General features: G+C 42.3%; 4 protein-coding genes and 2 long non-coding RNA genes across 9 annotated transcripts in view; 4 read left to right on the top strand and 2 right to left on the bottom strand.

The window, feature by feature from the left end:
- Positions 1-26,808: 26,808 nt before the first annotated feature.
- Positions 26,809-30,737, bottom strand: LOC121540004 (kinesin-like protein KIF23). Of its 2 annotated transcripts, XM_041848655.2 has the most exons (9): positions 30,633-30,737; positions 30,378-30,444; positions 29,012-29,135; positions 28,682-28,787; positions 28,428-28,586; positions 27,951-28,075; positions 27,302-27,461; positions 27,025-27,095; positions 26,809-26,900 (listed from the first exon to the last, which is right to left on the bottom strand). In XM_041848655.2, the coding sequence occupies exons 3-7, from the start codon at positions 29,099-29,101 to the stop codon at positions 27,429-27,431; spliced, it is 513 nt and encodes a 170-aa protein (XP_041704589.2). In that variant the 5' UTR covers positions 29,102-29,135; positions 30,378-30,444; positions 30,633-30,737; the 3' UTR covers positions 26,809-26,900; positions 27,025-27,095; positions 27,302-27,428. The 2 variants fall into 2 exon arrangements, with proteins under 2 accessions (XP_041704589.2, XP_045063627.1); XM_045207692.1 differs by having other exon boundaries at positions 30,378-30,737.
- A 137-nt stretch (positions 30,738-30,874) lies between these two features.
- LOC121540776 (DNA damage-binding protein 2) lies at positions 30,875-46,010 on the top strand. Its single transcript, XM_045207648.1, has 11 exons — positions 30,875-30,996; positions 33,260-33,422; positions 33,589-33,710; positions 35,640-35,831; positions 36,423-36,568; positions 42,485-42,584; positions 43,381-43,558; positions 44,898-45,043; positions 45,162-45,317; positions 45,574-45,619; positions 45,838-46,010. The coding sequence occupies exons 2-11, from the start codon at positions 33,275-33,277 to the stop codon at positions 46,008-46,010; spliced, it is 1,407 nt and encodes a 468-aa protein (XP_045063583.1). The 5' UTR covers positions 30,875-30,996; positions 33,260-33,274.
- Positions 46,011-47,294: 1,284 nt separating this feature from the next.
- On the bottom strand, positions 47,295-47,972 carry LOC123481935 (protein FAM180A-like). The gene is made up of 2 exons (XM_045207647.1): positions 47,894-47,972; positions 47,295-47,648 (listed from the first exon to the last, which is right to left on the bottom strand). Exons 1-2 carry the CDS (start codon positions 47,900-47,902, stop codon positions 47,295-47,297), a joined length of 363 nt encoding a protein of 120 aa, XP_045063582.1. The 5' UTR covers positions 47,903-47,972.
- Positions 47,973-56,229: 8,257 nt separating this feature from the next.
- Positions 56,230-57,066, top strand: LOC121540779. The gene is made up of 3 exons (XR_006657459.1): positions 56,230-56,350; positions 56,461-56,652; positions 56,904-57,066. It is a non-coding gene; the product is annotated as an uncharacterized LOC121540779 (long non-coding RNA).
- Positions 57,067-60,396: 3,330 nt separating this feature from the next.
- Positions 60,397-61,339, top strand: LOC123481949. The gene is made up of 3 exons (XR_006657458.1): positions 60,397-60,440; positions 60,925-61,045; positions 61,156-61,339. It is a non-coding gene; the product is annotated as an uncharacterized LOC123481949 (long non-coding RNA).
- An 8,715-nt stretch (positions 61,340-70,054) lies between these two features.
- The window catches only part of ddb2 (damage-specific DNA binding protein 2), a 14,755-nt gene continuing 12,720 nt past the window's right edge, over positions 70,055-72,089 (top strand). For 2 of the 3 annotated variants that reach the window (XM_045207896.1, XM_045207898.1), the window contains exons 1-4: positions 70,055-70,383; positions 70,599-70,719; positions 70,830-71,021; positions 71,905-72,067. In XM_045207896.1, coding sequence (XP_045063831.1) covers positions 70,968-71,021; positions 71,905-72,067 — 217 coding nt within the window. In that variant the 5' untranslated portion in view covers positions 70,055-70,383; positions 70,599-70,719; positions 70,830-70,967. The remainder of the gene's footprint in view (positions 70,384-70,598; positions 70,720-70,829; positions 71,022-71,904; positions 72,068-72,089) is intronic. The other variant, XM_045207897.1, reaches the window with a different exon arrangement.

Here is a 72,089-nt window from a genome sequence, read left to right as displayed (position 1 = left end):
GTGAAGTTGTCCTGTCCCCTTAGCAGAAAAACACCCCCAAAGCATAATGTTTCCACCTCCATGTTTGACGGTGGGGATGGTGTTCTTGGGGTCATAGGCAGCATTCCTCCTCCTCCAAACACGGCGAGTTGAGTTGATGCCAAAGAGCTCGATTTTGGTCTCATCTGACCACAACACTTTCACCCAATTCTCCTCTGAATCATTCAGATGTTCATTGGCAAACTTCAGACGGGCCTGTATATGTGCTTTCTTGAGCAGGGGGACCTTGCAGGGCGCTGCAGGATTTCAGTCCTTCACGGCGTAGTGTGTTACCAATTGTTTTCTTGGTGACTATGGTCCCAGCTGCCTTGAGATCATTGACAAGATCCTCCTGTGTAGTTCTGGGCTGATTCCTCACCGTTCTCATGATCATTGCAACTCCACGAGGTGAGATCTTGCATGGAGCCCCAGGCCGAGGGAGATTGACAGTTATTTTGTGTTTCTTCCATTTGCGAATAATTGCACCAACTGTTGTCACCTTCTCACAAAACTGCTTGGCGATGGTCTTGTAGCCCATTCCAGCCTTGTGTAGGTCTACAATCTTGTCCCTGACATCCTTGGAGAGCTCTTTGGTCTTGGCCATGGTGGAGAGTTTGGAATCTGATTGATTGATTGCTTCTGTGGACAGATTGTAGACCTACACAAGGCTGGAGTGTGCTCCTAATCTCAGCTCGTTACCTGTATAAAAGACACCTGGGAGCCAGAAATCTTTCTGATTGAGAGGGGTTCAAATACTTATTTCCCTAATTGAAATGCAAATCAATTTATAACATTTTTGACATGCGTTTTTCTGGATTTTTTGTTGTTGTTATTCTGTCTCTCACTGTTCAAATAAACCTACCATTGAAATTATAGACTGATAATGTCTTTGTCAGTGGGCAAACCGTACAAAAGCAGCGGATCAAATACTTTTTCCCCCCTACTGTACAATACATACAGCATCCAGCAGCACACCACATCTGGCGCTACCATACTGTTCCTCCATTTGGACAGACAGGTCCTCCCCGCATCTCCCCCCCCATACCTCCCCCCCCATACCTCCCGCCCCCATACCTCCCGCCCCCCATACCTCCCGCACCCATACCTCCCCCCATACCTCCCGCCCCCAGTCCCACACCTCTCAGAGGCAGATGCTGCCTCCAAACAACTGTGAACTAAACAGCATAAATCATGCAGAGAGAGAGAGGGAGGGAGAGAGAAGGAAGGAGAGATACATGCACAGCTGCCACACCAGGGACCCACCCTGCTAGACGCTTTGATTGGAAATCAACAAAAAAAAAACGCTATGAATATGCACAAGACATTAGGCCTGTTGTCTAGGGGGAATGATTTGTCAAATTGTTCATATTCAGGATGGAGAACCAAACCCCCTAGGAGCTTCATGATTAGAACATAAAGAAAATGTTAAGGAACTGTGTAGTGATACAAAATGCCTAAGGGGGAGTTATAGGCCCTTGTGATTGGTGCAGAGGTTTTAGAGACTTGCACGGCCCCATGTCGCAAGGATCTGTACACAATTCCTGGAAGCTGAAAGTGTCCCAGTTCTCCCATGGCCTGCATACTCACCAGACATGTCACCCATTGAGCATGTTTGGGATGCTCTGGATTGACGTGTACGACAGCGTGTTCCAGTTCCCACCATTATCCAGCAACTTCGCACAGCCATTGAAGAGGCCACAATCAACAGCCTGATCAACTCTATGCAAAGGAGATGTGTCACGCTGCATGAGACAAATGGTGGTCACACCAGAGACTGACTGGTTTTCTGATCCACGCCCCTACCTTTTCTAAAAAGGTATCTGTGACCAACAGATGCATATCTGTATTCCCAGTCATGTTAGGGCCTAATGAAGTTATTTCAATTGACTGATTTCCTTGTATGAACTGTTGACGGATTTCCTTATATGAACTGTAACTCAGTAAAATCTTTGAAATTGATGAATGTTGCATTTATATTTTTGTTCAGTGTAAATATTATTGAAGGTTTTAGTATTCTATGATTGTTCCAGTGCACTGCATAGTACACACACACACGAAAGATTAGACAAATTAATCTTCAAGGTCTCTCACTAGCTTTACTTAAAGTAACTGCCCAGTGTTTCCAGATTTCTGTGAAATATTACCTATAATTACTTACAATATGAGGGAAATAGTTTTCCTTCCAAGTTTTAATTTAATTTAGTTAAAAAGCAGCTTTTCTATTGGAATGGTGTGGGTGTACCCCAACAACAGTGTTGACTGCTGATTGGCCAGCTCATCGTCCTCTAGACTGCTGATTGGCCAGCTCATCGTCCTCTAGACTGCTGATTGGCCAGCTCATCGTCCTCTAGACTGCTGATTGGCCAGCTCATCGTCCTCTAGACTGCTGATTAGCCAGCTCATCATCCTCTAGACTGCTGATTGGCCAGCTCATCGTCCTCTAGACTGCTGATTAGCCAGCTCATCATCCTCTAGACTGCTGATTGGACAGCTCATCCTTAGGGAACATAATACAGTGCTTGCAAAAGTATTCATCCCCCTTGGCGTTTTTGTTGCATTACATTAAGATCTGGTGCAACCAATTACCTTCAGAAGTCACATAATTAGTTAGATTGCACACAGGTGGACTTTATTTAAGTGTCACATGATCTGTCACATGATCTCAGTATATATACACACTGGTTCTGAAAGGCCCCAGAATCTGCAACACCACTAAGCAAGGGGCACCACCAAGCAAGCTGCACCATGAAGACCAAGGAGCTCTCCAAACAGGTCAGGGACAAAGTTGTGGAGAAGTACAGATCAGGGTTGGGTTATAAAAAAAATATCAGAAACTTTGAACATCCCACGGAGCACCATTAAATCCATTATAAAAAAATTGAAAGAATATGGCACCACAACAAACCTGCCAAGAGAGGGCCGCCCACCAAAACTCACGGACCAGGCAAGGAGGGCATTAATTAGAGAGGCAACAAAGAGACCAAAGGTGATCCTGAAGGAGCTGCAAAGCTCCACAGCAGAAATTGGAGTATCTGTCCATAGGACCACTAAGCCGTACACTCCACAGAGCTGGGCTTTACGGAAGAGTGGCCAGAAAAAAGCCATTGCTTAATGAAAAAAATAAGAAAACACATTTGGTGTTCGCCAGAAGGCATGTGGGAGACTCCCCAAACATATGGAAGAAGGTACTCTGGTCAGATGAGACTAAAATTGAGCTTTTTGGCCATCAAGGAAAATGCTATGTCTGGCGCAAACCCAACACCTCTCATCACCCCGAGAACACCATCCCCACAGTGAAGCATGGTGGTGGCAGCATCATGCTGTGGGGATGTTTTTCATCGGCAGGGACTGGAAAACTGGTCAGAATTGAAGGAATGATGGATGGCGCTAAATATAGGGAAATTCTTGAGGGAAACCTGTTTCAGTCTTCCAGAGATTTGAGACTGGGACGTTGGTTTACCTTCCAGCAGGACAATGACCCTAAGCATACTGCTAAATCAACACTTGAGTGGTTTAAGGGGAAACATTTAAATGTCTTGGAATGGACTAGTCAAAGCCCAGACCTCAATCCAAGTGAGAACTTTCTCACTCATCATTATTCAGGATTATCCGTAACCATGGTAGCATCCACATTAATATAGAAGTGTTTAGAAAAATATGATATTCTTATTTACAATAAAGGAGACTCCAAAATGACACAATACATTATTTACCATTCATTTCTATTGGGCGCAAAATAATCTGAAACACAGCCAAAACAAACAGCAAATTCATCCAACATGTTTGTAGAGCCAAAACCTTGAAGTAATCATTGCATGCTGGGAATAAGGGACCAAATACTAAACTTTTGACTACTTTAATACACATAAGTGAATTTGTCCCAATAATTTTGGTCCCCTAAAATGGGGGGGACTATGTACAAAAAGTGCTGTCATTTCTAAACGGTTCACCCGATATGGATGAAAATACCCTCAAATTAAAACTGACAGTCTGCACTTTAACCTCATAGTCATTGTATCATTTCAAATCCAGTGCTGGAGGAAATAAGTTTAAACCTGCTATTATCAAGGGGACTGAGATACTACTGACCAACTGGCAGTTTGTACTGAGCACAAACTTCTCTCTCTCTCTCTCTCTCTCTCTCTCTCTCTCTCTCTCTCTCTCTCTCTCTCTCTCTCTCTCTCTCTCTCTCTCTCTCTCTCTCTCTCTCTCTCTCTCTCTCTCTCTCTCTCTCTCTCTCTCTCTCTCTCTCTCTCTCTCTCTCTCTCTCTCTCTCTCTCTCTCTCTCTCTCTCTCTCTCTCTCTCTCTCTCTCTCTCTCTCTCTCTCTCTCTCTCTCTATATATATATATATAAATGATCTATAATCTCTTCATTGTCTGCTGAGGTTGTCATTCACAGATATGACCAATAATTTAATCACATGACTTATTGATGACCATCAGGTGAAAAGTCTCATAGTTTTGTCCAAAAGCATCACTGTCAAAATCAATAATTTACAGTTGGTGTTGGGGGATCTATGCTGACGAAGGCATTCTGATGAATCTTTGCGTTAGCGTGACATTGTATTGTATTGTGTAGTTGGTAGAGCATGCCGCTTGCAATGCCAGGGTTGTGGGTTCGATTCCCGTGGGGGACCAGTAAGAAATATGTATGCAGTCACTACTTACCGTAAGTCGTTCTGGATAAGAGCATCTTTAAAAATGACTGTAATGTAACAATCCTCCTCTGTCTGATGTCCCACCAGCCCCCATGGTGACTGATACACAATACAGCCAGTCTCTAATAATAGACATAATGGAGTACAGGACACTGCCCTCCTGTTGTTATGTGAAGTAGCCCTGTCTCTTCATGGGAGGTAATGGAGAACAGGACACTGCCCTCCTGTTGTTATGTGAAGTAGCCCTGTCTCTTCATGGGAGGTAATGGAGAACAGGACACTGCCCTCCTGTTGTTATGTGAAGTAGCCCTGTCTCTTCATGGGAGGTAATGGAGAACAGGACACTGCCCTCCTGTTGTTATGTGAAGTAGCCCTGTCTCTTCATGGGAGGTAATGGAGAACATGACACTGCCCACTTGTTGTTATGTGAAGTAGCCCTGTCTCTTCATGGGAGGTAATGGAGTACAGGACACTGCCCTCCTGTTGTTATGTGAAGTAGCCCTGTCTCTTCATGGGAGGTAATGGAGAACAGGACACTGCCCTCCTGTTGTTATGTGAAGTAGCCCTGTCTCTTCATGGGAGGTAATGGAGAACAGGACACTGCCCTCCTGTTGTTATGTGAAGTAGCCCTGTCTCTTCATGGGAGGTAATGGAGAACAGGACACTGCCCTCCTGTTGTTATGTGAAGTAGCCCTGTCTCTTCATGGGAGGTAATGGAGAACATGACACTGCCCACTTGTTGTTATGTGAAGTAGCCCTGTCTCTTCATGGGAGGTAATGGAGTACAGGACACTGCCCTCCTGTTGTTATGTGAAGTAGCCCTGTCTCTTCATGGGAGGTAATGGAGAACAGGACACTGCCCTCCTGTTGTTATGTGAAGTAGCCCTGTCTCTTCATGGGAGGTAATGGAGTACAGGACACTGCCCTCCTGTTGTTATGTGAAGTAGCCCTGTCTCTTCATGGGAGGTAATGGAGTACAGGACACTGCCCTCCTGTTGTTATGTGAAGTAGCCCTGTCTCTTCATGGGAGGTAATGGAGAACAGGACACTGCCCTCCTGTTGTTATGTGAAGTAGCCCTGTCTCTTCATGGGAGGTAATGGAGAACAGGACACTGCCCTCCTGTTGTTATGTGAAGTAGCCCTGTCTCTTCATGGGAGGTAATGGAGTACAGGACACTGCCCTCCTGTTGTTATGTGAAGTAGCCCTGTCTCTTCATGGGAGGTAATGGAGAACAGGACACTGCCCTCTTGTTGTTATGTGAAGTAGCCCTGTCTCTTCATGGGAGGTAATGGAGTACAGGACACTGCCCTCTTGTTGTTATGTGAAGTAGCCCTGTCTCTTCATGGGAGGTAATGGAGAACAGGACACTGCCCACTTGTTGTTATGTGAAGTAGCCCTGTCTCTTCATGGGAGGTAATGGAGAACAGGACACTGCCCTCTTGTTGTTATGTGAAGTAGCCCTGTCTCTTCATGGGAGGTAATGGAGAACAGGACACTGCCCTCCTGTTGTTATGTGAAGTAGCCCTGTCTCTTCATGGGAGGTAATGGAGAACAGGACACTGCCCTCCTGTTGTTATGTGAAGTAGCCCTGTCTCTTCATGGGAGGTAATGGAGAACAGGACACTGCCCTCTTGTTGTTATGTGAAGTAGCCCTGTCTCTTCATGGGAGGTAATGGAGTACAGGACACTGCCCACTTGTTGTTATGTGAAGTAGCCCTGTCTCTTCATGGGAGGTAATGGAGTACAGGACACTGCCCTCTTGTTGTTATGTGAAGTAGCCCTGTCTCTTCATGGGAGGTAATGGAGTACAGGACACTGCCCACTTGTTGTTATGTGAAGTAGCCCTGTCTCTTCATGGGAGGTAATGGAGTACAGGACACTGCAGCCTTCAACAAATTAACACATTTATCAATTAATAAAGCAACCAATTACCCAATCAATCAAATGTATTTATGTCACCAGGTACTTTATTATGGTGTTTTATGGTAACCAAGGAAGCAAGGCCCCCCCAAGAACAAGTAGAAGCACAGTGACAAAACTCTGCCTTCCTACAGTAATGCAGTCAGCTTCAATGTGAGTATGAAGCTGTTGATTTAGTTCTACACAGAGAGCTATTATCAATAACATTTCTTGTAAATCTCTTCTGGCTCAAAGTAGAGGAGAGATTGACTTCATCACTACTGGTCTTTATGAGAGGTGTTGGCGTGTTGAAAGCGCCAAACTGTCTGTTCAAACAGCTAACACACAGCTCAGACACCCATACATACCCCCACAAGACATGCCACCAGGGGTCTCTTCACAGTCCCCAAGTCCAGAACAGATTTCGGGAAACACGCAGTTCTACATAGAGCCATGACTACATGGAACTCTCTTCCACATCAGGTTTCTCAAGCGAGCAGTAAAATCAGATTTTAAAAACAACACCTCACGGCACAACGCAGACTGTGAAGAGACGCACACACACACACTAACACACACACACACACTAACACATGCACTCTACACACACACAGTAATGTTGTGGTATTGTGGATTTTACATTGTAAATGTGTAATAATGTATTGTATGATGTATTGTGTTATTGATGATGTAGGCTGTTGTTGTGATGTAACTGTTTTAACCCTGTTTGGACCTCAGGAAGAGTATCCTGCTGATAAAAACTAAATACTACAATTATGACAAAAGCTGTATCCCATCTAGTCCAAACCTTGTCAGAGCCTAGGCAGAGTCAGGGGAAGGGCCAAGCAGCTTGGATTATAAGCATCTTATTATCATCATCTGTAGGTCCATGTTATTTATTCCAAACCCCTTTCCCTTAAACTGGTAATAGCCTGACTGTCCCAGTGACATTAAGTAGATTAACTATTTAAAGTCACAAGACGCTCAGTTACAAAAGCTATATTTTTAATACGGTGTGAGTGACCCCGTGCTAGTCTGTGAATGATGCTACTGGCTTTAATGGAGTGCTGGAATGGAGGTGGATCTTTAGCAGCATTACAGACATAACGGCAACTTCTAAATGAGGCTCATGTGTCTGTGGTCAGGTTTCAGTCGTGGTAGTCAAGGTCAGGAAACAAACAGGCCTTCTCACCGAGGGTAGTACACACTGCTCAAAAAAATAAAGGGAACATTAAAATAACACATCCTAGATCTGAATGAATGAAATAATCTTATTAAATACTTTCTTCTTTAATAATATGCCATTTAGCAGACGCTTTTATCCAAAGCGACTTACAGTCATGCGTGCATACATTTTTGTGTATGGGTGGTCCCGGGGATCGAACCCACTACCTTGGCGTTACAAGCGCCGTGCTCTACCAGCTGAGCTACAGAGGACCACTCTTTACATAGTTGAATGTGCTGACAACAAAAATCACACAAAAATTATCAATGGAAATCAAATTTATCAACCCATGGAGGTCTAGATTTGGAGTCACCCTCAAAATTAAAGTGGAAAACCACACTACAGGCTGATCCAACTTTGATGTAATGTCCTTAAAACAAGTCAAAATGAGGCTCAGTAGTGTGTGTGGCCTCCACGTGCCTGTATGACCTCCCTACAACGCCTGGGCATGCTCCTGATGAGGTGGCGGATGGTCTCTTGAGGGATCTCCTCCCAGACCTGGACTAAACTCCTGGACAGTCTGGAGCGAGACATGATGTCCCAGATGTGCTCAATTGGATTCAGGTCTGGGGAACGGGCGGGCCAGTCCATAGCATCAATGCCTTCCTCTTGCAGGAACTGCTGACACACTCCAGCCACATGAGGTCTAGCATTGTTTTGCATTAGGAGGAACCCAGGGCCAACCGCACCAGCATATGGTCTCACAAGGGGTCTGAGGATCTCATCTCGGTACCTAATGGCAGTCAGGCTACCTCTGGCGAGCACATGGAGGGCTGTGCGGCCCCCAAAGAAATGCCACCCCACACCATGACTGACCCACCGGTCATGCTGGAAGATGTTGCAGGCAGCAGAACGTTCTCCACGGCATCTCCAGACTCTGTCACGTCTGTCACATGTGCTCAGTGTGAACCTGCTTTCATCTGTGAAGAGCACAGGGCGCCAGTAGCAAATTTGCCAATCTTGGTGTTCTCTGGCAAATGCCAAACATCCTGCACGGTGTTGGGCTGTAAGCACAACCCCCACCTGTGGATGTCGGGCCCTCATACCACCCTCATGGAGTCTGTTTCTGACCGTTTGAGCAGACACATGCACATTTGTGGCCTGCTGGAGGTCATTTTGCAGGGCTCTGGCAGTGCTCCCCCTGCTCCTCCTTGCACAAAGGCGGAGGTAGCGGTCCTGCTGCTGGGTTGTTGCCCTCCTACGGCCTCCTCCACGTCTCCTGATGTACTGGCCTGTCTCCTGGTAGCGCCTCCATGCTCTGGACACTACGCTGACAGACACAGCAAACCTTCTTGCCACAGCTTGCATTGATGTGCCATCCTGGATGAGCTGCACTACCTGAGCCACTTGTGTGGGTTGTAGACTCCGTCTCATGCTACCACTAGAGTGAAAGCATCGCCAGTATTCAAAAGTGACCAAAACATCAGCCAGGAAGCATAGGAACTGAGAAGTGGTCTGTGGTCACCACCTGCAGAATCACTCCTTTATTGGGGGTGTCTTGCTAATTGCCTATAATTTCCACCTGTTGTCTATTCCATTTGCACAACAGCATGTGAAATGTATTGTCAATCAGTGTTGCTTCCTAAGTGAACAGTTTGATTTCACAGAAGTGTGATTGACTTGGAGTTACATTGTATTGTTTAAGTGTTCCCTTTATTTTTTTGAGCAGTGTAGATCATTTGACAGATTCATTTGAACAAAATGAAGAATCGCTCACTGTTCACAATGTTATCATTCAGGGGCGCAACTTTCACTGCGGAAATTGCGTTTTTGTTCCCCCCCCCCCAGTTTTATCATTGGAATGTGATACAAAACGAGACAACGGTGTGCTTTGGGACCATGCGGACGCCTCCGAGCGGTCGGGTAGGCTGTTTGGATTGTTTATATAATAATAATAATAGTCACTTCTAAAACCAAAGTTCCCAGTTATCATTACTACGACTTCATGATTAACTTAACCCCAGGGAGCTTAACCCCAGGGAGCTTAACCCCAGGTGTTTGTTATTGTTTCTGACCTAACACACGGTGCTGCCATCAGAGCTACTAACCACAGGGATGGATGGCTGCAACACACACACACACACACACACACACACACACAGACACACAGACACACACACACACACACTGTGATCAGAGCTCCTAAACAGAGGACCGGCTGGCTGCCAACAGGACAGAGAGGAGACTAGCTGGCTTGGCGCCCCCCACAGATAGTCAGAGTAGTGGGGTCTGGTGTAAATACTGTAAATCAGAGTAGTGGGGTCTGGTGTAATTACTGTAAATCAGAGTAGTGGGGTCTGGTGTAATTACTGTAAATCAGAGTAGTGGGGTCTGGTGTAAATACTGTAAATCAGAGTAGTGGGGTCTGGTGTAATTACTGTAAATCAGAGTAGTGGGGTCTGGTGTAAATACTGTAAATCAGAGTAGTGGGGGTCTGGTGTAATTACTGTAAATCAGAGTAGTGGGGTCTGGTGTAATTACTGTAAATCAGAGTAGTGGGGTCTGGTGTAATTACTGTAAATCAGAGTAGTGGGGTCTGGTGTAATTACTGTAAATCAGAGTAGTGGGGTCTGGTGTAATTACTGTAAATCAGAGTAGTGGGGTCTGGTGTAATTACTGTAAATCAGAGTAGTGGGGTCTGGTGTAATTACTGTAAATCAGAGTAGTGGGGTCTGGTGTAGATACTGTAAATCAGAGTAGTGGGGTCTGGTGTAATTACTGTAAATCAGAGTAGTGGGGTCTGGTGTAGATACTGTAAATCAGAGTAGTGGGGTCTGGTGTAATTACTGTAAATCAGAGTAGTGGGGTCTGGTGTAATTACTGTAAATCAGAGTAAAGTGCGGTCTGGTGTAATTACTGTAAATCAGAGTAGTGGGGTCTGGTGTAGATACTGTAAATCAGAGTAGTGGGGTCTGGTGTAGATACTGTAAATCAGAGTAGTGGGGTCTGGTGTAATTACTGTAAATCAGAGTAGTGGGGTCTGGTGTAATTACTGTAAATCAGAGTAGTGGGGTCTGGTGTAATTACTGTAAATCAGAGTAGTGGGGTCTGGTGTAATTACTGTAAATCAGAGTAGTGGGGTCTGGTGTAGATACTGTAAATCAGAGTAGTGGGGTCTGGTGTAATTACTGTAAATCAGAGTAGTGGGGTCTGGTGTAATTACTGTAAATCAGAGTAGTGCGGTCTGGTGTAATTACTGTAAATCAGAGTAGTGGGGTCTGGTGTAGATACTGTAAATCAGAGTAGTGGGGTCTGGTGTAGATACTGTAAATCAGAGTAGTGGGGTCTGGTGTAATTACTGTAAATCAGAGTAGTGGGGTCTGGTGTAATTACTGTAAATCAGAGTAGTGCGGTCTGGTGTAATTACTGTAAATCAGAGTAGTGGGGTCTGGTGTAGATACTGTAAATCAGAGTAGTGGGGTCTGGTGTAAATACTGTAATATTAGATTCTGCTAGGAATCGACTCCTAAGATTCAGTATTTTTGCAACGGAGGAAGCTAGTAGGCTACTTCCGAGAACACAAACTCTCGCAATTTTCACAGCAAAGAAAGAGCGAGCTAGTGAGAGTGTGAGAGAACGAGAGGGGAGGGGCATGCCGGCCACCAGGCAGACAGTCAGAACCGTGCATCGGTAATTAAAAGATGTATAGGCTATGCAATGCTGTATCTCAGAATTTATTGGCCTGCAATGTCTCACGCAAGTTCACTAAAGTATGGTCTATCAATGAGTAGGCTGAGCTATTCTTCACACAACAGACTGAAGACCAGACTAAACTAGCGTTTTTCATTGCAAAGAGAAAGAGCAGGCGAGCCAGCGAGGGAGAGAGAGGAGGGGGCAGACAGACAGACAGGCAGGCAGGCAGGCAGGCAGGCACATGACAGCCTGCTTGGAGTTTGCCAAAAGGCACCTAAAGGACTCTCTGGTCTAATAAAAACAAGATTGAACTCTTTGGCCTGAATACCAAGCTTCACGTCTGGAGGAAACTAGGCACCGCTCATCACCTGGCCAATACCATCCCTGCGGTGAAGCATGGCGGTGGCAGCATCATGCTGTTGGAATGTTTTTCAGCGGCAGGAACTGGGAGACTTGTCAGAATCGAGGGAAAGATGAACGGAACAAAGTACAGAGAGATCCTTGATGAAAACCTGCTCCAGAGCGCTCAGGACCTCAGACTGGGGTGAAGGTTCACCTTCCAACAGGACAATGACCCTAAGCACACAGCCAAGACAATGCAGGTGTGGCTTCGGGACCCTGAATGTCCTTGAGTGGCCCAGCCAGAGCCTGGACTTGAACCCGATCAAACATCTCTGGAGAGACCTGAAAATAGCTGTGCAGCGACGTTCCCCATCCAACCTGACAGAGCTTGAGAGTATCTGCAGAGAAGAATGGGAGAAACTCCCCAAATACAGGTGTGCCAAGCTTGTAGCGTCATACCCAAGAAGACTTGAGGCTGTAATCGCTGCCAAAAGTGCTTCAACAAAGTACTGAGTAAAGGGTCTGAATACTTAAATAAATGTGATAGTTTTTTTTTTTTTTTTATACATTTGCATACATTTCTAAAAACCTGTTTTCGCTTTGTCATTATGGGGTATTGTGTGTAGATTGATGAGGGGGAAAAAAACAATTTAATCCATTTTAGAATAAGGCTGTAACGTAACAAAAATGTGTAAAAAGTGAAGGGGTCTGAATACTTCCTGAATGCACTGTAATATCTCTTTGGGATTCTTGCAGTCAAATTGCAGTCTACAAATTATTTGCTATTATGTTCCGGCCCCTCGACCATCTGCTCAATAATAAAACTGGCCCGCTGTTGATAGTTGATGATCCTAGATGAGCTCTAGCTGGTCACAGCAGCTGTGTCCACGCTGCTCTTCACCCTTCTGCCTTTACACCCAGGTCCCCATGCTGAGGGGGCAGAAATGGCAGCAGGGAGTCGGCACCTCACCCTGCTACGATGAATCAACCCTGCCCGTCTTATTTAAAGCCTTGAATTAATCATCCAGCAGGTTAGCTGATAGATTAAGGTTAGAGGAAAGTTTGCGGATTTGAAGTGTAAAAGGTTTGTTTTGCAGTTTCTGAAGTACTGTAACTTGCTACCAACTCGAAAATAAGCAGCAATAAAAGCCCGTTCAAATTGACCAGGCCCTTGTGCAGATCCTGGTTTCTATATTGGTAGATATATTTGTGGTATATTGGTGAGTATATTTGTGTCAACGCACAATGAGGACATGTATTTAGGAAGACATTGTGACAGTCTGAGGAAAAATCCTGGAACAATGAAACACCTGATTGATGGCTTCAGGTTGACTCTCCCCTTGAGCCTGTGGTTCAGGTTGACTCTCCCCTGGAGCCTGTGGTTCAGGTTGACTCTCCCCCTGGAGCCTGTGGTTCAGGTTGACTCTCCCCCGGAGCCTGTGGTTCAGGTTGACTCTCCCCTGGAGCCTGTGGTTCAGGTTGACTCTCCCCTGGAGCCTGTGGTTCAGGTTGACTCTCCCCTGGAGCCTGTGGTTCAGGTTGACTCTCCCCCTGGAGCCTGTGGTTCAGGTTGACTCTCCCCGGAGCCTGTGGTTCAGGTTGACTCTCCCCCTGGAGCCTGTGGTTCAGGTTGACTCTCCCCTGGAGCCTGCGGTTCAGGTTGACTCTCCCCTGGAGCCTGCGGTTCAGGTTGACTCTCCCCTGGAGCTTATGGTTAACTCAGAACACTGCAGCGCTACCGGGGCTTCTAGAGGTTGGCCAGCCAGAGAGGGGGCTGTGGGGAGGGGGGGGACACAGGCATGTAGGGGTGATGAACTGTGTACCCTCCCTCTCACTCTCTCACTCACCTCGCTCTCTTTCTCTCAACTCTCTCTCTCTCTCACCCCTCCCTCCCCACATGACAGAAGAGCGGGCAGAGCAGCTGGGGTTAGGGATACTTGTCATCGGGTGGATGATGTGTCCTCTGTGTCCACTGTGTCATTGCTGTAAATCAGAATGTGTTCTCAGTCAACTTACCTGGTAAAAATAAAATACTGGGTTCAATAAATAAATAAACACGCAAGTGCGCAAGGAGGCATGCATGCACACACACACACACACACACACACACACAGACACACACAGACACACACACACACACACACAACCCTGACAGCGGTAATATCAGCTGATTATCGCTAGTGTAGCAGTAAAAGGAGCCTGGCAGCAACAGTCGGCCCAATGACCTGCATGACCCCGAGCTATTGAATAACCAACACTTCACCCTGTTACTGCCAGACCCGGGTTCAGATACCAGAGTTTGCTTTAGCCTGCCTGGTGCCAGATGGGCTGAGCTGTGTACTGATACTCTATAGGTTCCATTACACCGGGAGAGTTCAATCAAACCCAGAAATGATTTCAGATAGTATTTGAACCCAGGTGTGTCTACTGCTACTTGTCTGGATAAGGTTAAAGGATCAACCCAGGCTATAAATCATAATCTGTTACTATTGGAATAAACCATGATTTATGGTGTTTGTTCCCTTTAATTGAACTTTATTGCTTCTCTGATAGTTCACGTAAATAGAATAGAATTGTTTGTGTTCAGGTTCTGGACGAAATATATCAAATGTATTGTCTCCAGCTGGAATGTTTGCTCATCTTCAAAACATACCTGGACTGTGTTTAATACGTTATATTGCTGAGTGTGTATATGACACTAACACAAGTTATTTTAATCCAGATTAAAGATTCAGACCTCCCCACTGCTCCATGTGTCTCCAGATTCAGACCTCCCCACTGCTCCATGTGTCTCCAGATTCAGACCTCCCCACTGCTCCATGTGTCTCCAGATTCAGACCACCCCACTGCTCCATGTGTCTCCAGATTCAGACCACCCCACTGCTCCATGTGTCTCCAGATTCAGACCACCCCACTGCTCCATGTGTCTCCAGATTCAGACCACCCCACTGCTCCATGTGTCTCCAGATTCAGACCACCCCACTGCTCCATGTGTCTCCAGATTCAGACCTCCCCACTGCTCCATGTCTCCAGATTCAGACTGCTCCATGTCTCCAGATTCAGACCACCCCACTGCTCCATGTGTCTCCAGATTCAGACCTCCCCACTGCTCCATGTGTCTCCAGATTCAGACAGGCTAGTAGTGTCAGGTTGAATGTCAACACTTTGAGCCAGTCAGTCAGCCAGGCTATAGTGTTACATTACAGAGAGATGCTCCTTAGGGCTACTTCATCTGTACAGACCAGTGGAGGCTCCTCAGAGGAGGAAAGGGAGGACCATCCTCCTCAGTGAATTTAATAAAAATAGTGAAACATAAAAATAGTCATATTTTTTTAGATAAAACTATACTAAATATATTCACGTCACCAAATAATTGATTAAAACACACTGTTTTGCAATGAAGGTCTACAGTATCCTCAACAGCACTCTGTAGGGTAGCACCATGGTGTAGCCGGAGGACAGTTAGCTTCCGTCCTCCTCTGGGTACATTGACTTCAATACAAAACCTAGGAGGCTCATGGTTCTCACCCCCTTCCATGGACTTACACAGTAATTATGACAACTTCCAGAGGACGTCCTCCAACCTATCAGAGCTCTTGCAGCATGAAACTGACGTGTTGTCCACCCAATCAAAGGATCAGTAAATGAAAGCATAAGCTACAGCTAGCGCTGCAGTGCATAAAATGTGGTGAGTAGTTGAGTCAAAGAGAGAGAGACAGACAATAGTTGAACAGTTTTGAACAAATTAATTTCTTCAAAAATGAAAAGAAGAAGCAAGAGAGAGAGAGTTTTATATTTCCTTTTTTTTTTTCCACTTTCACTTAGCTAGCAAATGCAGCTAGCTAGTTTAGCCTACTCAAACACCGGGCTCAAACAGAGGGATGCTATGTAAGCTAGCTGGCTATGACTATCCAACACTGGAACTCTTCCAAGTCAAGGTAAGCTTTTGGTTTTACTAATTTATTGCCACAGAGGCCCGCCGGTGTAACTGCTTACTGACTGTACACTGTACTGCATGATTGTAGCGGGTTTACTAACGTGTTAGTTCTATTAGCTATGTTGACTATGACTTTACTTTAGCTGATATGGTGACAATGATGTAGGCTGTGTGTAGCGGTCAGCAGTTATGATATGAAGGTTTGGCTCGGAAAGGTTTTTTCGCCTGGTCACATACAGCTTATACAGTTGAAGTCGGAAGTTTACATACACTTAGGTTGGAGTCATTAAAACTCGTTTTTCAACCACTCCACAAATGTCTTATTAACAAACTATAGTTTTGGCAAGTTGGTTAGGACATCTAATTTGTGCATGACACAAGTAATTTTTCCAACAATTGTTTACAGAGAGATTATTTCACTGTATCACAATTCTAGTGGGTCAGAAGTTTACATACACTAAGTTGACTGTGTCTTTAAACAGCTTGGAAAATTCCAGAAAATTATGTCATGGTTTTAGAAGCTTCTGATAGGCTAATTGACATCATTTGAGTCAATTGGAGATGTACCTGTGGATGTATTTCAAGGCCTACCTTCAAACTCAGTGCCTCTTTGCTTGACATCATGGGAAAATCAAATGAAATCAGTCAAGACCTCAGCAAAAAAATGGTAGACCTCCACAAGTCTGGTTCATCCTTGGGAGCAATTTCCAAATGCCTGAAGGTACCCTGTTCATCTCTACAAACAATAGTATGCAAGTATAAACACCATGGGACCACGCAGCCGTCATACCGCTCAGGAAGGAAACGCGTTCTGTCTCCTAGAGATGAACGTACTTTGGTGCAAATCAATCCCAGAACAACAGCAAAGGACCTTGTGAAGATGCTGGAGGAAACAGGTACAAAAGTATCTATATCCACAGTAAAACGAGTCCTATATCGACATAACCTGAAAAGGCTGTTCAGCAAGGAAGAAGCCACTGTTCCAAAACCGCCATAAAAAAAGACAGACTATGGTTTGCAACTGCACATGGGGACAAAGATCGTACTTTTTGGAGAAATGTCCTCTGGTCTGATGAAACAAAAATAGAACTGTTTGGCCATAATGACCATTGTTATGTTTGGAGGAAAAAGGGGGTTGCTTGCAAGCCGAAGAACACCATCCCAACCGCAAAGCACGGGGGTGGCAGCATCATGCTGTGGGGGTGTTTTGCTGCAGGAGGGACTGGTACACTTCACAAAATAGATGGCATCATGAGGAAGACAAATTATTTGGATATATATTCAAGCAACATCAGTCAGGAAGTTAAAGCTTGGTCGCAAATGGGCTTCCAAATGGACAATGACCCCAAGCATACTTCCAAAGTTGTGCCAAAATGGCTTAAGGACAACAAAGTCAAGGTATTGGAGTGGCCATCAGAAAGCCCTGATCTCAACCCTATAGAACATTTGTGGGCAGAACTGAAAAAGCGTGTGCGAGCAAGGAGGCCTACAAACCTGACTCAGTTACACCAGCTCTGTCAGGAGGAATGGGCCAAAATTCACCCAACTTATTGTGGGAAGCTTGTGGAAGGCTACCCGAAACGTTTGACCCAAGTTAAACAATTTAAAGGCAATGCTACCAAATACTAATTGAGTGTATGTAAACTTCTGACGCACTGGGAATGTGATGAAAGAAATACAAGCTGAAATAAATCATTCTCTCTACTATTATTCTGACATTTCACATTCTTAAAATAAAGAGGTGATCCTAACTGACCTAAAACAGGTCATTTTTACTAGGATTAAATGTCAGGAATTGTGAAAAACTGAGTTTAAATGTATTTGGCTAAGGTGTATGTAAACTTCCGACTTCAACTGTATGTTGTGCATTGAAGTCAACAATTGAAGGGAAAAGGTGAGAGGAGGAGAGCGCGTAGATGCGAGAAGGAATACAACGTGGCTACTATGAATGTGAACTGTGTTTACACGTGATCAGGGGGTGTATTCATTCCGCCGATTCTGTTGGAAAACATTTCTTAAACGGAAGCAAACGGAACGAAACAAGGGATAAACATACCTGAATTTGTCCAATAGAAACTCTTGTTTGCAACTATTGGACTAATGATTAAACCCTAGATCAGCCCGACACAGGCAAGAGTGTCTGTCACCTCAAATGTGTCTCTCGACCTGTGTGCACCTACGTTGTAAACTTTCATTCATAGGCTAGGTTGTAGCAACCTCATGATGGGTATAGGGAACATTAGAGTATCATGTAGTATCCTAAACCTATCGATGTTACATTGAGCTGGGTGAATGGAATATGAATGACAGTCATCCAATATGCTGTAATAGAAATAAGGCCATGCTCATCTTAAAACGGCGCCGAGCACCACTGGTACAGACATATACACAGTCAGCTAGCACCTGCTGCCACAGCCACACACACAGGAGGCACGGCACCATGCACAGCACTCTGCCCCTTCCGTTTATTTTTGCTCTCAGTTCCAAATCAAATTTTTGTGTTGAAATATAAATGAGTTTGGTATGAACAATTTAATCACATGACTTATTGATGACCATCAGATGAAAAGTCTCATAGATTTGTCCAAAAGCATCACCGTCAAAATCAATAATTTACAGTTGGTGTTGGGGGATCTATGCTGACGAAGGCATTCTGATGAATCTTTGCGTTAGCGTGACATTTTATAGTATTGTATTGTGTAGTTGGTAGAGCATGCCGCTTGCAATGCCAGGGTTGTGGGTTCGATTCCCGTGGGGGACCTACGCTGGTGCAGGCATTGTGATGCATCGTTGAGTGAGTGACATTATATATATCATTGTATTGTATAATGTAACAATTCCTCTATTGTCTATTGCTCCACCCGCCCAGGCCCCATGGTGACTGATACGTAATGTCACCAATGTCTTAGAGTAACAGATACATTGTCCTCCTCCAGTTTCTTTACATAACACACGAGATGTTCGATGAAGAGTACACATGTAGTGAAGCTGAATATGAGGCTGCTGATTTAGTTCACATCCTCCGGTTTGTTGATGTGTTGTGTTTAGAGATGTACTGTTACATCAGTCTAACCCTAGAGATGTACTGTAACATCAGTCTAACCCTAGATATGTACTGTAACATCAGTCTAACCCTAGATATGTACTGTAACATCAGTCTAACCCTAGATATGTACTGTAACATCAGTCTAACCCTAGAGATGTACTGTACGGTGACATCTGTCTAACCCTAGAGATGTACTGTAACATCAGTCTAACCCTAGAGATGTACTGTACGGTGACATCTGTCTAACCCTAGATATGTACTGTAACATCAGTCTAACACTAGAGATGTACTGTAACATCAGTCTAACCCTAGATATGTACTGTAACATCAGTCTAACCCTAGAGATGTACTGTAACATCAGTCTAACCCTAGAGATGTACTGTAACATCAGTCTAACCCTAGAGATGTACTGTACGGTGACATCTGTCTAACCCTAGAGATGTACTGTAACATCAGTCTAACCCTAGAGATGTACTGTAACATCAGTCTAACCCTAGAGATGTACTGTACGGTGACATCTGTCTAACCCTAGAGATGTACTGTAACATCAGTCTAACCCTAGAGATGTACTGTAACATCAGTCTAACCCTAGAGATGTACTGTAACATCAGTCTAACCCTAGAGATGTACTGTACGGTGACATCAGTCTAACCCTAGAGATGTACTGTAACATCAGTCTAACCCTAGAGATGTACTGTAACATCAGTCTAACCCTAGAGATGTACTGTAACATCAGTCTAACCCTAGAGATGTACTGTAACATCTGTCTAACCCTAGAGATGTACTGTAACATCAGTCTAACCCTAGAGATGTACTGTAATATCAGTCTAACCCTAGAGATGTACTGTAACATCAGTCTAACCCTAGAGATGTACTGTACGGTGACATCTGTCTCCCAATGTGCTGCCTCCTGCCACCATACCACTATAAATACTTCCTGGTTGTGACAGTTCACAGAGGAAGCAGCTGAGCAGAGGAGCTTTGCGGAGATGCATAACACCCTGGCCTTTTCTCATTTAGATTAGCTCCTGCGTCCTCGATTGCCTCCTTTTGAAAAAGGTCAAAGGTAATAGAGAGGTCAATAAGTAGCATATTGTTTTTAAAATGGTGTGCATATTTTTCTCCTGACAAAAAAACCCCCCAGCCGATTCAAAACTATTCTGCGGTAGGATACACGCGTCTCCTCGATGAAAGGAGTCTCTGGAGGAGGGCAGGACCCTCTTCCGTTCACTTACAAACAAATTGACAGTCTCCTCCACCACTTATCGGTTTCCGGTTCACGGAGGAGAGGATGGAGGAGAGAGGACTGTCTTTTCGCCAAACGAGAATCTCCCCGTCTCCCCACCTTGCCAGACACACAGAGATCTGGAGTCCGGACAAAGAGCAGGGCTCAGGCTGGTATGACCCATGTTATTTATTCCAAACCCTTTCCCTTCAACTGGTAATAACCTTCTTAATGTCACTGGGACATTCAGGCTAACTGTTAACAGTCACAGAGGGGAGGACGGTTCAAAAGGATGACTGGGATGAAGTAAATGGAGATCACTACCATTCCATTCATACATTACCATTCCATACATTACCATTCCATAAATTACCATTCCATTCATACATTACCATTCCATAAATTACCATTCCATTCATACATTACCATTCCATAAATTACCATTCCATTCATAAATTACCATTCCATTCATACATTACCATTCCATTCATAAATTGCCATTCCATTCATACATTACCATTCCATTCATTCATTACCATTCCATACCAGCCATTACCATGAGCCTGTCCTCCCCAATGAAGGTGTCACCAGCCTCCTGTGATTGAAGTGCAGTTGGTTACAGGCCCTGTCCTTAAGAGTGAGAGCACATTATATGACGCTCAGTTACAAAAGCTATATTTTTAATACGGTGTGAGTGACCCCGTGCTAGTCTGTGAATGATGCTACTGGCTTTAATGGAGTGCTGGAATGGAGGTGGATCTTTAGCAGCATTACAGACATAGCGGCAACGTCTAAATGAGGCTCATGTGTCTGTGGTCAGGTTTCAGTCGTGGTAGTCAAGGTCAGGAACTGGGCCTTTTGCTCTGAAGGGAGTGTTTACCTGGCAGGCAGGGGGCTGGCTGGCTGGCTGGCTGTCACTCCTGTTCCCTAGTTCTGTAACTGGCCTTTTCCTGCTTTAGTAAGGTGTTGCAGCTGTGATGTAACCACCAAGCAAGGGTCAAACCTTGCCAAGTCAGACCAAGTGTACCAGAGCTCCTGACCACAGAGACAGCTGGCTGGCTGGAACACACACAGTGATCAGAGCTCCTGACCACAGGACCTGCTGGAGAGAGGAGAGCTCTAGCTGCCCACCACACCACCCCCACCTCTGCTGGGTTAGCGTTTAGCAAGATGCTTGACTGTAATTGTAATGACCCCTGTCATGTGACCAGGGTGGAGGTGGGTCATGTGAACAGGGTAGAGGTGGGTCATGTGACCAGGGTGGAGGTGGGTCATGTGAACAGGGTAGAGGTGGGTCATGTGACCAGGGTGGAGGTGGGTCATGTAAACAGGGTAGAGGTGGGTCATGTGACCAGGGTGGGGGTGAAGCAGGGGTCGGGGAGAGACAATGGCCATTGGTCAGATTCCCATCAGCCAAAATGGAGAATAGTTAGAGTGGTCTGGTGTAATGTAAATCACAGCTTGGGTTCTCTGCTAAGTGTGAGGCTTGGAGGAGAGGGGAGGAAACACTGACGGTCTCTGAGGCTTGGAGGAGAGGGGAGGAAACACTGACGGTCTCATAAACACTGACGGTCTCTGAGGCTTGGAGGAGAGGGGAGGAAACACTGACGGTCTCATAAACACTGACGGTCTCTGAGGCTTGGAGGAGAGGAAACACTGACGGTCTCTGAGGCTTGGAGGAGAGGGGAGGAAACACTGACGGTCTCTGAGGCTTGGAGGAGAGGGGAGGAAACACTGACGGTCTCTGAGGCTTGGAGGAGAGGAGAGGAAACACTGACGGTCTCTGAGGCTTGGAGGAGAGGGGAGGAAACACTGACGGTCTCTGAGGCTTGGAGGAGAGGGGAGGAAACACTGACGGTCTCTGAGGCTTGGAGGAGAGGTGAGGAAACACTGACGGTCTCTGAGGCTTGGAGGAGAGGGGAGGAAACACTGACGGTCTCTGAGGCTTGGAGGAGAGGGGAGGAAACACTGACGGTCTCTGAGGCTTGGAGGAGAGGGGAGGAAACACTGACGGTCTCTGAGGCTTGGAGGAGAGGGGAGGAAACACTGACGGTCTCATAAACACTGACGGTCTCTGAGGCTTGGAGGAGAGGAAACACTGACGGTCTCTGAAGCTTGGAGGAGAGGGGAGGAAACACTGACGGTCTCTGAGGCTTGGAGGAGAGGGGAGGAAACACTGACGGTCTCTGAGGCTTGGAGGAGAGGAAACACTGACGGTCTCTGAGGCTTGGAGGAGAGGAAACACTGACGGTCTCTGAGGCTTGGAGGAGAGGAAACACTGACGGTCTCTGAGGCTTGGAGGAGAGGGGAGGCAACACTGACGGTCTCTGAGGCTTGGAGGAGAGGAAACACTGACGGTCTCCGGGGCTTGGAGGAGAGGGGAGGAAACATTGACGGTCTCTGAGGCTTGGAGGAGAGGAAACACTGACGGTCTCTGAGGCTTGGAGGAGAGGGGAGGAAACACTGACGGTCTCTGAGGCTTGGAGGAGAGGGGAGGAAACACTGACGGTCTCTGAGGCTTGGAGGAGAGGGGAGGAAACACTGACGGTCTCATAAACACTGACGGTCTCTGAGGCTTGGAGGAGAGGAAACACTGACGGTCTCTGAGGCTTGGAGGAGAGGGGAGGAAACACTGACGGTCTCTGAGGCTTGGAGGAGAGGGGAGGAAACACTGACGGTCTCATAAACACTGACGGTCTCTGAGGCTTGGAGGAGAGGAAACACTGACGGTCTCTGAGGCTTGGAGGAGAGGGGAGGAAACACTGACGGTCTCTGAGGCTTGGAGGAGAGGGGAGGAAACACTGACGGTCTCTGAGGCTTGGAGGAGAGGGGAGGAAACACTGACGGTCTCTGAGGCTTGGAGGAGAGGGAGGAAACACTGACGGTCTCTGAGGCTTGGAGGAGAGGGGAGGAAACACTGACGGTCTCTGAGGCTTGGAGGAGAGGAAACACTGACGGTCTCTGAGGCTTTGAGGAGAGGGGAGGAAACACTGACGGTCTCTGAGGCTTGGAGGAGAGGGGAGGAAACACTGACGGTCTCTGAGGCTTGGAGGAGAGGGGAGGAAACACTGACGGTCTCTGAGGCTTGGAGGAGAGGAAACACTGACGGTCTCTGAGGCTTGGAGGAGAGGGAGGAAACACTGACGGTCTCTGAGGCTTGGAGGAGAGGGGAGGAAACACTGACGGTCTCTGAGGCTTGGAGGAGAGGGGAGGAAACACTGACGGTCTCTGAGGCTTGGAGGAGAGGGGAGGAAACACTGACGGTCTCTGAGGCTTGGAGGAGAGGGGAGGAAACACTGACGGTCTCTGAGGCTTGGAGGAGAGGGGAGGAAACACTGACGGTCTCTGAGGCTTGGAGGAGAGGAGAGGAAACACTGACGGTCTCTGAGGCTTGGAGGAGAGGAAACACTGACGGTCTCTGAGGCTTGGAGGAGAGGGGAGGAAACACTGACGGTCTCTGAGGCTTGGAGGAGAGGGGGAGGAAACACTGACGGTCTCTGAGGCTTGGAGGAGAGGGGAGGAAACACTGACGGTCTCTGAGGCTTGGAGGAGAGGGGAGGAAACACTGACGGTCTCTGAGGCTTGGAGGAGAGGGGAGGAAACACTGACGGTCTCTGAGGCTTGGAGGAGAGGGGAGGAAACACTGACGGTCTCTGAGGCTTGGAGGAGAGGGGAGGAAACACTGACGGTCTCTGAGGCTTGGAGGAGAGGGGAGGAAACACTGACGGTCTCTGAGGCTTGGAGGAGAGGGGAGGAAACACTGACGGTCTCTGAGGCTTGGAGGAGAGGGGAGGAAACACTGACGGTCTCTGAGGCTTGGAGGAGAGGGGAGGGAACACTGACGGTCTCTGAGGCTTGGAGGAGAGGGGAGGAAACACTGACGGTCTCTGAGGCTTGGAGGAGAGGAAACACTGACGGTCTCTGAGGCTTGGAGGAGAGGGGAGGAAACACTGACGGTCTCTGAGGCTTGGAGGAGAGGGGAGGAAACACTGACGGTCTCTGAGGCTTGGAGGAGAGGGGAGGAAACACTGACGGTCTCTGAGGCTTGGAGGAGAGGGGAGGAAACACTGACGGTCTCTGAGGCTTGGAGGAGAGGGGAGGAAACACTGACGGTCTCTGAGGCTTGGAGGAGAGGGGAGGAAACACTGCCGGTCTCTGAGGCTTGGAGGAGAGGGGAGGAAACACTGACGGTCTCTGAGGCTTGGAGGAGAGGAAACACTGACGGTCTCTGAGGCTTGGAGGAGAGGAAACACTGACGGTCTCTGAGGCTTGGAGGAGAGGGGAGGAAACACTGACGGTCTCTGAGGCTTGGAGGAGAGGGGAGGAAACACTGACGGTCTCTGAGGCTTGGAGGAGAGGGGAGGAAACACTGACGGTCTCTGAGGCTTGGAGGAGAGGGGAGGAAACACTGACGGTCTCTGAGGCTTGGAGGAGAGGGGAGGAAACACTGACGGTCTCTGAGGCTTGGAGGAGAGGAGAGGAAACACTGACTGTCTCTGAGGCTTGGAGGAGAGGAAACACTGACGGTCTCTGAGGCTTGGAGGAGAGGAAACACTGACGGTCTCTGAGGCTTGGAGGGGAGGAAACACTGATGGTCTCCGAGGCTTGGAGGAGAGGAGAGAAAACACTGACTGCCTCAACGCTTTGGACCAGCCGTGGCTATTTTTTACAAATAAATACCTTGTAATAACCTTGAGGGAGGATTAACGAGATGACACGTTATATTGTGGTGAATGATTTACAAACATGAAGGGTCATTGAATGATGTGGACAATGTTTGGCTCTAAGGAGCCTCCACTGGAATGCTCCAGAATGGCATTATCATTCTTTAGGTTGGGATATTCAGTCAGTTTAACCCAGACTGCAGATATTGAAATAATCCAAACAGCAGACATTGAAATAACCCAGACCTCAGAAGGAGACATTGGGTTAGAAATGTGAGCACTGTGAAAGCTGCAGGGTAGGGGTCAATTCCAATTTAACATAAAATTCAATTCATTTCTTGAATTCCCTAATTGAATTGGAGTTAAATATTTGAACATTTCCCAGTTGATGTAATGAATGCACTTAGTTTCAGAAATTGACTGCAGGGTTTGTTTTAAATCATTCCCAGTATAGCTAGACTGTCTGAAAAGTGACATGATGAGCCTGAAAACTTGAGGGAATTGAATTAGAAGAATTGTTCTTACAATTTTTTAAAAAACAAATCCTGATTTTTCAGGGTGCTGCTGCTGCACCCTTACTTCCTGCCTATCATGTTTACGTATGGGTGGTCCCGGGGATCGAACCCACCACCCTGGCGTTACAAGCGCCATGCTCTACCAATTGAGCTACAGAGGACCACATGATCACTCCCTGCTGTCGACTCCTCCAATACCTCCCACTCACAGATTCCTGCCATCACACTAGATACCAGAGCGAGGACTCCAATGTAAACTCATTCCCTGTGGCTCCAATCATTCATGGTCCAATAATTCAGGCACACTGGCTTCTACCAGATGTTCCATCACAGGCTGGGTTCCCATGTGGGGATGGGGATGGATTTATGCAGCACCCCCACATCTCTTTCCACCTCCAGAGCATGCTTAGTTCATTTTGTGGGAACAGAACAGCTGGTCCTCTATAATATCCAGTCTAGTGATGCTCCTCTATAATATCCAGTCTAGTGATGCTCCTCTATAATATCCAGTCTAGTGCTGCCATCTACTGTTCATTCACTGTCTTTTATTATTTATTTGTTTACATTTCCATTGTAGTCATTTAGCAGACGCTCTTACCCAGAGCGACTTACAGTTAGTGAGTGCATACATTTTCATACTGGTCCCTCGTGGGAATCGAACCCACAACCCTGGCGTTGCAAGAGCCATGCTCTACCAACCGAGCTACATGGGAATATTCTAAGAGGGGTATTTGAATTGTGTACCATAACTTAGTTTGTTAGGCGTTTCATGACTTCACACCGTAACTCACTGCTTTAACATTGAAAAACTCATTACATTGCTTATCACAAAAAAAATTTAAACACAAAAAGGTTCTTTGAAGGAATTTAATTCCTTAACGAGTGTTACAATTAATGCTGTGCAGATCAGTTTAGTTTGTGCCAGAAGAAAATATCTCCACACAACGAGCAGAGAGATCTGTAAATATAATATCAACTGAACATGAATGAAGGCTTGAACTAAATAGTGCCAAGCAAGAGACAGAAAAACAGACTAAATATTTCACTGAACAAAATGTATCCTAACATTAGCCTGGTCCCAGATCAGTTTGTGCGGTCTTGCCAACTCCTATGGTCATTGTCAAGCAGAACCACAACACAGCAGTCCATCTTTGGCTGAATCATGATCCATGCATTCAGTGAATACTGGCTTTATATGTGATCACAAAACACACCAAAATATTTTATAAAATAAGCTTTGGTGAACTATACACACACACATTGTTTTTCATATATAAAAGGGTTGGGGAGGGAGGAGGTGAGGGTTGAGGAGGGAGGGGGTGAGGGTTGAGGAGGGAGGGGGGGTGAGGTTTGAGGAGGGAGGGAGGAGGTGAGGGTTGAGGAGGGAGGGTTGAGGAGGGAGGGTTGAGGAGGGAGGGAGGGGGGTGAGGTTTGAGGAGGGAGGGAGGAGGTGAGGGTTGAGGAGGGAGGGTTGAGGAGGGAGGGAGGAGGGAGGGTTGAGGAGGGAGGGTTGAGGAGGGAGGGGGTGAGGTTTGAGGAGGGAGGGAGGAGGTGAGGGTTGAGGAGGGAGGGTTGAGGAGGGAGGGAGGAGGGAGGGTGAGGGTTGAGGAGGGAGGGGGTGAGGGTTGAGGAGGGAGGGAGGGGGTGAGGTTTGAGGAGGGAGGGAGGGAGGGGTTGAGGGGTGAGGTGTATGGAGCATCCCTGACAGCAGAGGTTCTTCTCAGGGCTTTCTGCGCCTAAAACCCAAATCAACGACACATTACAACAGTTACACTGCCTTTAGAAATATATTCATTTAGAACATTTTCAGCAGACATGTTTGAAGGTATCACAGACATACGGAAGAAAAGACTCTCTTACCTCTGATATCCACGGTGCTGGTATCCTGGACCCAGGTTAGATCCAGACCTCATCTCTACAGCCAGAGAACACTGGAACACACAGTGTGGAAGATTCTAGAATGGTTATGATGACAGCCTGGTCCAAGATATGATTGTGCGGTCTTGCAAACGCCTTTGGTCAGTCAAGGGCCAACGCGTGACAATGACCATATGAGTTGGCAAGACGGCACAAACCGATCTAGGACCTGGCTGAACAGTACAATAGCCAGCGTAGTGAGTGAAACCCCGTCTCTTACCCTGGTCTCCACGTCTGTCCAGTCGCCCTCCATACGGTCGTCCCCCTGGACAGCGTTTTCCTCTGACGACCTCCTCTTACGGCTGAATGGAGGAACCCGGTGAGTGGTTGACACGGACCACATCACATCAGATGGTGGTGGTCTTCTGCAGGATGTCAATCTGAGAGAGCGAGAGAGAGGTTAGTCACAGTGATCTTCTGCAAGATGCCAATCAATCTGCATGGACACATAGAAAGAGAGAGAGAGAGGTTAATATTGACAGTGGACGGCCCAGACCAAGAACCATACACATAAAAATCCCTAGAAAAAGACAAAGTCCCTCTGACCAAGGCAATCTGACTGGTCTCACACCCATGGGTACACTCAATATGGCCGCCAATATCACCCACCATGGGTACACTCAATATGGCCGCCAATATCACCCACCATGGGTACACTCAATATGGCCGCCAATATCACCCACCACTGAACATTGACTTGAATAGGAAAGTCCATTCTAGACATTCTATTTCTACGCCAACAAAAACTACCTGGCTTGACTCGTCCAGCTTGTGGTGAAGGTGAGTAGTGGATTATCTAATTGCCTTAACTTGTACAGAATTATGAATTCATAATAATTATCATATTGTATATTATCTAATTGCCTTACCTTGTACTCAAGCATCTTAGACTTTTTCTCCAGGCGGTCAATCTCAATCTTCTGGTTGTGGATGAACTTCTCCTTGGAGACCAGGCTACTGTCCAGCTCCTGGAGCATGGACCTCACCATGTTGGCTGGAAGAGGATGGAGGAGGATGAAAGAGGAGGAGGATGGAGGAGGAGGAGGATGAAAGAGGAGGAGGATGGAGGATGAAAGAGGAGGGATATAAATGAAGAGGTGATCAACAAGCCCTATGAGCAGCACGATGAGTCTGTGGTCAGTGGTCGACCAGACCATTTGTTGATGACCTACCAACCCTCCTCAGAGTAAAACCAGGTTGAGGACGAACATAAATGAACCACTGTGGTTGACCATAAATGAATGAATGGCATTTGACAAAGGAACCAAAAAAAAGTGAACGTTCGGTCTACGAGAACTGAACGAAACCATTTGCAGACAGGACAAATGGTTTTATTCCTTTCTCACCTATGTTGTACTCCTGGGTCACCATCTGCCTGATCTTGTGTCTCTTCTCCAGCACCTCTATGAGGCGGGGCAGGGTGACGTCATCATGGGGGTCCGTGATCTCGCTGGCGGGCAGGTTCTGGATCAGCTGGTGCATCACTGACTGGGTGGATTCTACACCTATAGGAAACATAGGATAGATCACAGATTACCAGTCGTTGATATACAGTACTTGGCAATAGAACACAAAAAGGATTTATCCTGTTTCTTCTTACCGTTCTTGCTATGAATGAGGTCATCAACGAGGGGCTTGGCAACATCCTCAAACAATTCCATCTGGGACGTCTTGATGCCGAATACCTTCTTGAAGCAGTACTGGGTCTGTCAAAGCAAAGGGCTTGTTAGAGACTTGGGAAATGTTTATTACCTTCTGTTAGATCCAGCAACTTGTTTGGCTTCATCGACAAACATGACAAATAATGTATGCTCACATTCACACGTAAAGCAGTCACACCAATATCTTCCTTTACTGATTTCAAATATTTTCTCTCTCTCTTGCAGCAGCAGCTGGCTTTCACTCACACAGCGGTTTCACAGACACACACCTCCTTGAATTCTCCATTTCTGTTGGCTTTGAGTCCGTCAGGAACGTGCAGCTGGATTGTGGCGTTGCTGATCAATACAGCATTCCTCATCCTCCGCTACCAGAGGTCGCACACGGCAGGACACCTGGACAATACCAACACAATTTTTAAAAAATGTAATAGAGTTAAACAATAACAGTATGATGAGCCTCGATCAGTGAGGTGTCCTACAGGAGGGGCCTGACAGGGCCCCAACACCTCCATCTCCAGAAATACACTACATCAAATCTAATCTCATTGGTTGCGAGTATGTAAACATTATTAAAGTGCCCAGTGTTCAGTGACTACGTACGGTACATAGGGCAGCAGTCTCTAAGGTGCAGGGTAGAGTACCAGGTGGTAGCCGGCTAGTAACAGTGAGTAAAGTTCAGGGCAGGGTACTGGGCGGAGGCAGGCTAGTGGTGACATTCAGATAAAAGCTGTTTCTCAGTTTCTCGGTCCCAGCTTTGATTCACCTGTACTGTCTCCGCCTTCTAGATGGTAGCGGGTGAACAGGCCGTGCCTCGGGTGGCTGAGGTCCTTGATGATCTTCTTGGCCTTCCTGTGACACCGGGTGCTGTAGATGTCCTGGAGGGCAGGCAGTGTGCCCCCAGTGATGCGTTGGGCTGACCGAACCACACTTTGGAGAGCCTTGTGGTTGCGGACGGTGCAATTGCCGTACCAGGCGGTGATACAGCCCAACAGGATGCTCTCAATGGTGCATCTGTAGAAGTCTGTGAGGGTCTTAGGGGCTAAGCCGAATTTCTTCAGCTTCCTGAGGTTGAAGAGGCGCTGTTGCACCTTCTTCACCACTGTGTGGGTGGTCAATTTCAGGTTGTCAGTGATGTGCACGCCGAGGAACTTGAAGCTTTTCACCGTCTGTGGCCCTGTCGATGTGGATGGGGGCGTGCTCTCTCTGCTGTCTCCTGAAGTCCACGATCAGCTCCTTCGTTTTGTTGACGTTGAGGGAGAGGTTATTTACCTGGCACCACTCCGCCATGGCCCTCACCACCTCCCTGTAGGCTGTCTCGTCGTTGTTGGTAATCAGGCCTACCACTGAGCACACGCCCTTGTGGGGCCCCCGTGTTGAGGATCAGCGAAGTGGAGGTGTTGTTGCCTACCTTCACCACCTTGGGTCGGCCCATCAGGAAGGTGGCTCTGTTTTATATTATTGAATTTGAATTATTCTAATGGACTGTATGTTTGCTAATAGGTTGAGGTCATTCTTGCATTGCAAGAGAATTGTGGACATCATGAAACCTTGCTAGCCACACATCATCTGTCTCAGTGGCAGATAAAATATAATAAATTAACCAGCTAGAAGGAATATGTTCAGTCGTTTACTTACACCGACAGTATCTTTCCGATTGCTGGATGGCTTCTTGGGAGCAGGTCAACGTGGGGTTTTGCCCTTCCTAAGTAGTCAAATAAAAAAACTAATAGGTAGCAGCTGCTACTACTACTACAGTACTACTAGCTTGCTTCTCGGCTTGACGACATTCGTTTGCGAAAATAGCTAGCTAGCTAAAGAAATCGGTTACTGGTATTTGCAAATGTTTCAATAATAAATAATTTTCATTGCAATCGCAACATTTCTACTCACGTAGGTCGTATCATTGTGAATTGTTATCGTTTGATTTTCTCAACTGAGTCTCCTTACTTCATTCTCCACTAGTTTCAAACTCGCTCCGCTCAAATACTTTTCAAATTCAACTAATCAGCGTAGACTGAACCATCGGAAGTTCCACCCAACTATTTCCGGTACACACAGAAAGTGCGAAACTTCCAAAAGCCATTGAGACAGCGCCGCCTACTGGGCAGAAGCTGTAACACAGAGACGTTACAAAACACTGGAGTTTGACTTATGTAAAGGACTTCTCACGTGTGGCGTGTGCATGAAAATAACAATACCACGAAGAAAAAGGAGCTCTACTAAATAACTCCTGCATCGATTCGATATTGCACTGGTAATGTATTTTCATGTTATTTGAAGAACATGCATTACATAGCCAGGCTAGTCGTTTGTTGTTGTGCAACTATTAAATCAAATAAAAGTTTATTGGTCGTGTTACGCGTACACAGTTCGGCAGATGATATACCGGGTGCAGCGAAATGCTTATGTTACTAGCGCCTAACAATGCAGTAAAATGTGAAATAGGTACACAAATAATCAATTAAAAAAACGAATAAACAGAAAGAACAACAAAAATGTAGGAACGAATCCAATTAAGAACCCAAATACCACTGTAACGGTAATCCAAATGCAATCTACACGAATCTACACCAGATGAATTTACACAAGATATACGAGGAATGATATGTATAGTAGTAGATATATTAGATTGAGCTAAGAATCCAGTATATAAATACATGTGCGGTATTTTTTATTTATATATTTATGTATAAACAGTGTAACTAAAATACAATGCAGTAGTAGAAATATTAGAATTAGCTATTTCGAGAATACAGTAGACAAATACACAGTACAACACCCCCATAGCAAAATGGATAGAATTGCAGGAAATTAGGCACAGATCGAAATTTACGATGGGAGGGGTGGTCCAAAATAGGTGTGTTGTCAAACTTTGTTTATCGCTTTGGGGAGGGTGTGTTTTTTGTGGCGGTACAGTGGTGGGTAGTGGTTATGGTGTAAAATAAGTATTTGGTCACCTACAAACAAGCAAGATTTCTGTCTCTCACAGACCTGTAACTTCTTCTTTAAGAGGCTCCTCTGTCCTCCACTCGTTACCTGTATTAATGGCACCTGTTTGAACTTGTTATCAGTATAAAAGACACCTGTCCACAACCTCAAACAGTCACACTCCAAACTCCACTATGGCCAAGACCAAAGAGCTGTCAAAGGACACCAGAAACAAAATTGTAGACCTGCACCAGGCTGGGAAGACTGAATCTGCAATAGGTAAGCAGCTTGGTTTGAAGAAATCAACTGTGGGAGCAATTATTAGGAAATGGAAGACATACAAGACCACTGATAATCTCCCTCGATTCTCATTTTGTCTGTCATAGTTGACGTGTACCTATGATGAAAATTACAGGCCTCTCTCATCTTTTTAAGTGGGAGAACTTGCACAATTGGTGGCTGACTAAATACTTTTCCCCCCCACTGTATCTATTCTAGCTAGCTACAGTATATCTATTCTAGCTAGCTACAGTATATCTATTCTAGCTAGCTACAGTATATATATTCTAGCTAGCTACAGTATATCTATTCTAGCTAGCTACAGTATATATATTCTAGCTAGCTACAGTATATCTATTCTAGCTAGCTACAGTATATCTATTCTAGCTAGCTACAGTATATCTATTCTAGCTAGCTACAGTATATCTATTCTAGCTAGCTACAGTATATCTATTCTAGCTAGCTACAGTATATCTATTCTAGCTAGCTACAGTATATCTATTCTAGCTAGCTACAGTATATCTATTCTAGCTAGCTACAGTATATATATTCTAGCTAGCTACAGTATATCTATTCTAGCTAGCTACAGTATATATATTCTAGCTAGCTACAGTATATCTATTCTAGCTAGCTACAGTATATCTATTCTAGCTAGCTACAGTATATCTATTCTAGCTAGCTACAGTATATCTATTCTAGCTAGCTACAGTATATCTATTCTAGCTAGCTACAGTATATCTATTCTAGCTAGCTACAGTATATCTATTCTAGCTAGCTACAGTATATCTATTCTAGCTAGCTATAGTATATATATTCTAGCTAGCTACAGTATATCTATTCTAGCTAGCTACAGTATATCTATTTAGCTAGCTACAGTATATCTATTTAGCTAGCTACAGTATATCTATTCTAGCTAGCTACAGTATATCTATTCTAGCTAGCTACAGTATATATATTCTAGCTAGCTACAGTATATTCTAGCTAGCTACAGTATATCTATTTAATGTTTTCTACCTCGATCCGTGTGGTTGATTCCAATTTGAAAACGCAGTTACTATTTTTATTCATGTTGATGGTTTATTTAATCGATCACAAATTAATTGGAAAGGTGTCACTTCCCCATTTTTGTTTATTTTCTATTAATTTGGGGTTGAGGAATAGGATGGTGGGCCATAGCTGCACCTCACAGATGTTTTAAAGGCATCTGTCAAATACACTTGGTGTTCGAAGAACCTGTCAAACTTTGATTTTTATCGTGAACACAAGGGATTCGTTTTTTTTCATTGCTGATTGTCTAATTTTCCATCCAGTTTACACAGTCAGAAATGGCACGGGCAAAGAAGGCTCCTTCAGAAGCATCTAAGTCGAAGCAGAAGTCGAGGAAGCAGGATGGAGAAACTTCTGGGGCTGCAGGACAAACCATCTCCAAGAAGCTACGGCAAAAGATGGACGGGAAGACCACATTGAAAACAGGTCTAATAGAACGACCACTCTCCATTTATATAAGCTTTTGATTGACTGCAATGTCTTTTATTTGGTTTCCCCCTCCAGATATATATTATTGCATATATCTTGTCACAGAAAGAACTGACTCTTTCCATTCTTTGATGTTATTGACTGTACTGGTCTTGTATTTCAGGGCCTGTTTTCCCAACCACCATGACCAAAGGTTCAGTTCAGAAGAGAAGTGGACCAGGAAGCATCCTGCACTACATTTACCAGAGTACACTGGGGCAGAGCCTTCATTCTCAGATGAGACAGGTACACTACATTTACCAGAGGACACTGGGGCAGAGCCTTCATTCTCAGATGAGACAGGTACACTACATTTACCAGAGGACACTGGGGCAGAGCTTTCATTCTCAGATGAGACAGGTACACTACATTTACCAGAGGACACTGGGGCAGAGCCTTCATTCTCAGATGAGACAGGTACACTACATTTACCAGAGGACACTGGGGCAGAGCTTTCATTCTCAGATGAGACAAGTACACTACATTTACCAGAGGACACTGGGGCAGAGCCTTCATTCTCAGATGAGACAGGTACACTACATTTACCAGAGGACACTGGGGCAGAGCCTTCATTCTCAGATGAGACAGGTACACTACATTTACCAGAGGACACTGGGGCAGAGCCTTCATTCTCAGAAGAGACAGGTACACTACTAAAGTCAGACTAGTGTGTCTTGACAGCTGGTAGAGTGACTAGGGAACAGTAGTCTGACAGCTGGTAGAGTGACTAGGGAACAGTAGTGTGACAGCTGGTAGAGTGACTAGGGAACAGTAGTGTGACAGCTGGTAGAGTGACTAGGGAACAGTACCTACTGATTGATTGATATCGAAGGTAAAATATTCAACAAACTTTCAAATAGTATATGTAAAGAGATGTGTCTACAGCTGAATGGCATGATAACGCAGCAGCATGTCTAACAGCATTCTGACTTCAAGACCAGGCTCACCTAGATAGAGGCGTCCACAATCACCCAGGGCCCCGTTTCCCGATGCATCTTTTCTACATCGGTTGGTAATATCAGGCCATAAACAAACCCGTCTGGGCCCGGTTTCCCGAACAGTGATGGAACTTAGGCTTCCTAGTGTTTTAACAGATGCATCTTTTCCTACAACGGCCGAAGATGTAACGTGCGTTTCCCAAAACACCACGCAGAGAGAACGGTCGCTAAGTGCAACGTTGGAGCATGTTTCAATACTGATGGGATGGAAAGAAAGGGAGCGCTGCTCTCAGATCAGCTTTCTCCATTCAAATCTTACCTTAACATTAGAATGATTGAACAATGGCTGACGACGGATCAGCTCCTAGAGATATACTACGGCTGCAAATATTGAGGCAGCTTATTCTAATGGTTACTCAATAAAAATGCACTAAATCGCAGATTTGGCACATCATTGAACACGTTAGGCTACACATCATAAAATATATTGAGACATTACAGACAGTAGCGTTACAAGTAGCAAAATAGAACTAAATCGATTGATCGTGAAATGTATTCCAATATGATTGAAATAGGCCTATAGCCTCCTGTTTATATTTTAATGCAGTCGTCTGTTTTCATTTGAAGCATCTTTTTATACGTCGCTTGTTTGTATCAATTGCGAAGACATTGGCAACGTTGTATTTGTAGTCAACTTTGTTCTGAAGTTATCAGTGGTCACAGAGAGACGGATAAACCATGTGATTCTATGTTTAGTGGAGATCCTCTGTGTTATAAAGTGACGTGGCAGGGCAAAAAAAAAAGCATCTAATGACACATTTAGCTGTTCTAGGAGTGGTCTGAGGCAGGCGTTTAGATTACGAGCGTTTTTTGTTAGTGCAATGTTAATATCGATGGTTTTTGGAAACGGCTCAGAGATTTTAACGATGCTCCTACGAAGGTTCTAACGATGAACATAGCCTTAAGATGCTTTTGTGAAACCGGGTCCAGCACAAGAAGAAATTGAGGGTCTAACAAACGATTTTCTTGGCATCGTCATGTGGTCCTCTGTAGCTCAGCTGATAGAGCACGGTGCTTGTAACGCCAAGGTAGTGGGTTCGATCCCCGGGACCACCCATACACAAAAATGTATGCACGCATGACTGTAAGTCGCTTTGGATAAAAGCGTCTGCTAAATGGCATATTATTATCATCATCATCATCAGTACATTATATCTAACAACTCTTTTTTTCCCAGTGTCTCCAGGAGCCGTTTGTGCGTTCCCTGTCCTCCTATAAGCTCCACCGTACAGCCAGTCCCTTCGACCGGCGGGTCACCTGTCTGGAGTGGCACCCCACACACCCCACCGTCCTGGCGGTCGGCTCCAAGGGAGGAGACATAGTCCTCTGGGACTACAGCGTGCTCAACAAGACCAGCTTCATACAAGGGGTGAGAATGCCCGATACGCAATTCCTATCTGGTGAAAACGGGTTCCGGTGACGTCATTATAACCAGCAATGCCTGATGGGTTACTATTGAGTCTATGCTTATTCATTTTCTCATTTTACTGTTTTGTACCTAGACGGGATTGAAGAATTCGGTTCAGGATGATACACACAAATAATACAATGGTTGGGATGGATAGTTTTATGTCTGTGTTACTGATTAGGAACACCGTATTCAATCATATTATCAATCAAATTGGACTTTGAAATCCCTTTTTACATTAACATTATTGATAGTATGAGGTCTACATTGGTTACGTCCCAAATGGCACCCCATTTCCCATCTAGTGCACTACTTTTGACCAGGACTCTGTTGACCGGGGCTCTGTTGACCGGGGCTCTGTTGACCAGGGCTCTGTTGACCAGGGCTCTGTTGACCAGGGCTCTGTTGACCGGGACTCTGTTGACCGGGACTCTGTTGACCGGGACTCTGTTGACCGGGACTCTGTTGTCCAGGGCTCTGGTCTAAAGTAGTGCACTATATAGGGAATAGGATGTGATTTGGGACTAGACTCCTGCTCTCTGTGTTATGCAGGTTGGTCCTGGAGGCTCTATAACAGCTTTGAAGTTTAACCCATACAACACCACTCAGCTGTTCACCTCATCTATCAGGGGAACCACCACACTGCAGGATTTCAATGGGACCACTCTCCGCGTGTTTACCAACACAGAGTCATGGGAGTAAGAGATGGAACGTTTCCCAAATGACACCCTATTCCCTATATAGTGCACTACTTTAGACCAGAGCCCTATGACATCCTATTCCCTATATAGTGCACTACTTTTGACCAGAGCCCTATGACACCCTATTCCCTATATAGTACACTACTTTAGACCAGAGCCCTATGACATCCTATTCCCTATATAGTGCACTACTTTTGACCAGAGCCCTATGACACCCTATTCCCTATATAGTGCACTACTTTAGACCAGAGCCCTATGACATCCTATTCCCTATATAGTGCACTACTTTTGACCAGAGCCCTATGACACCCTATTCCCTATATAGTGCACTAGTTTAGACCAGAGCCCTATGACATCCTATTCCCTATATAGTGCACTACTTTTGACCAGAGCCCTATGACACCCTATTCCCTATATAGTGCACTACTTTAGACCAGAGCCCTATGACACCCTATTCCCTATATAGTGCACTACTTTTGACCAGAGCCCTATGACATCATATTCCCTATATAGTGCACTACTTTTGACCAGAGCCCTATGACACCCTATTCCCTATATAGTGCACTACTTTTGACCAGAGCCCTATGGCATCCTATTCCCTATATAGTGCACTACTTTAGACCAGAGCCCTATGACACCCTATTCCCTATATAGTGCACTACTTTTGACCAGAGCCCTATGACATCCTATTCCCTATATAGTGCACTACTTTAGACCAGAGCCCTATGACACCCTATTCCCTATATAGTGCACTACTTTAGACCAGAGCCCTATGGCACCCTATTCCCTATATAGTGCACTACTTTAGACCAGAGCCCTATGACACCCTATTCCCTATATAGTGCACTACTTTAGACCAGAGCCCTATGACACCCTATTCCCTATATAGTACACTACTTTAGACCAGAGCCCTATGACACCCTATTCCCTATATAGTACACTACTTTAGACCAGAGCCCTATGACACCCTATTCCCTATATAGTACACTACTTTAGACCAGAACCCTATGGCACCCTATTCCCTATATAGTGCACTACTTTAGACCAGAGCCCTATGACACCCTATTCCCTATATAGTACACTACTTTAGACCAGAGCCCTATGACACCCTATTCCCTATATAGTACACTACTTTAGACCAGAGCCCTATGACACCCTATTCCCTATATAGTGCACTACTTTAGACCAGGGCCCACAAGGCTTCGGTCAAAGTAGCGCCGGCATGATACCAGTATCGCAATATTTTTTCCATGCCAGAAATAAAAACACGAAACAGACCAAAGTCTTTGGTCCTTTAAAAACCTGCTGTATGTAAAATATAGTGTGATATAGAGAGCTTGGAAAAGAAATGTGACTCTGGATGACATCATAATGATGCTTGTTTCCAACATTGGGGCTGTTTTCCGAAAGGAGTTACATCCGCTTCCTGTTGTTTCCTTGGCCAAGATACTAACGAGTATCACCATACTGGTATCAGCCCGGTTCTGGTCTAAAGTAGTGCACTATATAGGGAATAGGGAGCCATAGGGCTCTGGTCTAAAGTAGTGCACTATATAGGAAATAGGGTGTCATTTGGGATGGAACACAGAGCCCTGTATCTCAACACCAGCTAGTGTGGTTAGAACAGAACAAAACCCTGCCTTCTGATAGGCCTGTGGTTAGAACAGAACAAAACCCTGCCTTCTGATAGGCCTGTGGTTAGAACAGAACAAAACCCTGCCTTCTGATAGGCCTGTAGTTAGAACAGAACAAAACCCTGCCTTCTGATAGGCCTGTGGTTAGAACAGAACAAAACCCTGCCTTCTGATAGGTCTGCATTTATCTGGACAGAACTGTCGTTGGCCTAGGTTGTATTCACTAGACACACCACTTGGAAGAAAACTGACTGAAACAGGAAGGAACTACCTAAAGTTGCCCAATAACAAACGCATATTGTTGTTTTCCGTTGCGGTTGGATCCAGGCGTCATAGTTACAGCCCTGTGATTAGCTTGCGCCCTAGTGATCAGCGCGTCTTTTTCAACCAGTCACTGGGATTGGTCTGTTTGTGCTCATCATGCAGAAAGGAGCCGGGGACTTTATTGGGGGGATGAAGTTTAGCCCGACGGACCCGTCCAAGGTCTACCTGGCGTCCGGTGATGGTACGCTGACCGTGCAGAGCTTTCAGGGCGGTCCAGCAACGGTTCTGTCCGGAGTCCAGGACTGTGGACATGATCACCACAATGTCTGGTGAGGATGCAGGCCCTACCTAGGGTACATCCCAAATGACACCATATTCCCTAGATAGCGCACTACCTTTAGACCAGAGCCCTATGAGGCCCTAGTCAGATATTCCTTATATAGTGCACTACTTTTGACCAGAGCACATTGGGGTGTAAAATACTGGAGGGTTGCTGGTGTGGGATTGACTGTAAAAACACGAGGACCCATCTTTCTCAGTTCTCAGTTGACCATTTTTATTTCGGAAAGGGATGTAATCAGATATATGATGGTTGATAAGAATAAACTATATAAGGAATACATATCAGTTTAACAGAAAAATATATATATACACACAGTGAGGGAAAAAAGTATTTGATCCCCTGCTGATTTTGAACGTTTACCCGCTGACAAAGAAATGATCAGTCTATAATTTTAATGGTAGGTTTATTTATAAATCAATTTATAACATTTTTGACATGCGTTTTTCTGGATTTTTTTTGTTGTTATTCTGTCTCACTGTTAAAATAAACCTACCATTAAAATTATAGACTGATCATGTCTTTGTCAGTGGGCAAATGTACAAAATCAGCAGGGGATCAAATACTTTTTTTTCCTCACTATATATATATATATATATATATGGACAACTAGTAACTAAATAACAAAGGACTGTAGAAAAAGGATCATGCTAATTGCTCACAAACTAGACAGTAGTAGTCTAACACATGACAAACAGTTTAACACTGGACAAAGGAAGTCAACAGCAAAGGTCAAAAGGAGAGAGGATAAAGGTACTTGGTCAGTAACATCCATGGAAAGGAAATCTACTTCAAAGGACATGACTATAAACTAGTGATGGGACGATTGATACCGGAGATCCGATGCAGTTTTTAAATGTACTACTGATCTGACACAATGTACCGATGCTCGTTTCAAAGTAACATTACCACGTGATGATCAATGACGTCTGAAGCTCCGTTTTGGTTTTTCAAACCGTGTGTTGCAAAATGCGAGATCCCACTGATTTCTCTGCGGTTCCGGTGCTTTTTTTTTCGACTCCAAGTTGTTTTTCAAACACCAACCTCTACTGGACACCGTACTTACAGTGGGGAAAAAAAGTATTTAGTCAGCCACCAATTGTGCAAGTTCTCCCACTTAAAAAGATGAGAGAGGCCTGTAATTTTCATCATAGGTACAAGTCAACTATGACAGACAAAATGAGAAAAAGAATTCCAGAAAATCACATTGTAGGATTTTTTATGAATTTATTGGCAAATGATGGTGGAAAATAAGTATTTGGTCAATAACAAAAGTTTCTCAATACTTTGTTATATACCCTTTGTTGGCAATGACACAGGTCATACGTTTTCTGTAAGTCTTCACAAGGTTTTCACACACTGTTGCTTGTATTTTGGCCCATTCCTCCATGCAGATCTCCTCTAGAGCAGTGATGTTTTGGGGCTGTCGCTGGGCAACACAGACTTTCAACTCCCTCAAGTTTTTCTATGGGGTTTGAAATCTGGAGACTGGCTAGGCCACTCCAGGACCTTGAAATGCTTCTTACGAAGCCACTCCTTCGTTGCCCGGGTGGTGTGTTTGGGATCATTGTCATGCTGAAAGACCCAGCCACGTTTCATCTTCAATGCCCTTGCTGATGGAAGGAGGTTTTCACTCAAAATCTCATGATACATGGCCCATTTCATTCTTTCCTTTACACGGATCAGTCGTCCTGGTCCCTTTGCAGAAAAAACAGCCCCAAAGCATGATGTTTCCACCCCCATGCTTCACAGTAGGTATGGTGTTCTTTGGATGCAACTCAGCATTCTTTGTCCTCCAAACATGACGAGTTGAGTTTTTACCAAAAAGTTATATTTTGGTTTCATCTGACCATATGACATTCTCCCAATCCTCTTCTGGATCATCCAAATGCACTTCAGACGGGCCTGGACATGTACTGGCTTAAGCAGGGGGACAGGTCTTGCACTGCAGGATTTGAGTCCCTGGCGGCGTAGTGTGTTACTGATGGTAGGCTTTGTTACTTTGGTCCCAGCTCTCTGCAGGTCATTCACTAGGTCCCCCCGTGTGGTTCTGGGATTTTTGCTCACCGTTCTTGTGATCATTTTGACCCCACGGGGTGAGATCTTGCGTGGAGCCCCAGATTGAGGGAGATTATCAGTGGTCTTGTATGTCTTCCATTTCCTAATAATTGCTCCCACAGTTGATTTCTTCAAACCAAGCTGCTTACCTATTGCAGATGCAGTCTTCCCAGCCTGGTGCAAGTCTACAATTTTGTTTCTGGTGTCCTTTGACAGCTCTTTGGTCTTGGCCATTGTGGAGTTTGGAGTGTGACTGTTTGAGGTTGTGGACAGGTGTCTTTTATACTGATAACAAGTTCAAACAGGTGCCATTAATACAGGTAACGAGTGGAGGACAGAAGAGCCTCTTAAAGAAGAAGTTACAGGTCTGTGAGAGCCAGAAATATTGCTTGTTTGTAGGTGACCAAATACTTATTTTCCACCATAATTTGCAAATAAATTCATTAAAAATCCTACAATGGGATTTTCTGGAATTTTTTTTCTCAATTTGTCTGTCATAGTTGACGTGTACCTATGATGAAAATTACAGGCCTCTCTCATCTTTTTAAGTGGGAGAACTTGCACAATTGGTGGCTGACTAAATACTTTTTTTCCCCACTGTAGGCTTGCAATGTAGTTAGGATTCTTTCATGTAGTGTCACCTGAACGGCAGCTCAGCAGGTAGAGTCTCCGGGACTAGAACCTGGGAATGTTTTGGTATATTATTTGAATATCGGAACCACACTTTTTGCACATTGTTGTTCAAACAATTAGTTTTATTTAGTAGAGTATAAGCTTCTGTCTTAAGCGTCCTAAATAATGCCACAGGATTCACCGTTTTTTGACAGAAAAAAAAAAGCAAAACAAGGGATTCAGAGCAAAAATGGGAAGCATGATGGAAGGTGCCAACATGTATGGTAACTGATAGTAAGCTACTAAGAGCCACGACTAGCGGCCGCGCAACGGAGATTCTATGAATATTGTGGAAAAAAACATCTATATGAACACCAAACGCTGCTTTTCATTGCTGACCAGCAGATGTCACTAATGTACTTTGTGTTAAAAGCTCAGAGTAATGAACCGTTTTTTTTCAGCACAATTTGGGTAAAAAGCCCCAGAGGCTTCAGAAAGCCTCGGTTTCCCATCGCTACTATAAATTACATAACAAAACACTCCACTCAGTCCATTAGGTAGCCACCTGGATTAGAATCAGGTGAGTCTACTTAAGGTGTGGGGGAAGGTACTCCTTCCCTTCAGGAAACAGGAAGTGGGGGTGACCGGTGATTAGGTGGGAGAGTCAGGAAGTGGGTGGGGAATGTTCTACGTAGGGGCAATGGTCAAATGTATTGCTCTACATAGGGGATAGGGTGCCATTTGGGACATGACCTTGGTGCCAGACAAATATAACCTTATGTTAGGGAAAAATACACAACTAGTGCACTTAGTAGTGTCTGTCTGATGATAAAGGAACAAGCTTTCACATTCTGTTGATGGTATAATAAAATGTTTAGTGTTGTCTGAATTGTATTGATGAGGATAATCACGGTATACAGCATTTTATATATATATATATTTTTTTAGAATGCATGATACATTTGATATTAGTTTAAATTATATTGAGATACATCTCTGTTCCAGTCTGTGGTACTGCTGTGTAGATGTGTCGTTGAGCAGACAGATGCTGGTGACAGGAGACAACATAGGACGAGTCTTATTGCTGGGCATTGATGGACACCAGGTACAGTACTGTATAGTATATTTCTACTGTAGTCTACACTATAGCTACAGTACTGTAGAGTATATTTCTACTGTAGACTACACAATAGCTACAGTACTGTAGAGTATATTTATACTGTAGACTACACTATAGCTACAGTACTGTAGAGTATATTTCTACTGTAGACTACACAATAGCTACAGTACTGTAGAGTATATTTCTACTGTAGACTACACAATAGCTACAGTACTGTAGAGTATATTTCTACTGTAGTCTACACTATAGCTACAGTACTGTAGAGTATATTTCTACTGTAGACTACACTATAGCTACAGTACTGTAGAGTATATTTCTACTGTAGTCTACACTATAGCTACAGTACTGTAGAGTATATTTCTACTGTAGACTACACAATAGCTACAGTACTGAATGGGCCAGAGGGAGGTAATGTCAACCTGTATTGAGTAGTTAGTTAGCATGTACAATTTAAACATTCTGTATTATGTTCTGTTTGCATGTTCTAAGAATAGGACCATTCTAGATTATGTTCTGTTTGCACGTTCTAAGAATAGGACCATTCTAGATTATGTTCTGTTTGCACGTTCTAAGAATAGGACCATTCTAGATTATGTTCTGTTTGCATGTTCTAAGAATAGGACCATTCTAGATTATGTTCTGTTTGCATGTTCTAAGAATAGGACCATTCTAGGCATGACTGCATTAGGCACAGCTTTGGCAGTTCCAATGATCTCATTTCATTACTGACGACGTTCTTGAAGATGTTGTTAAAACTATCTGCACTTTTCCCCCCTCGTAGATCTTCAACGAGAAGTTGCACAAGGCTAAAGTGACCCATGCTGAATTCAACCCTCGCTGCGATTGGTTGATGGCGACAGCGTCTGTTGACCACACGGTGAAGCTATGGGACCTGCGGAACATCAAAGATAAGAACAGTTTCCTCCACGAGATGGTTCATGACAAAGCTGTTAACTCGGGTACTGAGAACTCTCTCCTGTCCTACTTTTAGGGGTATTTTCATCTTGACCACTGTGTCGTAGAATACGATAACGCTGTTTGGGACGGCAGGTGGCTTAGCGGCTAAGAGCGTTGTGCCATTAAACGAAAGGTCGCTGGTTCTAATCCCCGAGCCGACTAGGTGAAAAATCTGGCGACGTGCCCTTGAGCAAGGCACTTAACCCTAATTGCTCCTGTAAGTCGCTCTGGATAAGAGCGTCTGCTAAATGACTAAAATGTAAATGTTTGACTTCTAGCTAAATGACACTATGGAACACTACTGTAATTTAAAGTAGATAGAGAGAAAGCGTTATAATAATAATACGCCATTTAGCAGACGCTTTTATCCAAAGCGACTTACAGTCATGTGCGCATACATTTTTACGTATGGGTGGTCCCGGGGATCGAACCCACTACCCTGGCGTTACAAGCGCCATGCTCTACCAATTGAGCTACAGAGGACCATCTCAGCTCAAAACTATAGGTTGTTAGCAATAACGGTGCACCCATATTAAATGTTATCTTCCAATAATGCATTTACATTTTAGTCATTTAGCAGACGCTCTTATCCAGAGCCACTTAAGCATATAAATCATAGTCCTGAGACGCGATAGTCTGGCGTCCCATTGTGACATAGCTACGCGGCTCTGAGACCACCGTCCAACCAGGCTCCGGTACGCGCCCTCTATTCATTTTGAACGTGTTGACAGTTGGAGAAAACTGCTTGAGCCGTGCGGAGAATTCGAAAAGTGTTCTAAGCCCAACGGTCCAATTCTAGAACGCTGCTGTGCGTACGCGTACGCGTTTTGGACTACGATAGATGCTTTACAGTTAGTGCATTCATCTTAAGGTAACTAGGTGAGACAACCACATATCACAGTCGTAGTAAGAACATTTTTCTCAATAAAGAAGTTGTCAGTACTAGTAGGAAAAGACAGGTGCAAGTTTATTATAATAATTATTTGCTTGAAAAACATCTACCTCTTTCATCAGAAAGGATAAAAGCTTATTAAGAACATTTAACCCTCTAGATACCCTCCCCCCTCTCTCTCTTTCTCGCTCTCTCATCATGCTGTTGTTCCCTCCCCCCTCCTCTCTCTCTCTCATCATGCTGTTGTTCTCTCCCCCCTCCCCTCTCTTTCTCATCATGCTGTTGTTCCCTCCCCCTCCCCTCTCTCTCTCATCATGCTGTTGTTCCCTCCCCCCTCCCCTCTCTCTCTCATCATGCTGTTGTTCCCTCCCCTCTCTCTCTCATCATGCTGTTGTTCCCTCCCCCCTCCTCTCTCTCTCTCATCATGCTGTTGTTCCCTCCCCCCCCAGCCTACTTTAACCCAGTGGACTGCTCCAAACTCCTGACCACTGACCAGTATGACCAGATCAGGGTGTACTCCTCTTCTGATTGGTCAACTCCTCAGCAGATTATCCAGCACCCACACAGACAGTTTCAGCACCTCACACCGATCAAGGTGAGGCACGTGGGTGGATCACGGTGGACTCCTCTTCTGATTGGTCAGGTGTGTTTATGTGTGTGTCTCTCTCGTTGGCTCAAAAGATTCATCTTCAATCTTCGGTTTGTGTGTCCAGGCCTCGTGGCACCCCCTCTATGACCTGATGGTGGTTGGGCGGTACCCTGATGAGAGGGTGTGTCCAGGTGCCCTGAGGACCATCGATATCTACGACGCCAACACGGGAGAGCTGGCATGCCAACTACTGGACCACAACGCCCCTGGGATCATATCGGTGAGTATGACGAGAAATTTTACCTTCGTTTTATTACGACTCTTACTTGGAAATAACGTCAATGTTAGTCTGTAGCCCTTTAGACTTTGATATGGGAAGTGATGGAGCAGTGTCTTCTTCCAGGGGATGAAGTCATGCTTCAGGGATGTGTCACTGTATTTGTTACAAGTGTTGAATCATGAATTTGTGCTGCACTATTGTTCAAGCCATCGTTGGGTCAAAACAGTTTTAAATCTCTGCACACCTTCCTTTCCAGGTCAACAAGTTCAATCCAATGGGAGATGTTTTAGGATCTGGAATGGGTGAGTCTGGGTTTTAAATACTGGCTTTCCACTCTGTTTGTAATCGCGGCAGCCAGGATCAAATCAGCAAAGAGACTAACCAATCCACTAACTATGTTTGTAGCTGGAAATTTGTTTGCTAAAAATCTGTGTTCAACTTGGGCCCTGGTCAAAATTAGTGCAATACACACGGAGCCATTTGGGATTCAGACAATAAGGTTTTTTGTGATCCACCACAGGAGTGAACATCCTAGTGTGGAACAGAGGTGAGACGTTGGCTGGTAAGCAGCAGAGAGGAGAGCTACAACAGGAAGCAGGAGTCCAGGTTGGCAGAGATAGAGGCCAGCGGGGAGAAGGCGGGAGGCTCGGAGGGGGGAGACGGGGGAGGATGAGGACGACATTGGGAAGCTGAAGAAGAAGCTGTCTTCCCTGGAAGAGTCCTCCTCCTCGGGGACCAGAACATCCAGGCAGCACAACAGCCAGACACAAAAGGGTCAAAAGAAATAATCAGGGAGAAGGAGAGAGGTCGTTGTTTTGTGATGTTGGTTATGTCTATGACATTGTCATATACGGGTAACTGCCAAAATAAAGGAAACACCAACATAAAGTGTTTTAATAGGGCGTTGGCCCACCACGAGCCAGAACGGATTCGATGCACCTTGGCATAGATTCTACAAGTGTCTGGAACTCTACTGGAGGGATGTGACACCATTCTTCCACAAGGAAAAATCCATCATTTGGTGTTTTGTTGATGGTGGTGGAAAACGCTGTCTCAGGCGCCGCTCCAGAAAGTATTTAATTGGGTTGAGATCTGGTGACACACACACCCACACACCCACACACACACACACACACACACACACACACACCCAGCCTATAAACCCCTTATGCTCCTTTGAGACCCCTCTTTCAAAGTCACTGAGATCTCTTCTTCTAGCCATAATGGGCAACTGGGGATTTTTATACATAATAATAATAATAATAATAATTGGTCATTTAGCATACGCTCTTATCCAGAGCGACTTACAGGAGCAAAAATTGGGCACATCGACAGATTTTTCACCTAGTCGGCTCGGGGATTAGAACCAGCGACCTTTCGGTTACTGGCACAATGCTCTTAACCACTAAGCTACCTGCCGCCCTGACCCTCAGCATGATGGGATGTTAACTGCTTAATTAACTCAAGAACCACGCCTGTGTGGAAGCACCTGCTTTCAATATACTTTGTATCCCTCATTTACTCAAGTGTTTCCTTTATTTTGACATTTGTAATCTTGTACCTTTCTTGTTCAAATCATGTTTTTTATTGAAATGTTCCATTTCCATTGTTATAAACAGGGACAATCGTGACTGACACCAAACAATATAAAATCCACAGATGTTCACAGATATTTGAAATATCTCTTACAACATTGATCACTGTTCCACTGTGTTTCAAAGATATGTCTTGTGTTTCAGATGTTTTATATACACCTCTGTTTCTGGTGATAAATGACCTTTTTATAAACTTTTTTATACTGTATTAAAAAAGTTATTTTGAGCTTGAACTGGATTGCGTATTCATTCTTCACCTTAAACTGATGAATAGTTAGCCTGGTCCCAGGTCAGTTTGTGCTGTCTTGCCAACTCCTATGGTATTTTGCAAGACAGCACAAACAGATCTGGGACCAGGCTAATGAACAGTCTGTATGCTAATCTAAGTAAATGTTGTGATGGCTTCCGGTCTACGCAGCTCGTTGACTGTAACATCAGCTAAACGTGTCAGCACCTCTCCCCATTTCTCCTGGTCCTCCTCTCTCTCCTGGAACTTGGCCTGGTGGGCAGAGTAGACCATGCCCAGGATGAGGCTCTCAAAGCGGGGTGCAGCCAGAGGGAAAGCCCCTCTCTGGTCCTCCAGGGCCTTCACCATCTGCTCCATGTAAGAGAGGATCTTGGGGATGTTGTCGTTGATGCGAGTGAGGAAAGCCCGTCCGTGCCTCATTGATGCAATCTCCAGGTCCAGCAAGATGACGTTGTTGTCTTTGTCGATCTCTACTCTACCCAACAAGAACTGTATGAAGAGGAAATAAACTAATGATCAGTCAAATGTGGGTAGGTAGTAAAATATGTATAAGGAAGAAGTTTAGGAGTGAGCTGATATGGGTGAGTGGGGAAAAACAGAGTTCGAAAGCATGCACATAAAAGTGTAACCTGGTCCCAGATCTGTTTGTGCTTTCATGCTGACTTTGATGTTCATTGTCAGCAAGACAGCCCAAACTGATCTGGGACCAAAGCTAATAGAAGTGTAACTCCAACCTCAAACATCAGGTTGACATCACTGAGGGATCGGCCCAAGCCCTGGGAAGGAAGACAGCCATGTACGGCACCAGACACATCTGAGGGAGAAAAATGTTGTTCCTTTTAAATGACTCATTATGAGAAAAAAATATTGTTACACTCAGGAACATTTCATACAGTTGAAGTCGGAAGTTTACATACACCTTAGCCAAATACATTTAAACTCTGTTTTTCACAATTCCTGACATTTAATCCAAGTAAAAATTCCCTGTTTTAGGTCAGTTAGGATCACGACTTTATTTTAAGAATGTGAAATGTCAGAATAATAGTTGAGAGAATGATTTATTTCAGCTTTTATTTCTTTCATCACATTCCCAGTGGGTCAGAAGTTTACATACACTCAATTAGTATTTGGATCATTTCCTTTAAATTGTTTAACTTGGGTCAAACGATTCGGGTAGCCTTCCACAAGCTTCCCACAATAAATTGGGTGACTTTTGCCACATTCCTCCTGACAAAGCTGGTGTAACTGAGTCAGGTTTGGCGGCAGGTAGCTAAGTGGTTAAGAGCGTTGTGCCAGTAACCGAAAGGTCGCTAGTTCTAATCCCTGAGCCGACTAGGTGAAAAATCTGTCGATGTGTCCTTGAGGAAGGCACTTAACCCTAACTGCTCCTGTAAGTCGCTCTGGATAAGAGCGTCTGCTAAATGACACACAAAAAAAGGTTTGTAGGTCTCCTTGCTCGTACACGCCTTTTCAGTTCTGCCCACACATTTTCTATAGGATTGAGGTCAGGGCTTTGTGATGGCCACACCAATACATTGACTTTGTTGTCCTTAAGCCATTTTGCCACAACTTTGGAAGTATGCTTGGGGTCATTGTCCATTTGGAAGACCCATTTGTGACCAAGCTTTAACTTCCTGACTGATGTCTTGAGATGTTGCTTCAATATATCCACATCATTTTCCTTCCTCATGATGCCATCTATTTTGTGAAGTGAACCAGTCCCTCCTGCAGCAAAGCACCCCCACAGCATGATGCTGCCACCCCCGTGCTTCACGGTTGGGATGGTGTTCTTTGGCTTGCAAGCATCCGACTTTTTCCTCCAAACATAACGATGGTCATTATGGCCAAACAGTTCTATTTTTGTTTCATCCGACCAGAGGATATTTCTCCAAAAAGTACGATCTTTGTCCCCATGTGCAGTTGCAAACCGTAGTCTGGCTTTTTTATGGCGGTTTTGGAGCAGTGGCTTCTTCCTTGCTGAGTGGCCTTTCAGGTTATGTCGATATAGGACTTGTTTTACTGTGGATATAGATACTTTTGTACCTGTTTCCTCCAGCATCTTCACAAGGTCGTTTGCTGTTGTTCTGGGATTGATTTGTACTTTTCCCACCAAAGTACGTTCATCTCTAGGAGACAGAACGTGTCTCCTTCCTAAGCGGTATGACGGCTGCGTGGTCCCATGGTGTTTATACTTGCGTACTATTGTTTGTACAGATGAACGTGGTACCTTCAGGCGTTTGAAAATTGCTCCCAAGGATGAACCAGACTTGTGGAGGTCTACATTTTACATTTACATTTTAGTCATTTAGCAGACGCTCTTATCCAGAGCGACTTACAGTTAGTGAATACATATTTTTTTATACTGGCCCACAATTTTTTCTGAGGTCTTGGCTGATTTCTTTTGATTTTCCCATGATGTCAAGCAAAGAGGCACTGAGTTTGAAGGTAGGCCTTGAAATACATCCACAGGTACACCTCCAATTGACTCAAATGATGTCAATTAGCCTATCAGAAGCTTCTAAAGCCATGACATAATTTTCTGGAATTTTCCAAGCTGTTTAAAGACACAGTCAACTTAGTGTATGTAAACTTCTGACACACTGGAATTGTGATACAGTGAATTATAAGTGAAATAATCTGTCTGTAAACAATTGTTTGAAAAATGACTTGTGTCGTGCACAAAGTAGATGTCCTAACCGACTTGCCAAAACTATAGTTTGTTAACAAGAAAATTGTGGAGCGGTTGAAAAACGAGTTTTAATGACTCCAACCTAAGTGTATGTAAACTTCCGACTTCAACTACATTGTTACAATCAGGACCATTGCATATGAACATTTGCATATTGATAAAGATTTTCAAAACTGACCTTCCACTCAGAACCTGTTGTGGTATTCTATTATATAACATACTAATTATGTAAATGTGGATATCTACCCTATTCAAACTACTCAAGGCATGGCATTCAAGACACATAGTTAGTGTCTTTAGATATTTTAAGTTATTGTTTTATCTCACCATCTAAGAGATCCTGAAGACATAGAGTACCCAGAGTGACCCAGAGCACGATTCCAAGTTGAGATTTTGTCACCATTTCTCTTTTGTGAACGTATAACTCTGATTGCATGATGGTTTCTCTGCCTCTGTCTTTCCTTAGCTTCTACTTCAACTACTTTTATACACCACTAAAAACCCAGTCCGATAGCCAGTGAGTCAAGGCTAGAATACCATATATTCTTCCACCTTGGAAAAAAAAGGCATCAGGGCCAGTTGGCTCATAGGTTTACAGCACTACACTAGTGTTCTCCAATCCTGGTCCTACTGGGTGTGCAGGTTTATATTCCATCCAGAACACACCTGAGTAACTGTTCAACTACGGTTATCACTAAGCCTTTGATTTGTGTTAGTATTTGAACAAAATCCCCTGTGGGCCCCCAGGACCAGTTTTTGAGAATTGTTGTGTCCAGATTTTCTTTGGACAGGTGTTTGAGAATGTAATCACAAGAATGTATAAACACAGTGGCAGCACCACATATTCACTGGCAGCATCAGCTGAGCTGGGTCGTCACTAGTTACCACAGCCACAAAGTGATAAACCTCACCCTATTTTCTACAATTTATCTTCTTAAAATGTGATTTTTACACCTAACCACACTGATAACCGTATGTCTAACGTGCTGACCACACCGCACGCGTTACGTGCGCGAGTGTTGCAAAATAAATGTACAGATGTTATTCAATCATTGCACCCACACTGCTCGCGAGCGTCAACGAGCGTCTGCGTGGCTCAGACGCTACAATAGAACTCGGTTCTATTTGTGACGCTCAACGCGCTGAGAGTCCCGCCTCTCCCATCTCCTCATTGGTTTTTAGGAGCATATACTGTACCCACGTGGGTGATTGAAATATTTTTTTATTACCAAAACCAACTGGATACAAAAGATGAAGACACATTAGATATACAAACATCCCCGTCCTCATTTACCACCTAGATGCTGCATCAGGTTCCTGCAGTATATAACAAAGCAGCAGACCAAATATTAAATTAACATCCAAAATGTGGAACAATGTAAATGAACAATCTACCGCGGAACACAACTATAAGTACTTCCGCTAGCCCTCTAAAGGCTACAACAAGGGTTTGTTCTAAACTGTTTCCTGCGGCGGAAGATGTGTGATTACAATATCTATTTAAATTGGAAAAATACCCACGTTTATCTTGATGAGTCAAGAGGACAGACTCTCCTGTTGTTCACACTTAGGCACAAATACTTTGCGCCAACTGTTTTTACATCCGTATGTCCTCAACATGAGCATGTTGGTTCATTTCATGATGCAGATATTCTATCAATCACAGACGTAGAAGAAACACAATAAAACAATTATTATCCACATGAGTGACATACAGTGCCTTGCAAAAGTATTCATCCCCCTTGGCGTTTTTTCCTATTTTGTTGCATTACAACCTGTAATTTCTCACCAGTGATATAGATCATTGTGTATCACAAAGATACATCTACCGTATCAGTTTGTGGTTTCCATCAAGGTGCCATAACGAGTTTGGTCCAGCAACACGGTATGACCTTCTATGCACCCTCTGGGACATGACTTAACACGAAGCATGCTGTCCCTCACTCTGCGTCTCTGGTACCCGGATTCCCAATGCCCTTAATTGGGCTCGAAACAGCCTCCGGTCCAAGTTTGTTGTTCCCAGCCACCAAGTCCTTAATCTTTTCATCCAGAGCCAAGTCTGACATGTCAGAATATAACGGTGCATGTGACAGACTGAAGTGTCTGGGGGAACAAAGAAGAGTAACATTGGGATGAGGTAATGTAATATGAGGTAATGTAATACAAGGTAATGTAATATGAGGTAATGGAATATGAGGTAATGGAATATGAGGTAATGGAATATGAGGTAATGCAATATGAGGTAATGTAAAACGAGATAATGTAATATGAGGTAATGGAATATGAGGTAATGGAATATGAGGTATTGTAATATGAGGTAATGTAATATGAGGTAATGTAATATGAGGTAATGTAATACAAGGTAATGGAATATGAGGTAATGGAATATGAGGTAATGTAAAACGAGATAATGTAATATGAGGTAATGGAATATGAGGTAATGGAATATGAGGTAATGGAATATGAGGTAATGCAATATGAGGTAATGTAAAACGAGATAATGTAATATGAGGTAATGGAATATGAGGTAATGGAATATGAGGTAATGGAATATGAGGTAATGCAATATGAGGTAATGTAAAACGAGATAATGGAATATGAGGTAATGGAATATGAGGTAATGGAATATGAGGTATTGTAATATGAGGTAATGTAATATGAGGTAATGTAATATGAGGTAATGTAATACAAGGTAATGGAATATGAGGTAATGGAATATGAGGTAATGTAAAACGAGATAATGTAATATGAGGTAATGGAATATGAGGTAATGGAATATGAGGTAATGGAATATGAGGTAATGCAATATGAGGTAATGTAAAACGAGATAATGTAATATGAGGTAATGGAATATGAGGTAATGGAATATGAGGTAATGGAATATGAGGTAATGCAATATGAGGTAATGTAAAACGAGATAATGTAATATGACGTAATGGAATATGAGGTAATGGAATATGAGGTATTGTAATATGAGGTAATGTAATATGAGGTAATGGAATATGAGGTAATGTATACCGTCATAGTAATTTTAAAGTTATGTCTTGATTGTAGTCATTCTAAATTGTTTGATTGGTAAGAAACTGGAAACCATGCATCTAAAGTCTTTGTAGTTTATAGCATTACTCTCAAGCACAACTGACCTTAGACGACGTTTGATTGTTGATCGGGACACATGTAGAATATTTGCCATCTGAGGCACACTGAAAGCACAGGACATCAGAAACCTCAGTTGCTCTTGAGTGATGGCATAACAAGATGCACCTCTAGCTCCTCTCCAAGTCTTAGGATCCCGGTAACCAGAACTGGCTGTAACAATAATACAACACTGTGTTTAGGCTACTTAATGTATTGTGACAACGCCCGCCCACCTCATTCCAAAAACACTTTTAAATGATAGTAACTGTCACAAATTGTGGCCAAGTAATGTTTTTATAATATTGGATTTTAAAGACATTAATAGAAATGATGACCAAGAACGAATACAATGGGCAGCCGGAGAACGAAGAGTGAAAAAAAATCTACGCCCAACATTACCTGGTTTGATTGCTCAACAGTATGCCCAACCACACCCACTACAATGCTGCTTAACTTGTTGTGCATGCCAGCCAGAGGCTCTGTTTGCAGCCTTTCAAGTTTATGTTAACCTATATTCTGATTATAATAGTATGTTCATCAAAAGATCATGAACATCCTCTGTTGTCTGTCTAGAAATGGTGATGTTAAAGATACTACTTGTGTTTGTCATCATTTGACGGCTTGGGAAGATTAAAAACATGTCACTCCTCTTATCTTTATGTTAGTTTAATGTGAAAACAAAGGTAATCTAATTCTTATTCTGAAGATGAATAACAACATTTAGGCATAACAGTAAATACATTTAAGCAAGGTGTTAGGTTCTGAACAGAGTATGAACTCAAATGGACGCAGTGAAAAGCTCAAACCAAGTTTATTCCTTGTTATCGTGGACTGACGGGCATCAAGTCCAGGATTATCAGAGAGCAGAAGCCGAGTGCAGTCATTTAGGATCTGTTTGCAGCCTTTTTGCCATCTTCTGTTGTGGTGTTGTTGCATCAAACTGACCGATTAATTAAATCTGGTTGAAAGGAGGAGCAAAGGAAATTGGCTGGTAATATTAGCATATTAAAGAATGCGTTAAGTTAGCGTGTGTAGGTGTATATTTAGCAAGACCGCTTGCAGCTGTTTATTTAGCGCATGTTGGACCATCTGCAAGCGTATTTGCACGCTATTATTTGACGCGTGTAGGCGTTAACTTAGAACGTGAAGGCGTTAACTTAGCGGATGAACGCGTTCATTTAGCGCCTGCACCTAATTTCTTTACACGCGTAGCATTAAAATCACTATCGGTGTTCAGAAACTAAACTTTAGAACAGGAAGCATAGAAACAGTGCACAGAGAACAGATCTACAGCTTATTGGACTTGCTTTCAATGAGAATAAAAGATCTATAACACACAGTTCTATGTGAATTTGGTCGGGTCGCCCAAAAAGTTACATATTGCAGCTTTAACCTGTCTTCTCTTGAGATTAAAGTCTTATTTACAGTTTTACTGAAATATATGAATTGGCACAATGATGTTTGTTCTTCAAATTATGTATTTATTATTTATTTATTTATTATTATTATTATTGATTATGCACTCTACTAACACTTCACTCAACTAATTGTGGTCTAAATTGAAGACCACGATCAGTTGAATGAGATGTTGGTGCTAGGCAGGAATAAAAACATGCACACAGTCCAGTAACTTTCCCAAAATCCCCAGTTTTCAAAAATCCTGGTTGGAGGATTCCAGATTTCCTGTTTATTCCCTCCTCATACCGGGAATCTTCCAACCGGGTTTTGAATTAGTTTTGGGAAAGTTACCAGATGTTCTGCAACTACCTGGTACAGAACTCACCCACGTCTGTATAATAGAACAAGCTCACTAAGTAACAATGACATTACAATTGTGACCGACCGGCTCGATTCGGTCTTACGTAGCAAAATTTGAAATTGTGTTTTTTACATCGGATAAACGTAGAGACTCAGAGCTAGAAAATTGTATATCATACACTACAGTTGAGGAACAATGGGAAAGTAATTCTGCTTTGATAGTTGATAAACTTGTAGCCCCACTTTTAAGAAAATGGGCCTTGAATGTTTTGGTACACCTACTGGAAAGCTCTTCTTTGTCTACACCCATTCAGCATTGTTCACACCCACTTAAGCCTTAGCCCCACACATCTCTTTGAGGATTCACATGTGAGGCCATGTGCTAAACAGAGTGATTACAGTAGTGTATTAAACAACCAAAGATTCCAAACATAAAGGCTGGTTTATACTACATTTTAAGGCAGAGTACAGTCAAAAAACGTGATTTCCCTGTCTTATACATATATTTCCACACTATGAGGTGGAATAATACTGTGAAATTGTGAAAATGATGTTAATACCCTTTTAGTGTAACACCAGATCCCAAATGAGTGCATTTCACAAATGTAATCTGTTCAAATTGAGATCTTATCAAATCTTTTTAATACTTCATTTGCGGAGGTGGAGCACAAAATGGGGGTAAGATTCTTTTAAAACTCATTTTGAGCATTTTTTATGAAAGTTAACTGAAGAGGTAAAGTTAACCTATATTCTAATGAAAGTAGTCTGTTAATCAAAAGATCATGAACATCCTCTGTTGTCTGTCTAGAAATGGTGCTGTTAAAGATACTACTTGTGTTTGTCATCATTTGACGGCTTGGGAAGATTGAAAAACATGTCACTCCTCTTATCTTTATGTTAGTTTAATGTGAAAACGAAGTTAATTTAATTCTAATTCAGAAGATGAATAAGAACATTTAGGAATAAAAGTAAATACATTTAAGCAAGGTGTTAGGTTCTGAACAGAGTATGAACTCAAACGGATGCAGAGAATAGCTCAAACCAAGTTTTTTCAGCCCACTGGATGGAGCCAAGAGGGGGGGTGGGTGGGGGGGCACAGAGCAGTTAAGAACAGATTCTTCTCCACTGACGTCAATGCCAATGTGATAATATACCTCTGTTACACTGAACACATATCTGCAGATCTAGAGGAACTTGATTTGCATTTACAAATAGCAGAATGTTCTGCAGGTGTTATGATTGGGGTGTGTGTGTCAGCTTCCACTGCCAAAAAGGAACACAACTGCTTTACATATTGCATGGTTGTCAACCATACTGTTCTTCAGTCTAATCCATCTGAACCCAGTTTTACCTGTTGTAAATATGTTTGGTATCATAACAAGCTGTGTCTAAAGTTTCCTGACATATATTTTAGACTTTAATAGTTGGTATTAAATCAGTATTTCTAATGTTGTTTTGTTTTGTTCTTCATGTTTTGACCTCCAGACTCCTCCATCTCATCCCACCAACTCTGTAAATCCACCAGGCCCCACAATGCATCCTCCACACCACTGCAGTAACAGCCATATCTTCAGGTCACAAAGCTTCAGTACTATCTGAATGTGTTGTAAGTCCTGTACAGCACATGGTATTCATCACTATTCAGACAATGTTACAGCTGATAACCTGTAATGACATTGCCAACCTAACCAACCCCCTCTGATTCTTCTCATTCAGGAATTACCATCCAGCATCCTGTGGCAACGTCAATGTGAAACCGCATTGGCCCGTGATCACCACCAACCCGTGATCACCACCAACCCGTGATCACCACCAACCCGTGATCACCACCAACCCGGCTCCAGAGCGGTAGCCATGGACACCCACTCTTTGCTCAAGATCAACGAAAGGAGATTTGGAAGGATCCCAGTGAGTAAAATTGACATATTTACATTTTAGTCATTTAGCTCTTATCCAGAGCGACTTACAGTTAGTGAGTGCATACATTTTTTTTAATTTTCATTATTTAATTTTTTTCATACTGGCCCCCCGTGGAAATCGAACCCACAACCCTGGCGTTGCAAACGCCATGCTCTACCAACTGAGCTACACTGTGCCATATTTCAAATGTTTTTTAAATTGTATTTTATAGATATTTTTTCAACAACTTTTGCTCATAGGGATGGCCTCCCGAGAGAGCACACCTGGCAGCAGAGAGCACTTTGATGTGATTGGCTGTTCAGCAGGAAGTTTCATCTGGCTACACAGAAGAGATGATGGATCTGACCGATAATGTTTTTTATGGAATGATGTATGATTCTAAATAAAAAAGGGTGAAATGTACAGAATGACTTGATTGATCAATTAATAATACACAAAACTGTTTTTTTAATACATGGAAGAATTTGTTTAGTCAAGGTACAATACACAAAAACATATATGGAATGACTTGACCAGTAAATGCATGATACTGACTTGGACGTTCAACATGAGACAGTCATTAGTTTTTTATCAGTCCTGCCTGTAGTGACACATTGTCCCCTTGTCAGTGGCACTAGGAGTGAAGGCCCCGACAGGCATACTGCAAATTATAATGCAATGACAAACAATTACTTTAATAACTCATTAAAATGTAATAACTTCATGTAATTTCCCCCCATTTTAATCAAGTGTTCATTATTTCATATTTTATTAAGTATTTGCCCCAATTTCAAATGCGTTTTAAGGCTGAGTACAGTCAAAAACGTGATTATCCTGTGTTTTATATATATTTCCACACTATGAGGTTGGAATAATACTGTGAAAATGATGATAATGCCCTTTTAGTGTAACAGCTGTTTGAAAAGACCATATGACATTTCAGCCTGTTTTGGTGGGATGGAGTTTTGGCCTGTCTGGTATAATCACCAGGCCCTAAATTAGTTAATAGACCAATAAGAGAGTCCCAAGTGAACACCAGATTCCAAATGAGTGCATTTCACAAATGTAATCTGTTCACGTTGAGATCTTATCAAATCTTTTTTAAACTTCATTTGCGGAGGTGGAGCACAAAATGGGGGTAAGATTCTTTAAAAAATCATTTTGTGCATTTTTTATGAAAGTTATTTGAAGAGGTAAAGTTTATGTTAACCTATATTCTGATTATAATAGTATGTTCATCAAAAGATCATGAACATCCTCTGTTGCCTGTCTAGAAACGGTGCTGTTAAAGATACTGCTTGTATTTGTCATCATTTGACTGCTTGGGAAGATTAAAAACATGTCACTCCCCTCATCTTTATGTTAGTTTAATGTGAAAACAAATGTATAAAACGACTAAATTTTTTTTTTTCAAAAGCATATTCTGCAACATTTACTGAAATTATTTCTCAGTGAAATGTGAACATGGATTTTCTTTGATTAATTGAATTTATTGAAAAAGTTTTAAATTCAGGCTGTAAGACAACAACATGTGGAAAAAGTCAAGGGGTGTGAAGGAACTGTATATGAAATGGGCAAACACATGTAGCCTCAGAAATAGCATGCAAATTCAATGCTAATTTCCTGTCACTGTTCCTTAAAATTGGTCAGTCTTTCTGTCTGTCTGTCATGGGTAATCAAACACTATGTTGTTATTCATGTTTGAAGAGAGGGGAGTGATCCTGGAGATTGAAATTGTGTTCTTAAATGATTTTAATGCCTAATCTTTCATGTGAAGTGTGTATCGTGATTTCACAAATAAAATGTGATCTGTCAGGAAACTAAACAGACAGGCAAGCAGGCAAGAAGGAACAGGCATCCACACATGACACACCCACATCCTCTTTGATCACGTGATTAAGCTGATAAATACTCCAGTCCCATTTTGAGGTGGAAGTTGAGGTGGAGCACAAAATGGAGGTAAGATTGTTTTAAAACTTATTTTGAGCATTTTTTATGAAAGTTAACTGAAAAGGTAAAGTTTATGTTAACCTATATTCAAATTAAAGTAGTCTGTTAATCAAAATATCATGAACATCCTCCGTTGTCTGCCTTGAAACGGTGCTTTTGAAGATACTGCTTGTATTTGTCATCATTTGATGGCTTGGGAAGATTGAAAAACATGTCACTCCTCTTATCTTTATGTTAGTTTAATGTGAAAACAAATTAATCTAATTACGTTTTTTTTTTTTTTTTTTAGGATATTGAAGATGAACAAGTAGATTTTGACTTTGAAGTAAATTATGACGGAAAAATTATCAATATCACAATTATGGACAGGAAAAAATATATAAATAAAGTTATACAAATCAATAAAGATGTATCTACTATTATTAAGCTAAAAAAAATTCAACAAGAACTAGCATTTCTAGGTCCATTTGATGAAAATACTGTATTTAAAAAAATTACTTTTAAAAACAAACTTCAAAAAAAACAAACTTCAAAAAAGCAACTATGTTATGTACATCACCAGTTTCTATGATTATATTAACGTAATTTTATATTTCAGGAATGGTAAGGAAAAGTTAGATAAAATAAAAGAACCAATTTATATAATATCTGGGAGGTTTATTTCTATAATTGATAATTTTAACTTCTATATTAAAACTGAGCTTATAATTAATGATCGCGATATTGAGTCTGCTATTAAGGAAGGCACACTTAACGTATCTGATATTGTAATTAAAGGAAAACATTCAGACTTGGTCAGATATAGTACCTTAGATGAGAAGGTATCGAAGGACCTAGAATTCGGTGTTGCTCTCAGGGACATCATCTTGGGAAATCAAGAACAACTACTTTGTATAACTAACCATAATGACATAACTGCTTTAAATGCGGTTTCATTATCAGAGGTAATCAGAAATCCAAATATGATAGTTATAAACCTAATTGCAACAACAATGGATTTCTTACATAGTTGGATCGACTTCCGCAAGGACCTGCCACCACTAACTGGGGGAACATGGAAAAAACAACAGGAGTACTGTGAGAAATTTATAAAACGAATGAAACATTTTTTTTTTTTAATTCTTACGGAAGATTTTCTGAAATCAATGATTTTATTTGATTAGTTTAATTTATTGAAAAAGTTGTTATTCATGGAAGGGATTGTGGAGGGTCCAAATAATTTAAAAAACAATACTAATAAAACATCAATACTATATATACATACTATATATTATTATTATTATTATTGTTATTATTATTATTATTATTATTATTATTATTATTATTATTATTATTATTATTATATATGGGGCGGCAGGTAGCTTAGTGGTTTAGAGCGTTGTGCCAGTAACCGAAAGGTCGCTGGTTCTAATCCCCTAGCCGACTAGGTGAAAAATCTGTCGATGTGCCCTTGAGCAAGGCACTTAACCCTAATTGCTCCTGTAAGTCGCTCTGGATAAGAGCGTCTGCTAATTGACTAATTATTTATTTATTTATACTATAGACAGTCTGGTCTCATAGACTAGATGCACGGTGTCACTTTGTAGACAGAGAATACATCTTATTGGACTTGGAGGAGGGTTTTGGAGGGTCCAAATAATTTAAAAAATATATACTAATAAAACATCAATACTATACATACTATAGACAGTCTGGTCTCATTGACTAGATGCAAGGTGTCACTTTGGTGGGTTGTGGAGGGTCCAAATTAAAAAAATACAAACAAAACATCTACAAATTCATCTTCATTATCCCTCATGTTGCTCCACCTCTGCTTCTGGGAGGATCCAAGTGTGGCCACAGAGCGGGTAAGTACAGATTCTTCTTCAATGCCAATGTGATAATGTGGTCCTCTGTAGCTCAGCTGGTAGAGCACGGCGCTTGTAACGCCAAGGTAGTGGGTTCGATCCCCGGGACCACCCATACACAAAAAAATGTATGCACGCATGACTGTAAGTCGCTTTGGATAAAAGCGTCTGCTAAATGGCATATTATTATTATTATAATATACCTCTGTTACACGGAACACATATCTGCAGATCTAGAGGACTCTTGATTTGCATTTACAAATAGCAGAATGTTCTGCAGGTGTTATGATTGGGGTGTGTGTGTCAGCTTCCACTGCCAAAAAGGAACACAACTGCTTTATATATTGCATGGGTGTGTCAACCATACTGTTCTTCAGTCTAATCCATCTGAACCCAGTTTTACCTGTTGTAAATATGTTTGGTATCATAACAAGCTGTGTCTAAAGATTCCTTACATGTATTTTCTTCATGTTTTGACCTCCAGACTCCTCCATCTCATCCCACCAACTCTGTAAATCCACCAGGCCCCACAATGCATCCTCCACACCACTGCAGTAACAGCCATATCTTCAGGTCACAAAGCTTCAGTACTATCTGAATGTGTTGTAAGTCCTGTACAGCACATGGTATTCATCACTATTCAGACAATGTTACAGCTGATAACCTGTAATGACATTGCCAACCTAACCAACCCCCTCTGATTCTTCTCATTCAGGAATTACCATCCAGCATCCTGTGGCAACGTCAATGTGAAACCGCATTGACCCGTGATCAATATATATAATGTAATGACAAACAATTACTGTAATAACTCATTATAATGTAATAACTTCATGTAATTTCCCCCCCATTTTAATCAAGTATTCATTATTTCATGTTTTATTAAGTATATGCCCCAATTTCAAATGCGTTTTAAGGCTGAGTACAGTCAAAAACGTGATTATCCTGTGTTTTATATATATTTCCACACTATGAGGTTGGAATAATACTGTGAAAATGATGATAATACCCTTTTAGTGTAACAGCTGTTTGAAAAGACCATATGACATTTCAGCCTGTTTTGGTGGGATGGAGTTTTGGCCTGCCTGGTATAATCACCAGGCCCTAAATTAGTTAATAGATCAATAAGAAAGAGAGTCCCAAGTGAACACCAGATCCCAAATGAGTACATTTCACAAATGTAATCTGTTCACGTTGAGATCTTATCAAATCTTTTTAAAACTTTATTTGCAGAGGTGGAGCACAAAATGGGGGTAAGATTCTTTAAAAAATCATTTTGTGCATTTTTTATGAAAGTTATTTGAAGAGGTAAAGTTTATGTTAACCTATATTCTAATTATAATAGTATGTTCATCAAAAGATCATGAACATCCTCTGTTGCCTGTCTAGAAACGGTGCTGTTAAAGATACTGCTTGTATTTGTCATCATTTGACTGCATGGGAAGATTAAAAACATGTCACTCCCCTCATCTTTATGTTAGTTTCATGTGAAAACAAATGTATAAAACAACTAAACTTTTTTCAAAAGCATATTCTGCAACATTTACTGAAATTATTTCTCAGTGAAATGTGAACATGGATTTTCTTTGATTAATTGAATTTATTGAAAAAGTTTTAAATTCAGGCTGTAAGACAACAACATGTGGAAAAAGTCAAGGGGTGTGAAGGAACTGTATATGAAATGGGCAAACACATGTAGCCTCAGAAATAGCATGCAAATTCAATGCTAATTTCCTGTCAAGCACGCAAGAAGGAACAGGCATCCACACATGACACACCCACATCCTCTTTGATCACGTGATTAAGCTGATAAATACCCAAACTCCAGTCCCATTTTGAGGTGGAAGTTGAGGTGGAGCACAAAATGGAGGTAAGATTGTTTTAAAACTTATTTTGAGCATTTTTTATGAAAGTTAACTGAAAAGGTAAAGTTTATGTTAACCTATATTCAAATTAAAGTAGTCTGTTAATCAAAATATCATGAACATCCTCTGTTGTCTGCCTTGAAACGGTGCTGTTGAAGATACTGCTTGTATTTGTCATTATATGACGGCTTGGGAAGATTGAAAAACATGTCACTCCTCTTATCTTTATGTTAGTTTAATGTGAAAACAAATTAATCTAATTATGTTTTTTGTTGTTGTTGTTTTTTAGGATAATGAAGATGAACAAGTAGATTTTGACTTTAAAGTAAATGATGACGAAACATTTATCAACATCGAAATTATGGACAGGAAAAAATATATAAATAAAGTTATACAAATCAATAAAGATGTATCTACTATTAAAAAGCAACACTCAAAAAAATTTTTTCAACAAGAACTAGCATTTCTAGGTCCATTTGATGAAAATACTGTATTTAAAAAACTGACTTTTAAAAACAAACTTCAAAAAAACAAACTTCAAAAAAGCAACTATGTTATTTACATCACCAGTTTATATGATTATATTAACGTAATTTTATATTTCTGGAATGGTAAGAAAATGTTAGCTAAAATAAAAGAACCAATTTATATAATATCTGGGAGGTTTATTTCTATAATTGATAATTTTAACTTCTATATTAAAACTGAGCTTATAATTAATGATCGCGATATTGAGTCTGCTATTAAGGAAGGCACACTTAACGTATCTGATATTGTAATTAAAGGAAAACATTCAGACTTGGTCAGATATAGTACCTTAGATGAGAAGGTATCGAAGGACCTAGATTTCGGTGTTGCTCTCAGGGACATCATCTTCGGAAATCAAGAAAAACTACTTTGTATAAATAACCATTTTGACATAGATGCTTTATATGCGGTTTCATTATCAGAGGTAATCAGAAATCCAATTATGATAGTTATAAACCTAATTGCAATAAAAATGGATATCTTACATAGTTGGTTCGACTTCCGCAAGTACCTGCCACCTCTAGCTGGGGGAACTTGGAAAAATCAACAGGAGTACTGTGCAAAATTTATAAAACGACTCAAACATTTTTTAAAAAAACATTTTCCGGAAGATTTTCTGAAATCAATGATTTTATTTCATTAGTTTAATTTATTGAAAAAGTTGTTATTCATGGAAGGGATTGTGGAGGGTCCAAATAATTTAAAAAACAATACTAATAAAACATCTACTATATATACATACTATATTATTATTATTATTATTATTATTATTATTATATATGGGGCGGCAGGTAGCTTAGTGGTTTAGAGCGTTGTGCCAGTAACCGAAAGGTCGCTGGTTCTAATCCCCTAGCCGACTAGGTGAAAAATCTGTCGATGTGCCCTTGAGCAAGGCACTTAACCCTAATTGCTCCTGTAAGTCGCTCTGGAAAAGAGCTAAATGACTATTTAAATGACTATTTATTTATTTATTTATTTATACTATAGACAGTCTGGTCTCATAGACTAGATGCACAGTGTCACTTTGGTGGGTTGTGGAGGGTCCAAATTAAAAAAATACAAACAAAACATCTACAAATGTAATAAAAAATCTACAAATTCTTCTTCATTATCCCCCACGTTGCTCCAACTCTGCTTCTGGGAGGAGCCAAGTGTGGCCACAGAGCGGGTAAGTACAGATTCTTCTTCAATGCCAATGTGATATTATACCTCTGTTACACGGAACACATATTGCCTTTTCTCATCAGTTTTTTATCCCACGATTCAAATTCAATAGGGAGACGACTAGACTAGGCTACGTGACGTGATTACGTACAGACCTCTTCACTATCTGACCACCACTACCAAGACCTGTGTCAAGATCAGTTACTTACCCCACTGGCCCTCCCCATAACCTCTATGTACAAATAAGAGAGCAGGTCTGGAATCAGTGTGGCACGATAGGATGATTACACAGAAGGATCACCGTTCTTTTACATGATGGTCTTTCTGGGGAGAAATAACGAGGAGGCAACTTGATTTAATGCTGATCGCTTTTATTAGAATGTCTACAGTGCGAACAGTGAAATAATTAATAAATGATGCCGCGAGAGGTACCGGATCTGGGCAAATAGGTTCCGGAACAAACAAAGTCAAATCTGAGAGGTGCCAGATCCTGAACTGTTAGTACCGGAGGAGAGGAGTGAGGGGCAAACTGTTCCGGCAGGATCCGGCTCAAATTAGGCACTGCACACAACACACACGCATCCTGTTTGATCACCTGATGAATCTAATAAAACCCCAACATCAGTTTAAAGTACATTTATTTCACTATTTCTTTTGTCTGTTTACATTGACATTTTATTGTGCACAAAATGGGGGTAAGATTATGTTAAAACTAATTTAGAGCATTTTTGATGAAAGTTAACTAAACAGGTAAAGTTTATGTTAACCTATATTCTAATTACAATAGTCTGTTTGGCAAAAGATCATAAACATTGTTTTCTGTTGTCTGTCTAGAAACGGTGCTGTTAAAGATACTACTTGTGATTGTCATCATATGACTGCATGGGAAGATTGAAAAACATGTCACTCACTTCCATGTTAGTTTAATGTGAAAACAAGGTTAATCTAATTCTGTTCTTTTTTGTTTGTTGGTTTGTTTTTCCAGGATAATGAAGATGATTTTTTTTTTTTTAAGGTAAATGTAAATGTTGAGGAAAATGGTAATGACAAATGTATCAATATCGAACATATAGAATATAAATAAAATAAAAAACAATGAATACAGATTTTAAAAACATTTTGGCAGGATTTCTCTAAAGACAATTGTTTACAAATATTAGACTTTATGGGTCCTTTTGATGAAAATACTGTATTTAATCAACAACAAAAATTATACAAAAATATACTATCTTTCAAGAAAGCAACTATGTGATTTACATCAATAGTTTCTATGATTATATTAACGTAATTGTGTATTTCTGGGAAGATAAGGTACATTAAAAGAAAAAATTTTGATGCAACATTTTCTGAAATAGTTTCTCAGTGAATTGTGAACATTGATTTTTTTCATTAGTTTAATTTATTAAAAAAGTTGTCATTCATGGATGAGTGGGTTGAGGAGGGTCCAAAAAATAATAAATAAAAACATCTAAAAAAGTAATACAAAAATCAACAAATTCTTCTTCATTATCCCTCATGTTGCTCCAGCTCTGCTTCTGGGAGGAGCCAAGTGTGGCCACAGAGCGGGTAAGTACAGATTCTTCTTCAATGCCAATGTGATATTATACCTCTGTTACACTGAACACATATCTGCAGATCTAGAGGACTCTTGATTTGCATTTACAAATAGCAGAATGTTCTGTAGGTGTTATGATTGGGGTGTGTGTGTCAGCTTCCACTGCCAAAAAGGAACACAACTGCTTTACATATTGCATGGGTGTGTCAACCATACTGTTCTTCAGTCTAATCCATCTGAACCCAGTTTTACCTGTTGTAAATATGTTTGGTATCATAACAAGCTGTGTCTAAAGATTCCTTACATGTATTTTAGACTTTAACAGTTGGTATTAAATTAGTATTTCTAATGTTGTTTTGTTCTTCATGTTTTGACCTCCAGACTCCTCCATCTCATCCCACCAACTCTGTAAATCCACCAGGCCCCACAATGCATCCTCCACACCACTGCAGTAACAGCCATATCTTCAGGTCAGAAAGCTTCAGTACTATCTGAATGTGTTGTAAGTCCTGTACAGCACATGGTATTCATCACTATTCAGACAATGTTACAGCTGATAACCTGTAATGACATTACCAACCTAACCAACCCCCTCTGATTCTTCTCATTCAGGAATTACCATCCAGCATCCTGTGGCAACGTCAATGTGAAACCGCATTGACCCGTGATCACCACCAACCCGTGATCACCACCAACCCGTGATCACCACCAACCCGTGATCACCACCAACCCGTGATCACCACCAACCCGTGATCATCACCAACCCGTGATCACCACCAACCCGTGATCACCACCAACCCGGCTCCAGAGCGGTAGCCATGGACACCCACGCTTTGCTCAAGATCAACGAAAGGAGATTTGGAAGGATCCCAGTGAGTAAAATTGACATATTTACATTTTAGTCATTTAGCTCTTATCCTTACAGTTAGTGAGTGCATACATTTTTTATTATTATTACATATATTTTTTCATACTGGCCCCCCGTGGGAATCGAACCCACAACCCTGGCGTTGCAAACGCCATGCTCTACCAACTGAGCTACACGGTGCCATATTTCAAATGTTTTTTAAATTGTATTTTATATATTTTTTTTCAACAACTTTTGCTCATAGGGATGGCCTCCCGAGAGAGCACACCTGGCAGCAGAGAGCACTTTGATGTGATTGGCTGTTCAGCAGGAAGTTTCATCTGGCTACACAGAAGAGATGATGGATCTGACAGATAATGTTTTTTATGGAATTATGTGTTATTCTAAATAAAAAAGGGTGAAATGTACAGAATGACTTGATTGATCAATTAATAATACACAAAACTGTTTTTTTAATACATGGAAGAATTTGATTAGTCAAGGTACAATACACAAAAACATATATGGAATAACTAGACTAGTCAAAGTATATGGAATAAATTGACCAGTAAATGCATGATACTGACTTGGACGTTCAACATGAGACAGTCATTAGTTTTTTATCAGTCCTGCCTGTAGTGACACATTGTCCCCTTGTCAGTGGCACTAGGAGTGAAGGTCCCGACAGGCATACTGCAAATTATAATGCAATGACTAACAATTACTGTAATAACTCATTATAATGTAATAACTTCATGTATAATGTAATTTCCCCCCCATTTTAATCAAGTATTCAATATTTCATATTTTATTAAGTATTTGCCCCAATTTCAAATGCGTTTTAAGGCTGAGTACAGTCAAAAACGTGATTATCCTGTGTTTTATATATATTTCCACACTATGAGGTTGGAATAATACTGTGAAAATGATGATAATGCCCTTTTAGTGTAACAGCTGTTTGAAAAGACCATATGACATTTCAGCCTGTTTTGGTGGGATGGAGTTTTGGCCTGCAAAATTAGTTAATAGATCAATGAGAAAGAGAGTCCCAAGTGAACACCAGATCCCAAATGAGTGCATTTCACAAATGTAATCTGTTCACGTTGAGATCTTATCAAATCTTTTTTAAACTTCATTTGCGGAGGTGGAGCACAAAATGGGGGTAAGATTCTTTAAAAAATCATTTTGTGCATTTTTTATGAAAGTTATTTGAAGAGGTAAAGTTTATGTTAACCTATATTCTGATTATAATAGTATGTTCATCAAAAGATCATGAACATCCTCTGTTGCCTGTCTAGAAACGGTGCTGTTAAAGATACTGCTTGTGTTTGTCATCATTTGACTGCATGGGAAGATTAAAAACATTTCACTCCTCTTATCTTTATGTTAGTTTAATGTGAAAACAAATGTATAAAATAACTAAACTCTTCTTCTTCCAAAAGCATATTCTGCAACATTTACTGAAATTATTTCTCAGTGAAATGTGAACATGGATTTTCTTTGATTAATTGAATTTATTGAAAACGTTTTAAATTCAGGCTGTAAGACAACAACATGTGGAAAAAGTCAAGGGGTGTGAAGGAACTGTATATGAAATGGGCAAACACATGTAGCCTCAGAAATAGCATGCAAATTCAATGCTAATTTCCTGTCAAGCACGCAAGAAGGAACAGGCATCCACACATGACACACCCACATCCTCTTTGATCACGTGATTAAGCTGATAAATACCCAAACTCCAGTCCCATTTTGAGGTGGAAGTTGAGGTGGAGCACAAAATGGAGGTAAGATTGTTTTAAAACTTATTTTGAGCATTTTTTATGAAAGTTAACTGAAAAGGTAAAGTTTATGTTAACCTACTGTCACGGTTTCGGCCGAGGCTGCTCCTCCTCCTGGTTCGGGCAGGCTTCGGCGGTCGTCGTCCCCGGAGTACTAGCTGCCACCGATCTATGTTTCATGTTCGTTTGGTTTTGTCTTGATGTTGTATACCTGTGTCTTGTTAGTCCTCGTTAGTGTCCTATTTAGTTCTCGTTGGTTGTGTTTGTCTTTGTGTGTGATTGCTCTTCTGTTTTCGTGTTGGAGCTACGTATTTCCCTCCAGTGTTTTGGAGAGGTTTTTCGCGCATGTTAGTGCGCCGTTTATTTTGACGCCTGTGTGCGCCGTGAGTTCGCCTTCGGGCTTATTGTGCTTATTTCTTTACGTGTATATTACACTAAAGTCTTTTGGACTGAGCCTCTGCGTCCTGCGCCTGATTCATGCACCACACCCACCTTCAGCACTCCCTGACACCTATATTCAAATTTAAAGTAGTCTTTTTATCAAAAGATCATGAACATCCTCTGTTGTCTGCCTTGAAACGGTGCTGTTGAAGATACTACTTGTGTTTGTCATCATTTGACGGCTTGGGAAGATTGAAAAACATGTCACTCCTCTTATCTTTATGTTAGTTTAATGTGAAAACGAAGTTAATCTAATTGTTTTTTTTTTTTTTAGGACAATGAAGATCGAAAAGGAGATTTTGACATTAAAGTTTTAAATTGTGACCAAAAATGTATCTACATCTTAATTACGGACTTAAAATATTTTAGAAATAAAGTTATACAAAACAATAAATATATATCTACTATTATAGAACAACACTTTATAAAAAAAATTCAACAAAAACTAGCATTTCTAGGTCCATTTGATGAAAATACTGTATTTAAAAAAAAAATGACTTTTAAAAACAAACTTCAAAAAAGCAACTATGTTATTTACATCACCAGTTTATATGATTATATTAACGTAATTTTCTATTTCTGGAATGGTAAGAAAATGTTAGCTAAAATAAAAGAACCAATTTATATAATATCCGGGTGTTATATTTCTATAATTGATAATTTTAACTTCTACATTAAAACTGAGCTTAGAATTAATGATCGCGATATTGAGTCTGCTATTAAGGAAGGCACACTTAACGTATCTGATATTGTAATTAAAGGAAAACATTCAGACTTGGTCAGATATAGTACCTTAGATGAGAAGGTATCGAAGGACCTAGAATTCGGTCTTGCTCTCTGGGACATCATCTTGGGAAATCAAGAACAACTACTTTGTATAACTAACCATAATGACATAACTGCTTTAAATGCGGTTTCATTATCAGAGGTAATCAGAAATCCAAATATTATAGTTATAAACCTAATTGCAATAAAAATGCATATCTTACATAGTTGGATCGACTTCCGCAAGTACCTGCCACCTCTAGCTGGGGGAACATGGGAAAATCAACAGGAGTACTGTGCAAAATTTAGAAAATGACTCAAACCTTTTTTTTTTTTAAATCTTCCGGAAGATTTTCCAAATCATGAATTTTATGTGATTAATTTAAGTTATTGAAAAAGTTGTCATTCATGGAAGGGATTGTGGAGGGTCCAAATAATTTAAAAATATATACTAATAAAACATCAATACTATATATATATGGGGCGGCAGGTAGCTTAGTGGTTTAGAGCGTTGTGCCAGTAACCGAAAGGTCGCTGGTTCTAATCCCCTAGCCGACTAGGTGAAAAATCTGTCGATGTGCCCTTGAGCAAGGCACTTAACCCTAATTGCTCCTGTAAGTCGCTCTGGATAAGAGCGTCTGCTAAATGACTAATTGTTTATTTATTTATACTATAGACAGTCTGGTCTCATAGACTAGATGCACGGTGTCACTTTGTAGACAGAGAATACATCTTATTGGACTTGGAGGAGGGTTTTGGAGGGTCCAAATAATTTAAAAAATATATACTAATAAAACATCAATACTATACATACTATAGACAGTCTGGTCTCATTGACTAGATGCAAGGTGTCACTTTGGTGGGTTGTGGAGGGTCCAAATTAAAAAAATACAAACAAAACATCTAAAAATGTCATACAAAATCTACAAATTCTTCTTCATTATCCCCCACGTTGCTGCACCTCTGCTTCTGGGAGGATCCAAGTGTGGCCACAGAGCGGGTAAGTACAGATTCTTCTTCAATGCCAATGTGATAATACACCTCTGTTACACTGAACACATATCTGCAGATCTAGAGGAACTTGGGTGTCAACCATACTGTTCTTCAGTCTAATCCATTTGAAACTTGTTTTACATGTTGTAAATATGTTTGGTATCATAACAAGCTGTGTCTAAAGATTCCTTACATTTATTTTCTTCATGTTTTGACATCCAGACTCCTCCATCTTATCCCACCAACTCTGTAAATCCACCAGGCCCCACAATGCATCCTCCACACCACTGCAGTAACAGCCATATCTTCAGGTCACAAAGCTTCAGTACTATCTGAATGTGTTGTAAGTCCTGTACAGCACATGGTATTCATCACTATTCAGACAATGTTACAGCTGATAACCTGTAATGACATTACCAACCTAACCAACCCCCTCTGATTCTTCTCATTCAGGAATTACCATCCAGCATCCTGTGGCAACGTCAATGTGAAACCGTATTGGCCCGTGATCACCACCAACCCGTGATCACCACCAACCCGTGATCACCACCAACCCGTGATCACCACCAACCCGGCTCCAGAGCGGTAGCCATGGACACCCACTCTTTGCTCAAGATCAACGAAAGGAGATTTGGAAGGATCCCAGTGAGTAAAATTGACATATTTACATTTTAGTCATTTAGCTCTTATCCAGAGCGACTTACGTGAGTGCATACATTTTTTATTATTATTATATATATTTTTTCATACTGGCCCCCCGTGGGAATCGAACCCACAACCCTGGCGTTGCAAACGCCATGCTCTACCAACTGAGCTACACGGTGCCATATTTCAAACGTTTTTTTAAATTGTATTTTATATATTTTTTTTCAACAACTTTTGCTCATAGGGATGGCCTCCCGAGAGAGCACACCTGGCAGCAGAGAGCACTTTGATGTGATTGGCTGTTCTAGCTAGCTACAGTATATAGATTCTAGCTAGCTACAGTATATAGATTCTAGCTAGCTACAGTATATAGATTCTAGCTAGCTACAGTATATATATTCTAGCTAGCTACAGTATATCTATTCTAGCTAGCTACAGTATATCTATTCTAGCTAGCTACAGTATATAGATTCTAGCCAGCTACAGTATATAGATTCTAGCCAGCTACAGTATATCTATTCTAGCTAGCTACAGTATATATATTCTAGCTAGCTACAGTATATCTATTTAATGTTTTCTACCTCGATCCGTGTGGTTGATTCCAATTTGAAAACGCAGTTACTATTTTTATTCATGTTGATGGTTTATTTAATCGATCACAAATTAATTGGAAAGGTGTCACTTCCCCATTTTTTTATTTTTTATTTTTCCGTTAATTTGGGGTTGAGGAATAGGATGGTGGGCCATAGCTGCACCTCACAGATGTTTTAAAGGCATCTGTCAAATACACTTGGTGTTCGAAGAACCTGTCAAACTTTGATTTTTATCGTGAACACAAGGGATTCGTTTTTTTTCATTGCTGATTGTCTAATTTTCCATCCAGTTTACACAGTCAGAAATGGCACGGGCAAAGAAGGCTCCTTCAGAAGCATCTAAGTCGAAGCAGAAGTCGAGGAAGCAGGATGGAGAAACCTCTGGGGCTGCAGGACAAACCATCACCGAGAAGCTACGGCAAAAGATGGACGGGAAGACCACATTGAAAACAGGTCTAATAGAACGACCACTCTC

This window comes from Coregonus clupeaformis, chromosome 26 (assembly GCF_020615455.1).
Source record: "Coregonus clupeaformis isolate EN_2021a chromosome 26, ASM2061545v1, whole genome shotgun sequence".
Classification (NCBI taxonomy): Eukaryota; Metazoa; Chordata; class Actinopteri; order Salmoniformes; family Salmonidae; genus Coregonus; species Coregonus clupeaformis.
This window is presented reverse-complemented; position numbering and strand designations above follow the sequence as displayed.

Bases quoted from the DNA above. Each gene is read 5' to 3' on its own strand.
- LOC121540004 (XM_045207692.1), bottom strand. From the start codon at position 29,101: ATGAGGAATGCTGTATTGATCAGCAACGCCACAATCCAGCTGCACGTT. The intron at 28,587-28,681 runs GTAAGAAGAAAC...TGTTTCCTATAG, and splicing joins CCTCATTCATAGCAAGAACG to GTGTAGAATCCACCCAGTCA. The intron at 27,462-27,950 runs GTAAGGCAATTA...TCGCTCTCTCAG, and splicing joins CTAAGATGCTTGAGTACAAG to ATTGACATCCTGCAGAAGAC.
- LOC121540776 (XM_045207648.1), top strand. From the start codon at position 33,275: ATGGCACGGGCAAAGAAGGCTCCTTCAGAAGCATCTAAGTCGAAGCAG. The intron at 33,423-33,588 runs GTCTAATAGAAC...CTTGTATTTCAG, and splicing joins GAAGACCACATTGAAAACAG to GGCCTGTTTTCCCAACCACC. The intron at 35,832-36,422 runs GTGAGAATGCCC...TGTGTTATGCAG, and splicing joins AGACCAGCTTCATACAAGGG to GTTGGTCCTGGAGGCTCTAT.